At 36.2% G+C, this 72,089-nt stretch overlaps 1 protein-coding gene and 1 pseudogene across 1 annotated transcript; one reads left to right on the plus strand and one right to left on the minus strand.

The window, feature by feature from the left end:
• Positions 1 to 6,075: 6,075 nt before the first annotated feature.
• Positions 6,076 to 10,333, minus strand: Tollo (Toll-like receptor Tollo). Its single transcript, XM_081979763.1, has one exon. It carries the CDS (start codon positions 10,191 to 10,193, stop codon positions 6,501 to 6,503), a length of 3,693 nt encoding a protein of 1,230 aa, XP_081835889.1. The 5' UTR covers positions 10,194 to 10,333; the 3' UTR covers positions 6,076 to 6,500.
• A 28,037-nt stretch (positions 10,334 to 38,370) lies between these two features.
• LOC145740270 (UDP-N-acetylglucosamine transferase subunit ALG14-like) lies at positions 38,371 to 40,595 on the plus strand (annotated as a pseudogene).
• Positions 40,596 to 72,089: the final 31,494 nt, after the last annotated feature.

Raw genomic sequence — 72,089 nt, forward strand, 5'->3', positions numbered from 1 at the left:
GTCACTTTAACAGCAAAGCATTTCATATGATAAAGTGTTGAACTGTGATTGTACAACAGATTCTTAGTGGTACTAATTAAAATTTGTTTACTTGTTATGTAATGTTTTGAATATACTTAAGTGAATTTCAATTTAGTTTCCGTCAAATCTCTGTTTTTAAAGCAAGAATCCTCCTTTTTACTTTTTAGCGAGAAAAGTTCTTTAACGAATCTTGTGCTAAAGTTCAGAGCTTTTGGATCTCTAACAATCTAACATTGCACCGCTTTCCGCGACTACTACAACTAATTACTACAGAGAACGAAGACATTGTCAATAAAAATCTCGCTTGAATTGGAAATAATTACTAATTTTTAAATCAAACTACTCTCAAGCCTAAACAAACACATACGAATCCAAACGAAGTTGTCCTATCTCGGCTATCCATCAGCTGATGATGACAATTTGCTAAAGTGACTAATTGATTCTGAAACCCTAATAAGAATATGTCCTAACCTCACTATTAGGTCAAAACAAAATTATAAGAATACAAGGCCAATTTTTGATTTGTATTGGTAATTTTATTTTATTAGAGTAAAACATCCATTTCTGTATGTGAAGTTGTATAAGTGAAGTAAAAGTAAAAGTTGAATAGTGTCAATTTTGACATCTCTGTAAACTTATCTGTGTTTAACAATCTGTAGTTTTAATGAAAATTTTAAGCTATATCAAATTTAAAAATCTCAGTTAGTTATACAAAACCGTACTTGTCGTAGCTGGATACATATTTTTTAATTTTCAGCTACTACCAAATTGATTGTTGCATTGTATTTTGTACTGGACCTACTACTCGTTAAATGAATCACTTTGGATCTAACTTCAAGTTTATAATTCTTCTTTTGTTTTTTTATGTCTTGGCAAAATTGAATACATCAAACCCCGAATCTAATCCAATATATAATTTATCAATTTGGTTCCAACCATCACCATTTCGATCGTTAATCTTAACCTTACCTGGTGATTCATCAAATTTGGCAGTTTCTATATTCGAAATTGAGCCCCTCCGATATTAAGTTGGCCAATTTGGTTTTCAACCAGTCATGAATCTTCCTGTTTCTCAGACACCCTGTTTTTATTATTATTTTTTTACACAGTGTTTTTTATTATAGCCGATTTTTATTTTAAAAGGTTTCACACCGATATTTATTTACTGAAGCTCTAAATATTTAAGAAAATAAAAGAAAACACCAGTAAAGTAGTAAGTAAAATACTCAAAATTTTGAATAGAAATAAATGTTGATTAAAATTTCTCGTCTCCAAAACAATTTTATTTTACACATATCAGAAAACCATGTTTTTTATGTTTTGTGTTAAACAAGCTTTGTACTAAGAGTGGGTGCAGAAAAACGTCAAAATATATGATACAGTGTGATCAAAACGTGAGCTCAAAAAATCAGTTCTAAAAAGGGCAGAAAGTTTAGTTTTTCAAATGGAATATTCCTTATTGTTATAATTTTGTCTGGTTTTCTGTTCAAAATTAAGGAAAGTTTGTATTAGGTCTCTAATTTAAAAAAGTAGTTTTTTAAATTGATACATTAAACCACCATGTAACTGTCAAAATAACCAAGTTATTGAAGGTTCCAGTAGTAGTTGTCAAATGCAGTCAAAACTGTCGTTTATTTGCTACACTTTTACACTATATGCACCAATATGTTATCAAGTTGAGAGACAGACTTATAACTATAACAGCCAGTTGGTTGCTACGGAAATACATGTAAAATCATTGATCTTAACAGATTGTTAAACTTATCAGTTCGATAACAATTTGGTGAATATGGCTTTTTGTGTAGACGTTTGGATAGATACGTCATTGGATAGAAAATAAAATGGGCTTTTCAAAAATATGGCTGCCTGTGTAGATAGGTTGCTTCGTTTGGCCGCCAAAGGGCTCCAAACCTAACTAATGTCTTGTCTTCTCTTGACTGTCTCTAATTTCTTTAAGGATTTTTTTTTAAATCGGACAGGTACGGCCGTGATTTTTGGCATAAACCTAGCACAGTGATTGCTAAATCTAGGACTGCAGCAAAACTTTAAAAATAAAGTCATTAAGGTCGATTCTTGCACAAAGTGTCTAACATAACGCAAAACCAATCAGGAAAATTTGACCCTTACAAAAATTGTCATCTGAAAAAACAGTTTTTCAAAAAATATCCAAGCGTTACGCGCCGTGGTAGGCCTTGTAGGTCACATGACCGTGTTTTTCTTAGTTTTCCACGGGCCAGATTAGCCCTGAAACAGTCAAAAAGTGTTTCTGGTGCATTTTGTCACTAAACCGTAAATAACACGCGTATTTGTAACACTTTGCATATATTTTTATATGTCAATAGAATGAAATGAGCATTCCATTGACTTATAAAAGTCGATTGGTTAGTGGTACCGTTTGGTTGTTAGAGGGCGTCAACTCTGATCAAATTTTATATTTATCTTTTTGTTTAACCCTCAAAAATTTGCGTATTTTTATTATTTTTTAGAGAGTTTTATACGTCAATGAGTAGCCAATGAAATGAGCTTTCTATAAATGTCCCAACTTTGGTGGTTAGGTTAGATGGTTTGACAGCTAGAGGGAAGCAATTGATTACTTTTTATCACTTTTTTGGTTCATCTTTTCGTTTATTTGCAACACAACCCATTAATGCCTATTAATTCTCCAGCAATACCCACCAATTTTTTACTAATTTTTAGAAATGCTGCCAAATCTTAAATAATGCCCATTAATTCCTACAGTTTGTCCACCATAATGCCCCTTCGGTGTTTACCCCTCGCTTCATTGCAACGAGCATAAAATTTCCTATTCAACGTTATCAAAAAAAACGTAAATGAGTTCGCAAATTACGAATTAGAAGACCTCACATAATTGCAAAACTTTAGAGAATGCTTTGTTGTGCATTTAAACTTTGTGAAACATGTTCTTCCTTGTAATTTGCGAACGCGGTTATTGGGTTGCCATTTAACCTTTCAAAGCGAGGGATTAGCTTAAAGGAGTGTTTTTTAATCAGTATTTATACAGGGAAAGAATGTATTGTAATGTATTTCCTTTATGTATTGAATTTGATAATACATTGGACCGATGTTTGACATATTTTGATTATTTTATTTCCATTTGTTTCAGGTAAGATATACTTTTATTCAATTGAAACCGTTGTCACATATAATTTAGGTAAGTTTATAATGGTAATTTCATTCTTATGTAGTTTAAAAGTGTTCCTTTATATCAGCTATTTGCATTACGGTTCAATTTTATTACTGACAGTCGTACTGCTCCGATGATACAATATAAATTTAGAATGAAAAGTTAAGTCTTCCAAAAACTGCAACGTATTTCGTCGGGGCCGCTGCCCACATGTAACAACTCTTGTCGAGGTGCATTTTCCTGTAGTACGGAAGAACGATTGTCCCGGCAACCCACTTGTCTCCCAACCGAAAATCGGAGGAGATAAAATCTGTCCTGTATCACGGCTCGGAGCGTGTTTTCCCCGAAATACACGATCGTAAATTCGCCGGCGTTGAGTTTTATTACCGCATTTTATGGGTTTTTGATAACAACCAGCAGGTACAAGAACACATTTCGCTCTTGATCCGTTTTTTTGGGTTCTTTGCATGTTGGGGGGGGAAGCTTTGTTTTTCGGTCAAATCCACCCGAAAAAAATTAGAGTTTGATCAAGATCTAGGCGAATAGCGGTGTTTTCTGACTTAATTTGGAAGCTTTATATGTAAATGGTCGGTTTCAAAGGCCAGCTAATATACTAAGTTGCACGTTAAGGCGCCTGGTTGCTTGTCGTCCGCCTATCTTAATTCAAATCTTTGTCTTCGAGTCTCAAGGTTTTTATTTTGGTAATAAAACTCTACAGACCCGTAAATTGTTCCAAATTAAATATTTCGTTTTCCCAAAAAAAATATTTGTTGTTTAAAGTCGATAATTATTGCTGATAGGACATTTTGATCTTGAATTGATGTGAAAGTGTAAATTTACCATTGAAATTTTTGAATTTTCAATTGAACAGAGTGAAATAATTTTTTGAAACAAACTTGAATATTGCACTGGTTTACTATTTCCTAAAAAGGAAGTTATTTGTTTTTTAGTTTACCTTGTAGATTTTTCAAATAATTTAAATTGCTTATTAATGTAAATTTGTATGGTGAAATAAAACAAACTTTGGCTTGGTTTTACCGTTATCGAATCGAAAGTTTTGAGATGAGCGATAAGATTAAGTTGTTTCTCTGTCAACTACTTAAGTAGTTTGAAAAGACTATACTTGCTATGACTATATTTACTAGCTATTACGTAACAATCAGTTTTCAAAATATCTCATAAGTATACAGGATAATTTACAAAATGGTTACATTTTCAAGAAATTTTTATTACTCCCACAATTTAGGAAAACTTATTTGGATTGTTTGTTTTTTCAAATGAGTGTAAACCATGACAAATTTGAAAAAGGCAAGTTTGGCCGTTTTTAATTATTGCATTTTTTACTTTTTAAGAGAATCTACATCTTGTGGAAAACACCACTTTATCAAAAATTGAATTTGTCTGTTGTTGAATAGTTTTGGATAAATACTTTATTAACCGATGGGTTATGATATGTCACTCTCAAATCTAATACAGAGTTTTAAATATTCAGATCACATAGCTCCAAATATCAAACAAAACTTAAAGATATTGATAGAAATATGACTTTGATGTTTGGGGCTAAGTGATCTAAGTATTTAACACCCCGTACAAGCATTCGATCCTGTTATGTGATGACCCAAGTTATTTATCGAAAAATACTGAGGTAATACCATTTTATAAACACTCGGGTTATACAATCAGAGTTAAAAGACCAGTTCAGTTCAACTTTGCCATAAGAAATGGATTGCTGTCAAAGTGACGTTTCTAACTTGAACCAGGTTTTAATTTTCCTACATTCTCGGAACAAACTGCCCTATAAACAATAGTTTAAGAGATATTTTGCAAACCGACAAACCGGAATATCTTCTAGATGAATGACTCTAATCCATACCTTTAACTAGACATTGTTATCTTGTTTTGTTGATTTGATTTCTTTAAATCTAGTTAAACCGAAAAAGTTTGTTTCAATTGGTCTTACGCGTTTTTTTCACTTTGTAGGTATAACAATTTGTGTAAGATGCAAAGAATTAGCTCGATTCAAATTATACTTCTTGATAAATATGCTGTAGTATTTTGTGAAGCTAGACAACTCAACATAATAATAGAAGCAAAAATACATTATTTTACTTAATTTCGTGTCAAGTAAAATGAATAAGTTTTAGATTTGTAAATGGTCGTGTTTGATATTGTGTTTTTTTTATTATGAAAACAGAACAAAAAAAAATTAAAAGTTTTCTTCTACTATTATTTAAATAAGAGAATAGCAATAATAAAAGAGTGTTATTTTTTAGGATGACCCTGTACAGCAAACTAAGATTAAGTTTAGTAATACATTACATTTACATACTGTACAGGGTATTTTAGAATTGCACCAGCGAATAAAAGTTCCTTGAATTAAAATTGTAAATAGAGAAAACAGAGACACTGAGATGGATAAATTTATAAAAAAGGAACTTTTTTATTTGTTGTGCCTTTGTCATCAAACAAGTCGATTTTATAAAAATGTTTTATGCAACACATGCAAAAAGTCCTTTTTTGCACTTATGTGTTGTGTTTTTTTCACGTTGCGTGCAAAAAAGATGTTCTTTTTGCACTTGTTGCATAAGTAACTATTTTTTTTGTTACTAGCGATTCTTATTAGTAGTTTTGGTCTAATTTCCTACTGATTTTTTGATAATTATTAGTCTAAAAACTGTTCACTACCTAAATAATCGTTTTTTAATTGGTTTCGAAATAATTTCACTCTCCTGATTTTCCTGTGTGGATTAATAGCAGACTACACTAGCAGACGCATACCTCTTTTTTATTCTTCTTTGTTTGCCTGAAATTGTAAACTGGAATTATGCTTTTGCATTTGTATTGGCAGTTCCTAGCCAAGTCGCTAATTTTCAATCTGAAAAAGTTAAGGCAAAAAAAGCAAAGACTCATTAAATTGACTAATCTTGTTTATTTACTTTTTTTCTCTCATATATTCACACTTTTTACACATAAAAAAAACCTAGGAAGTGCGTTTGTACAGTTTAGTTTACAATAAATATACTATAATAGTATTGTATTAGGATTCTACAGTTAACGTTACAACAATGTACAAATAAAAAACAGTCTTACCATTTTCTTAGCAAAAATAAATAATTTACAATCATCAGGGTGCAACATATCATATATATGTACAAATAATAGCTGGGACAAGTACCTTTTTTATACTCGAGCGGAAGTGTCCTCCTTACAGTCCAGACTTAACGCGCACTATCACAATCCCTCCTCACTCGAGTTGACTACATATCACAATTGCACTACGAACCAGTCACGTGTTCTAATCATAATAGTATCACAATTTCCTGACCTAGTTGGGTCAAATATGGATGGCCACAGTTCGGGGGCCCTGCCCGGGCGGATTGGGCGGCTGCCCTCGTCCACTATGTCGGTGCACGTGATGATGCACGTGGGGAGCTCGTTCCCTGTCATTGGCTACGTCAGGGAGAGCGTACCTTAATTTTTCCCAGAACAACTTGTCACCCCATTGTAGGTAGTAGTTGGTCTTGAGGTAGAGACGTATGTCTGGGTCCAGGTCCTTTTGGGGCACCTCTCCCAAGAGGATCACTATAAGCCTGCGACGACGATCGCGAAGCACTTGGTGGTGCGCGGATTTAAACTCGAACCGACACCATTCCGATTTGATAAAATTGTCCGATAAAATCATAATTGTTCGTTTAGAAGATTCGACAGCCTGGACGATGCTGTCCGCGAGAAATGCCCCTACAGGGTAATCACGATAGTGCAAACACAGTTTATAGTGAGGTTCTAGAGCTGGTGCTAGCACTTCCGCAACCCAACCTTCGTCTTTCGAACTATAACTCACAAACGCGTCGTAAGACTTATCTCGGTCTAAGTCTGAAGGTCTGTGGAACACTCTAACTCCAAATTTTGAGTGGAGCCACACGCGCACTTCTTGACGAAACACAAACAATGCTAAAGTCACCATCACTACAACGGCAAAAACTGCCAAGGTCACGACTAGCAACGGCAAATAGTCATTTATTAAAGGTTTTTTAATTATTGTTTTTGTGGCGGTCAAATTGCCATTCACACTATTGTCTATATTGGCAGCACCTGTACACTTGGACGAGTTGAGTCCCGTAACAGCGAAACCGGACTCTGGTAGCCAAAACTCCTCCTCCAGGTCCATGGAAGAGTTGTAGAGGCATCGCACATTTGCTACATCCATAACAGCATCACCACGCACCATCCACTCGCGCAACTTCTCCGTAAATTCACAGTCGCAACTCCAAGGATTGTAAGCTAAACTAACCTCAATTAAGGTGTTGGAAAGCAGCCACACGTCCAAAGTAACCAGCTGGTTGTGATCAAGCCTCAAAACCTTCAAATGTCTTAATCCCTTGAAGGTATCTTTGTCGATCGTAGTAAGCCGGTTGTGTTGTACAAAAAGCTCTCTTAGCTCTTCCAAGCCCTCAAACTCAAATCCTTTTAAGCTGGTTAAACGGTTACGGTCCAAATGTAACACTTCCAGTTCTTTCAAACCGTGGAACGTTCTGTTTTGAATTGTGTCGAGATTTGAGTTGTTGAGGAATAACACTTTGAGTTTTTTGCGCCCTATAAAAGCGTGACTGTTCAAAGATTTCAAGTCATTTCCATCCAAGTACAGTTGAGTGGCATCCATAGGGATTTGTTCAGGCAGCTTGGACACATATCCGCTGGATGAGCAATCCACTACATTGGCGCTCCAGGATTGGTCGTGGTAGCAAGTGCAGTTTTCTGGACAGGTCATTTCGCAATCGCAAGCATCAAAGTCGCAACAATGACACAAAGCAAAGCAGTGAGACTCATAAGTGCACAAAAACTGATAAGGAGCAGCCTCTACAAGAGGCACATACGTCCTCCCTCGATTATACAGCAACTGGCAGAAGATGCTTTCTAGATCAACTAATTTAGGCTGTGTACGTGCTCTGTTTACGGTGTTGACCTTTTGCAACCATTCCATAGTGCAATCACACCTGTACGGATTACCTCCAATATAAAACTCTGGAAGCTCTTTTTCAGGTGGCACTGCAGAAATCCTCAAAGAATTAGGGTCCAAACTAGTAATTTTATTCCCGAACAAGTCCACTCTGGTTAGGTTAGGTTTTTTGAAGAATGTGTATGACTGCACTTTGGATATGAGATTATCATTCAAGAAAAGCACTTCAACACTGTTGGGTATGGCACTTCCAGTGATTTCAGTCAAACGGTTTGAACTAGCATCAAAAGTACTTAAAGACAATGTGGACTCGATTTCAAAGTAATTTCCGAGCTCTTCAATTTGGTTTGAGTGTATATCCAGCCACTGTAACCCTGTAGGAATAAGGGCGTAATCAAACCACTTTAAACGATTATCAGAAATATTCAGCCAAACTAAACTGGGCAGTTTGGCAAAGAGTCCTTCAATATCAGTGAGGTAGTTGCCATCAAGTCTGATAGCCTGCAAGTTGAGATTGCTGTCAAAAGTCCCTGCAGTAACTTTCTGGATTTTATTCCTGGACAAATTCAAAATTTTTAAAGAAGCCATTTTGTCAAACACTCCTTTACTGAGATTTCCTATATTGTTTTCAGTCAGGCGCAACCCATACATCAATTTTAGATCACTGAAAGTCTCATTATTGACTGAATCAATGTGGTTTTCGCCCAAGTCCAAAGTTTTCAACAATGGTACGTTTTTAATCACTTCTGGCACTTGATGCAGTTTATTACCATTCAAATGCAAATCTTGCAGGCCGGTACAGTTTTTCAAGGCATCAGGGTGAATCCAAGAAATTCTGTTGTTGTCCAGGGACAGTAAAGTCAAAACAAATAAACCGTTGAAAGTTTCACTTTCTACTCGGGCCAATTTGTTGTTGGAGATGATTAAAGTGTGCAAGTTGTACAAAGCGCTGAATGTGTTTTCTGGTATAGTTTCAAGGAAGTTGTCGTTGAGTCTCAAAATTTGCAGGCTGTATAAGTCTCTGAAGACGCTGGATTCCAATCTGTTGATTCTGTTGTAACTCAAATCGAGCACCACTAACCGCACTAAACCGGCGAAAGTTGCTGTGTTAATCCACTCGGCAGTCAGTTCGTTATGGGATAAGTCCAGCACTAAAAGTTGAGTGAGTTCACTGAACAAACCGGGTGCCAGCACATTTATTGAGTTGTTTTGCAAGTACATTTCACGTAAATCACGGGTATCACTGAATAGTTCCGGAGGTAAATTCACTAAACGGTTGTCAGAGAGTTTGAGGATGTACAGGGCTGTTAGCCCCTCCATAGCTCTATCAGCTAACGTGGAAAGTCCATTGCCTTGCAGGTAGAGTTTTTCTAGCCTGGAGAGACTGGAAAACGGTCCGGATGGTAAAGAGTCAATGTTGTTTCTTGATAGGTCCAGGATTTTTAAGTTAGCCCCACATTTGTCGGGGAAATTGGTGGAGAAGTGGAAGCTGGAGACTTCCCTCAGTCGGTTTCTGGTTAAGTTGAGTACCTCCAATGCATAAAGAGGACATAAAACTCCTTCAGGTATGCTCCACATGTTGTTCTCCCCCAAGTCGAGTCTTTCCAGTTGACGCAACTCTTCGGAAAAAGCGTTAGGGCTGATGTCCAAAGTCATGGCACTCCAGTCAGTATTGTGGGTTTTTAGTGTTAAATTGCGTAGATCTTTAAGTCCTTTAAAAGCTCCATCAGAAAGATTGCCAATTTTGCAATATTCAATGCTCAACTCTTTTAATTCCACTAAAGGCTTAAAACTTCCGGCGCTCAGTGAACTTTGGAAAAATAATCCATCAGAACACTCCAACCTCAACCGAACAGTGTGTTGAGGCTGGATGACGCTGAAATTGGTGTTCTCCAACTCGCTGTTGATGGTACGCAGCCGGCACACCAAGGCGACATCATCTTCGTCGGAAGAAGAATCCACCATCACCCATTTGCACTCATCTGGAGCTTGATAACGTAGAGTTTTGCTTAGGGAGGCGGATAACACGCCAAAAGTGACCCCCAGAAGTAGGAACCAAAAAGTCGCCATGCTGTTACTAGTCCACGTACGGTTGCGGTAACATGGTACCACTAACTGTTCGCACCGCACATTTTGCGGTGGTACTTCGCGATCTTTTTTCGATACTAACACGCGTGTTACCGCTTTCTTGCGGTACTCGTCGAGAACTGACCGGCTGAGTGAAGGCCACGAACTCTTCGGCTCGGGTACCCCCTCCGTGTTGACGTTGTTCTTCGGTTAGTGCCTGTGCAAACGGTGTTGCCACATTACCTTAACGTTCTACCAGTTACAGGTAAAACTCACCCCAGACTACGGGCATTCAGACGGTACCAAACGGGGTAAACGGCAACCTGCGGACAGCATTCAAGCAAGGTTCGCGGTTACCGCAAAGTCGGTAGCATTCACAAAAAACACCTCGCCAAACACCGACTGCTGGCTCGAAAGTTTTCAGCCTTTCTGGCCCGCAGGTTCCGATTATTATTCGGGGCCTTTCTTCGGCCCCGGGTTCTGGGAACGAGGCTTTAAAGTATTTATTACGAGGTGTAGAAATATCGGCGTCTGGTCCCCGCAAGGCCAATCAACCCTTCAGGAACGCAGCTGTTTTTTTAAGGTGCCAAATTCGTTTAGAGGCACACACCCGGCTGGCGAGTAATCACATTTTCGGCTCGTGTGTATTGAAGTGGAAGAACCAACTAAAAATTTGCACCTAGTCAAGGATGAAGCATTTAAATTGCCCCTAAAATAATCGGCCTTTGTCATCATTTACAAGCATTCTTTTGTTTCCACAAAAATTGATCTTGATCTGGCCTTGTTGGCTTCCAACTCAACCCTAATACTGATGACCGTCGACCCGGTAATAAATTACCTATAGGTTACCATATTATCTCGGAGAAACCGTTAGTTCTGGTTTTATCGCGTCCCCCGATCGGAAAGTATCGTTTTACCAGAATGCTCGGGCTTAATTTATTTCGGATTTTGCTTGTTTTTCTTTTGAATGAAAGATAAAGGCCCGGCCGCGTAATGAGAGAGGTACCAGTGGTACCACGAAAGACTTTGTTTGGGTACCGGTACCAAAATTTGTGGCCCTAACATGTCGTAAATTTAAAGGCTTAATTATACGGTTACGCAACGATAATGAAAGTTTAATTATATAGCGAGTTTTTCTTTAATTAGTAATTTGATTGTTCCAAACAGCTTAATTTGAGCGCAGATGCTTAAAGATCATGGTTAGTTTTGCGTCATATCATCATTAACAACCCAGATTTTGTCAATAATCTTGACTTTTTTGAATGTAACATGTTTTTCGTCAATCTCAATTTTGATAAAATTTTCTGCCAAAGTGTATCCAATATGTATAAAAAAATAAAGTAAATAACAAATAATGGCTAGTAATGCGCTTTTCCGACAAAGTAGGTTTCCGTGATAATTATCGACAAATAAGGGTAAATTAATTAGGGTTAGTTTAGGTTATAAATAATAATAATGTTTCTTTATTTCAGATGACATATTTATAATACATAAAATGAAATAGCGTCAATGTATGTACAAGTAACAAAAGTAATTAAAATTAAATCTATAGAGAGAGGGCTGATTGATTACTTATCTTAGGTACTATAATATCTAAATGTATATGTAACTAAATATAAACACAAACCAAAACGGGAAAGGCGCAATCACCACTTAGATCAGCTTCTACCTTGCAGTTTGTTATAATATTCCTCTACACAATACGGCTCCATTTTAATTAACAATGTTTTTAGCTCTTTTTTGAATGATATTACATTGGTTTGATTCTTCAGTGACATTGGCAATGAATTGGTAGAGGTATCTACCTACTTCTACATCTGGTGTTGTATTGAGGTGTTTGGGCTATGTTAAACTTATCTTTATGTTTATACAAAACATTAAACATTCAAAAATGTACACACCTATTGTCGTTAACACATTTAGCTCTTTTAAAACACCTCTACAACTAGTTATCGGACTCATTCTTCTTATTATACGAATAACCCTTTTTTGTACTACAAAGACCTTCTGAATCCTAAAATCTCCTTCCCAAAAAATTATTCCGTATCGCAGTACAGATTCAAAATTGGCTTAATTTACAATTTTTACGCAGTCCAAGCTTACATACCGCGAGTCCACCATTATTCCCTAACCGATTCTGGCTAACCTTACACTCGGGTGCTCAACATGACTATCCCATGACAAAAACTCATCGAGTGTAATTCCAAGAAATTGCAAATTTCTGTTCAGTTTGTTTCATCATTTACGGGTAATAATTCATTGTCATCATTTAATTGCTTATTTTTTGTTTTAAAAAATATTAACTTTGTTTTTTCAGTATTCAGTACCAGCTGATTTTCTTTGAGCCAATTGGCTGTTTGGTGTAAGGCAACCGAGCTTTGAACGCCAGGTCAGGCAGGTTTAAGCTGCATAGCTCGTTAACATGATTTTTTTCCTATACTGTATTGTTACAAAGGCCTCATAACCAGATTAAGATTTCCTGAAATTTAGGGAAAAACGAGGGGTCACTATATGTATAGAATTTCCCTAAATTTAAGTCTCACTTATCAAAAAGAACCCAGTAAAGTGTAACAGTATGTATCATTAATGTAAATAACAAAAAGAAGTGGACCCAATATGTTACCTTGATCAACCCCTGCCCTACTAATACCTATTTCGGATTTTGCGGAATCTATTAACACTCTTTGTGGCCTATTCGACAGATAAGATTTGATCCATTCTATCGAATTTCTCCTTATCCCATATTTAGATAATTTGACCAGCAGATTCTTATGATTAACATAGTTGTATGCCTTGCTGAGATCCAGAAAAATGCCTAAAGCAATCTCTTCGTTGTCTAAGTGGTCCATAACGCTTTTGATGAATTGGAATACGGCTGTGTTTGTGGAATGTCAGATAGCCATGCTGATTGTTTGCCAATAAGTTGCAGTATTTCAAAAAAGTCTAGTACCATTACTTTTTCGGACACTTGGAAAAACTTAGAAGTATAAATATCGGTCTGTAGTTATTAAGGTCGTCTGTTTCTTATTTTTTTATAGCGGCTTTATATTAGCAGTTTTAAACTCTTCAGGGAATATACCACAACACAGAGAGTTGTTAACAAGATACTTTAATACATCCAGGAGTTGTATTATACTTGATTTTACAATACATATTGGGATATTGTCGTATCCTGAAGTATATTTATTTTTTAATTTACCAGCGATTTCTAACAATTCATTTTTCGTTACAGGCTTGAGAAAAATTGATTGATTGTTTTCACTTATTTTACACCGAAATGACAAAAAGTGTTTATTCATTTCATTTGATAGTGCGTAGTCATCCCCAGTAGCATTTCTAGTTCTATTGATTTCTCCTCCAAGCTCTTTACATATGCTCCACATGGTTTTCATCTTATTATCAGACTGTTTAATCTTTTACTCATATTTTTCAGTTTTTAATAAATTGTCATATTCATTTTTCTTTGTTTTGCATTCGGATTTAGCTTGCTTACAATTTTGTTTTAAGACCCACAAAGTATCAAATTCTCTTTTACAAGCGCGAGTTTTATCATTCTGTGATATTTTGGATGTTCTTTTACCACGTACAAGAGTAAGAGGAAAACACCTATTAAATACATTTTGGTATATGGTAATAAACTCTTTCCACTGTGAGTTGATATCCCACCTGGGAACCGCAACAACATTCCCTCAATTCTGGGTGCCCAGTATTTCGCAAAAGGTTTTTTTATTTTTATTTATAAATTAAAGAGACACCAACTTGTTACTATTTAAAGTAAGTTGAAGTACTAGAATGGGCTTTACTTTACTTAGAGGAATGATTACCACATAATTGCAACTCATTCGCCAGCAGTATTTTTGGGAATAGTAGGAAAGGTTTGTAAGTACCATTACAAAAACAAGTTTTAAGTTACATTTTAAAGCATTACCATTATTTAAAAAAAAAAAAAAAATCAAATGACACAAAACACTGAAAGACTGATGTCCTTTTTATGGTATGAAACAAATTTATGGTTTCCTTAGCAATGAAACTAGTATCAAACACAACATGACATTACTAACATATTATACAGAAATCAACTATTTTTCCGAATGTGGAATGTTTAATATATCTTATTCAGGGTAAAGTCAAGAATTTTATTAAAAAGAACTATGGATTTTTAAGTGGTGTAATGAACGTGAAATTATCCGAGGCAATTTGTTTCACACTCGACGTATTAGTCGTACATATAGCGTCATAATTAAGTCATTACGACCGTCAAGAATGGCAGCTTTATCGCAAGTTCTCACCGGAATTATTACGCATTATGTATGAAATCGCAGTACAATGTATTATAAATTTAGAATGTTAATACTTCTAGCATAAACCAAATTATAATTACGAATGGTACGTATTTATCGTTGGGGCCGCGCATTTCCACGTCCGTATATAATGCAGGGTCGTATGTTATCCTTTATTATGCGTCATCCATTATACCGGCTGATATTTAAATAAGTTGTGCGAGTTTACACGGATAATGGAATATGTTCTTTAGGTCATTAATATTGAAGTACGCGATGTAGAAAAAGCCATTAATTCGCCCCGACTAATGGCCGGGACATCTAGAAAAAGTTAGAAACTTATAGTAGTGCCAGGAGGCAGGTAAACAGGAAATTCTGGAACGATTTATGGATTTACGGTACTACCGGGATGTAACCACACCGGAAAATTTTCTCACTGTTTTACACAATACGGCGCCTAATTAATACCTTAAACCAGGCAGAAAAGTTCCCAGCTGGTGGTTAAAAACAATAATGTTTTTATTACTGGTCAGTGGTTAGGGGGATGAGCCGGCTTAATGGGCTCTAATCGGCACGTTTTAGTTATTAAGAGGACATCTGGGAGATAAGACACAGGAAACAAAACTAATGATGTCTGACAGAAAATTGACAAACCATTTTTAAACCCCTAAATGCGATAAGCGGTCCGTTGTAATTAGAAAACCCTAAAAGTTGTACAGATTAACGTTATTGATCGTTTGCGAGCCTTAATAGTTACTAATAGTTATGAGTTTTTTCTTTGTTAAGAGCTAAAGACAGATTAATGCTACAGAGTTTCTGCTATTTGCTTAGAATAACCAAGATTCTATAATAACAAGAACAAAACTGACCACGGTCTTTGTCACTGTCTAATAGACTCATTTACAGGATGTCCCGAATTGCACTTGTGTAATTTGAACATCAAAGAATAAAGATAGTTTGCTATACAGGGTGGACTGTACCTTACTGTGAGTGTGCGCTTGGTTAATAGTTTTGCTCTCTTGCAAAAGTTCCGGAACTCTAACCGTTTCCGAGATATTATACTTTTTTTCGAAATTGCATAAAAATTTTGAGAATTTTATTTCTTCGGCATTTTTTTGGTTTTAGCGACTGTAAATAGCTCAAAAATGTGCCTCTTAAATTGCTCTTTCACCTCATACTATCTGGAGCACGATTGAACATATACAAGGTGTTCAAAAAACAAAAAGAAAAAGAGTTAAATTTGAAACTAACTCTCTGTCAATTGATGAATCCAACATTTTCAAAGTTCTGTATCTCGGTTATTTTTTGGACTTTAGGAACCGTAAAAAGCTCAAAATGTTCGACTTGAACTGCTTTTTCACTTCCCCTAAGCTGTAATACGATTACACTTATTAAAATCAGGAGTATTTGATTACTTAGTCTAACAAGTCTAAACAAGATGGTCGCAGTCGGATAACGCAACCGTTATTTGCTTTTAATAGTATGAAATTCAGAAACTATAATGAAAAAGTAAACATTTCTGTATAGTTAATTTTTTCGGAGAAAAATGGAGGGTTCTGTTCATCTGTTCTCTTCTCAGATTCTTCCCTTGTTTTCTTAATTACCTTCTTTGCTTTTTAATTGGGTTTGCATGTATTACTTTTGCTCTTACTTAAACTAGCTTTACACCGAAATGGACAAGTTTTTCCATGAACTTGTACATTAATTAATTCATGAAGTTTATTGACATGACGAATGTATTTTAGTTCAATAAACTTTTACGTGAAACCGCGGGGTATGTCATTTGTTAACATACCAACCAACTTAAATTTAAAAATAAATTTAGTAATAAGTTTGTTTTTGTTGAGGTTTTTTCTAATTATCTAATTTTCTATAATTTTGATTAATCAAAGTTCTATTTTATGAAGAAATTGACGTGAATATATTCACGATGATTTAAATATGAAATTTAGTTTTTTACTTTTATTTAAGTGAAAAAATTAATAACTTTAGATCTGAAAGTCGTTCAAAGGCCACCTGCACCCAATTTTGGTCAAAATTCTGCATTTTTTCAGTTTACCAGCATACAAACGTGACCTAAAGCTTTCATGTTGATTAAGGTTTGGTATCGTTGTGTAAATCAGGAGGTATGGGACAAAAGCACCTCAATTTTCTATTTGCAGCCCGTAACTTTGCAGTTTTCAATAAACACTTAAAACCCCAACAACAAAAGGCCTATTAAAATAGCCGAACGCGTGGAAAACATACCTCTTTTGTATTGCTTCCGTGTACGTTGTCAGCGCTTCAAAGCGACATCCCAGACCGCACATGGCCTCCCTTCAAATAACTAAAATCGTTTTCCTTTGTGTCGGTATATGCGCAAATTGGCTTTGTAGCTTAAGGAATTGTCCTTTGAATAGTTGAAAAGCAGTAAATTAGCGTGGTTTCGGATTTTTTTCTACTTGTAAATTCCCCTTTTCTTTACGCACAGGAGAGAACCAGAGTGCGTAACTAGGCCTATTTCCACCCACGCTATACGCCCATGCCGTGGGTCGCACGGACCCAGATCAGGTCGTCGGGCCGGTCGCTTCTCGTCCAATTAATAACGGGCTGGCTGGAATTCAGCAACACGAAAAAGCCATCCGAGCGGGATATTAAAACATCCCCGTCTTCGCTTTAGATAGCCGTAATGAGCGATCATATTTCAGCCAGGTCGTTTTTGGGTGTTTTAGCGCTGAAATCGAGCTTTCTTGGAAAAAATATCGATCGAAGCATAAAGCTTCTTGATTGATTTCCAGCGCTGGTCTGTACACGTCGATTAGTCGCGAATGGGAAATATAATGGACGGCTATTAGGCGAGCCATTATTAATTTACCACTCGTGAATACGTAATTAGAGAACCATCTAGCCGGGTATTTAATCGTTGTTTGTTCTGAAGGAATCCGCTTGTTTGGAGCGCAGATTCTCTTTGATTGATGGATTAGTTTATCTCTGTCATAACCAGTTGAGAAACGACCGGATCTGGGTCAATGTATATGCCAATCCAATGCTTTGCACGTTTGGAAATAAAGAAGCCACTGTTGGAGATGATAAAACACTAAGGCAAATATGTACGACCTACCTACATTCTATAAGAATTTTGCTAAACTAGCCTAGTTTAGACTGAATTATGATTATAGTAGTTTTAAGGTAAGTCTATAGAGATTTCTAATACCTATCATCATAAAATCTGAAAGTTGGTTCAATTGTTGATGTTTGTCAATCCTTGGCCTTGTTCCCTTGGGAGCACATTCCTTAGATTCAATCCTCAATTGTTAGTTTCATCATATTTTGTAAATTGTCAAGTTTTTGGGATGGGCAATGCTGATGGTCTCTATGGTCCTCTTTGAGCGGCAAATCTCTAAGGGAGAAAACTTGCTAGAGAAAAAAGAAAATTTGCTAATATAATATGACAAAACTAAGTGATAATGACAGCTTTTGGACATATTCTGTAGACGTTTCTCTTCACACCTCCTATACCAGAAAGCTTATATGTCACTTTTAATGGAAATATGTTCGTGTAGTTGATTACAAATTTTGAGTGAAAAATCCATGTTTTATTCCTGATCCAGATATCTACAGATATAGAAGATATGGACAATCAAAAAGAATTATACCTACAGTAAATCTTTTCTAGTACTTTGGGGGATTACCAAATTTTACAGAAGTAAATCGGTTTCTGCACCGTTTCCATTCCAATTTTGACGCATACTTAGCAGTTAATTAGATCTCCACTTTCCAAATTTTGTTTCTCTAATCTAAATTTACACTTTATTCCCTTCGGCCCTTGACAGTAATTCAACTGCAACTTCAGCTTCAATTTAGGTTGTTCAAATACCTCTGACCTCTTTTTTTTTTAATTTAGATAAATTTTCACAGCCTTAACAAAAATATATTAAATTTTCACGATCTCGGTTATTGTATATAAGATTGTTTCGGAAATTGTTGTTTTTCGAATTAACAATGAGATATATTTTTCCTTCTTAGCAATGCTGATGGAGCGGGTGGTATCTATTTGATATCACGTAACATTTTCATCTCTAATGCAGTGATTTACGTACAACTGGGCAATTGCTCTTTATAGAAGATATTTCTTTCATTGATAATCGAAACTTTATATCCAAAATTTATAAAGGCATCTGACTCTTCCGTTGAGATTATTGAAATTTAAGCAGGAAGTGTGCAAAGTTTTGTGTTTTTCTGTTGCTTCCTGTTAATAGCTACGATATTAGAAAAAATAGCTTTGAGTGGTCTGAGATTTCATATGCGTCCATTTCAATCGCCCAATTGTCCGTTCTTTAGCAAATTTTCTTGTAGACAAAAACATTTTTGACATAGTTCAACCCATCCAATCTGATCTCCCACCATTTGCTGTTTAGAAAAATGTCCCTTATAACAACCGATTCTTTGGCAAATGACATAATACAGCGTGTTCCTGAATTAGGTGTACGCTGTTAAATAATTATTACAGGCTAATTCTGGAACACGCACACACGGAATGTTTTAATAATTCTTGGTTAATTCCTGAAATTGGACTGAACTAATTGAAAACTATCACTATTCATATAATTAGTTTGCATTTTTGCATTTGAATAAAGGGATAACGTTAAAGCAAACTTAATTTTAATGTTAATAATTGTAATATAAACATCATCTACCCCAATGCAGTAATTTTGGATAGGGTTTTTGTATTTATTAATTAAAATTTTACGTCCTGTAGGTTCAGAATGAATGTTTTCTGTACGATAGTTTTTACATCAAAGTAGGGTAATTTTTTAACTTACAGTTTTTGATTTATGACTACAACGCTGTAAAGCTTATAGGAATTTTCAAAATAGCCTTCATTTAACCTGTACTGCAATAATTAAGTTCTAGACAAATTGGTATTTGTTCTTTAAGTGGAATACCTAATTAATTTGAAGAAGGTTGACACTAATTCAAACCGCACTGAAAATTATTAAATTTTTTCTAATAAATAGCGACTTTTTCCTGTTCACTGAACGTTGCAGATCTTGTCATTGCAGTAGAATTTTTATTATGTTTGTGTAATTAGTTCAGTGGTAATCTGATTAACTAACTGAAAAATCTAAATTACTGAAGTATCTGACAAGAACTGTTATCGTAGTAGTAAAAACTAAAACAAATTATTAATTACTGGCAAGATTTCTCTAGGCGCTCGATGACTCCTTTAAAGTTCAATGAGCAGTGAAGTGAGCAACCTCACTTCTTCGTATTCCGCTTCCCTGAAATACGATTCTAGCTTTAATGCGTTGTTTCGCGGACTTGGTGACCGTAATGTTTAAGTCAATCCAGCCTAATTAACATGTTCACACAGTTTCTTGCCAAGATTGCTAGTCGATCTTGACTAGATAACATTCCGCTATCGCTCGGGCAATTGGACGGGGAACATGAGGGCAGTAAATCAACGCCGGTTGCGTACAGTCCCTTCTCCCATACCATACGCAACTCTTCCCTTGGGTTATAATAACAGCTTACGAGGCCTTTGTTTATTCAATAACCATACGGCACGTGAAATACGGACTGGCCGCTGATGGATATTTTTTACGGCCCCGTCCGAGACCGTACAATTTTCGCTTAAATTGAACCCTGCCAGAAGACAGTCGTTTTCCTTTATATTTATCGCGCGTACTCCCATTATACTCAGGCATCGCAGGAATTTATCGTACTCTTACCCAGGCAGATAATTACGGCCCGCGACGTATGCAGAACTATAAAAGTGACACTTATGAAAAAAATCCTCCCCGGAATTGTAATGATTTTCAGTCGGGGCTTAATGTAGTATGTACAGTTTTGAAGTACTAATTCAGTTGTCGCTTAAGTGCTCGTAAATATTAACATCCTGCACTTTTTGAACAAAATCAAAGTAAAACATTAGTTAACGTAGTTGAAAGTGTTTTTTTTTTGCTTTAAATGAGTAAACAATACGTTGGCATACATTTTTCTTAAGTCGTCAACGTCAGTTTTTATGTTAATACTACTTTTCTCTTGGAAAAAGTCTGCTATTTTAATGAATATCTTCTTTTGATAATTTTTTCAAAGTTAGTGTTCAAAACTGTGACTTTTTCGAACTTCGTCTTACCAAAAAGGTGAATCACCTCATTGGTATGTTCGGCTCACAACGTCTACCCCTTTTAGTAGTCATAACACTTTGTAAGGCGTCGGTCACGCTGAGAGCACCTGAGTCTGGGTTTAAGCTCTATCAAGCTCTACTGGCTGTTGATTCAGATCTTGATTTCCGACTTTATCCAGTGGATCTGGAAGGTTTTGATACGGTTCTTGTATGTGTTTGAGCATGAACCGGAACTTTTCGGGACGCATTTACGTCAAGAAAAACATCTAGATTATTGGTTTCAGTCACCTATTTCAATTCTCGCTCTTTGGCTGAGCGTAAGCTAAGTTAATGGACGTGGAATCGCGAGACTACGATGGGTGTTCAGACATCATAGAGGACTCCTAACAGGACACAGGATGAAGTTCCACAGGTCCACGGATGAAGGCAATGGATGAAGGCCACGATCGGACTTTGGCTCCGTTGTGGCAGTTAAATTGTGATTCCGTTGCTTCGTCTCTTACACAACTGGTGGTTGTTGCTAGAAGAAGACTAAGTCATCGGGCCCTGTCATCGGGTTCTGATGAACAAGATGTCATACGGTAGCTGAATAGAAACTCTTAGAATATAGACAGTTTCTGAAAAATTAAAATGGTGAAATGAGTGCCATTGTCTGGGACCAGTAGGTCCGAAAGACCGAAACGAGCAATTATTGTTCGACGAACATTAATGAGTGCAGTGGACGTGATTGTTGACATAGGCTGGATCTCTGGAAATTTTGAATAGCTACAATAATTAAGTAGTACTGTCTATTGATTGGGCCGGCGAAATCCATATGCACTCGTTGCCAAGGCTGAAGCTGATGTTTAACTGGTGTGCTGTTTGTTTTCTAATTCAGGTGTTTTGAATTTGGTACAGTGTCCAAGTCCAGGTGAGAAAACTTCTGGGAAGGGGAACTTCAAGTTTTTTAGAACAGACTGACCTTATTCTGTTTTGACAGTGTTAATCGGTGGTGACCATATATCCCTCAAAGGAATGTCTAAGAGCCCAAGTGCTTCACAAGCAAAAAGACCAATAATGTTACTGGATCCTTCTTTGCGACAAACACTGTTTGTTTTAACTGATGACCATGCGCCATACACTGGCGTTCAAGATGGCCCTTAATGTGACAGTTTGAACACTTGTGGTTCCTGTATGTGCAGTTATTAGTATTAGTTATTATAAGACCAGTGAAGTTGGTTGCAATGAAGAAAATTCCTAGGAGAATCCTTCCTTTTAGGTTTTGCCTTGATGGCACATTTGTAGCTGGAAGATCTGGCTGATTCTTCAGAATCTGCTGTTGTTTGAAGAAAGGGTTTTCTCGGGTTTCTTGCAGCTTTGCGAGAATTCTAGTTCTCAGATGGTTTAGATTGTTTTATGTGCAGAAGTAGAAGAAACACACGAGATTCCTATACTGTAATATCGAAACAGTTGTTCTAGTTCTAGTGAACGCGGTTTAGCGTATAAAGTTCTAAGAATGTCCACTAGGTTGTTATAATTTTGACTGCCAATATCTTGGGACTAGCATTTTTGGGACTGTGGGACTTATCGTCGTAGGGTGAGAATTTGTCAGGCATGACAGCTACAGGGAATCCGCTGCTACTGGAGGGGTCAGTTAGTCTAGTCTGTTTCATTTGAGTAAGTAACGATGTCATAGCATCTTCTTTTACTTGAGCTTGGGTTGAAAAACACATTGAGCAGGTTCTTGAATTGATCAAGGTCCATCACTGGGCTGCGCCAATTTCCAAGTTGTTTATTTTGAAGAGACGCTGACGAATAGGCAGAAAATAGGAACTTTTTATTTGATAACACTTATTAATTACTGACCTAACAACTGAACATTTCACTAAAAGGTGTATTACCTCACACTGGTATGTTCGGTTCACAACAGTTACAGTGAGAGGAAAAAAACTCAAAGGAAAAAGTACTTTTAGCATTCAACTAGTTCTAGCACACGTTAGTATTATTGGATGCTTTCCTCTGACATATTTGCTGTTGCGGATTAGGGCAGATGCTTTAACATAGCACTATTTATTTCAAAAATGTTGCCAAACGTTCCATTTGGTTTAAATTAAGCATGCCACTGTGAATATTTTTGTCTCTTCTTATTTATGTTACGGTCAATTTGATTATTCCAAGCACTATTCATTTTGTCCGGGAATTATTAAAAATGCTGGAAGTCATATGGGCAATTTAACTATAACTAACCTAAGCTAACTTTTAAAATGATGGTAATAATTTTGTATTTGTCTATGATAGTTTATTAAATTGTGCGGTTATTATAAATACTGCTAATATTACCATCAGCTTAAAAGGTAAGTTAGGTTAGGTTACGTAAGTAAGTTATATCTAAATTGCCCATATTACTTTCAGCTTTTTGGGGCAAATTATTTCCATCACCTGTAACATTTATAGTGTTATAGCATTTTTAGGGACTTGCGAATAACTAGCTATAGCTATAACTGTTTGGCCTTGAAGAAGAATTTTTGTTAACAAATTTTTTAAAGTATACACATCCACAAAACTAAAAAACCCATAAGATTTACTAATTTCCTATAAATAAAATCCTAAACGTGTGGGAGGCTGTTTAGCTTAATTTGTCTTATTAATATAAACATTAAGCTTTAACACCCACCGAAGTCAAAATAAAACAGATTTATGGCGGGTTCTTAAATCTTTTCAATAACAAAGACCGAACCCGGTGCCCCCAATCAAAAAATCATCATTCGTCCCGATAAAAAGCAACCCGACATTTATTAGGGTGCTAACGACCCTCCCAGTCACAAAAAGCCGCTCGTGTGGCCCCTTTTATCACTGGAGCACCACTTAAGTCGTCCGGGTTATCTTAAATACGGCAATTTAATTCACACAATCTGAAAGGTACAAGGTTCGTTTTAATTTTTCGCCGTTTCAATGATACGGAACCCGTGTGGGCACGCGTGGGGCTACTTGGTGCCCGATAAGCCCGAGAATTACTTCATGCATTACGGGAGGTTAAAGAAATGCTTTCTCTTATCCGCTTGACAGTTGTTGGAACATGCCGGACAGTATTTTTTCCTCATCTATTTCTGACCATGGCCCAACCATCTCAAACGGTCTGACAGATGACAAATTGCGATTGGTTTCGTTGGTTGGTGGTCATTTTTTGAATCAAACTTTGGCCATGCCTATTATCTAGCTTCATTATTCTGGCGGTAACGTTTAAATTGTGCGGTCTGTAGTCCAAAGTCGGTCAACCAGCACTTTTATTGATACTCTTTTAAGGTTTAGTCGTAAATAAAACCAGAGGGACAATATTCAGGTTCGGACAGAAAAAGCAGATGTGTTTGCTGATTCTTGAAAGCCAATTGTATATTTGACAAGGTTGTCCATGTTTTGTGGGTAACAGGGGCAAGTATATTAAAAATGTATATTTTGGTTGTTGGGTTGGGTCAATGGTGATCTTTTATTATGCTACTATAGAATTAGCATTTTAGTTTTGCCTGTCAGAGGGGCGGGTATGTAGGTTTCTTAGGGCGGACAAATTGACAAAGTAATATTTTATATTTGATGGAACTGTGAAAAATTTGTATTTTAACATATCTTTTACTGTAGACAAAATCAAAATTAAAAAAAATGTTTTATTCCCATTTTCGTATTCCAAAATTGTAAGGTTTGTGTAGTAAATTGAGTTTCATTATGAAATTGTAGGAACTTATTTTACAACAGTTCTGATAAACTTAATATTTTAGTTAAATTATTGATATTAAAATCTATATTCTTGTCTACATAACAAGACATTTTTTAAAATATTATAATAAAATTTAGGTACATTTGCTTAGTCTTTCAATTGCTGTTTCCATTTTGTAGAAAGCATAAAAAAAATAGAAATGATGAAAAAACTAAATCAGGAAATTTCCACCATTAAATGATACAAATTGAAGACCTAGATTTGTATTATATTATTGTCTATGGCTTATGATTAATAACTTAGTCAATACGACTGATTTTAGCACAATCAGACCATAAACAAAATGTATGTCGATGAGATGCTCGAATGAATACAATGTAATTTCCGTTACAATTCCAAAAAAATAACTTGAAAACTTATAATTTTTGTTGCTAAAATTACTAAAATTTGGCCTAAAAAAATACTGCTGGTGTCGAAAACATTAAAATTACCAAAAAGCTGAAAAAATATGAATCGGAAAGTTACTACCAGGTAAATAATTTATGACAAAAACGTTTTTAAATTATGTTTGAAGGTTTCCACTGTTATAAGCTAATTGAATACAGTGGATAAGTATAAGTAATAGTTATTTACCTATCAAGTGAGGAAAGTGGTACTATTCCGCACGAGACTGCAGTTGCTCGAACGACGCAAAGCGGAATTTGGGCAAATTATTCTAAAATTAATTGAATTCAATTTCAACTACTGAACAAACTGTAAAATCCAGTTGCAACTACGTTTGTTTAGTAATTCAAACATTAATTTAAAATTAAATTATTGTTTTTTTCAAAATAATCCTACTACCAACAGTTCTTCTCGTGACTATAAAAATGTTTATTCTTAGTATCATTTTGTTTGAGATATGTTCTATAAGTTGAGTTGAGTTACTCATTTCATTTTGTTGAAAAAGCATATTGTTAGATCTAAAGCTGAAAATTCTTAATTAATTTTACCTATTTCATAATCTTTTTCGGTCACTATTCAATAATTGGAACTAACGATTCCAAAGCGATAAATTACGAAATACGAACAATTTTTCAGTCGTAAATGAGCACATCATTGGTCTCTATCATTTCACGCATATCACAAACAGATAAAACGATTGTTGAAACGCCCAAAATTCAAATGAATCCTCAGAAGGACGGAACCGGCTTGAGTATTATTCACACCTAATTTATAAACTGTTGTTTCGCCTCGTCGTCAATAATTATTATTGATGAACTGCATCTTTTGATGTCTCTTCTCGATATTACACTCCCACACTGTGAATTAATTGGTTGGTTATTCACATATATTTCAGCCATTTATGTTCGTCCGTTTAAGGTGTTCTAAGGAATGCTCGCTTTGAATGGCAACATTGCCTATTTTATGTCGGACCGTTATTCTGAAATTGAAAAATTGCCAGTTGCTTCCGAAAAGTCATAAATCAGTAGTAGAAAAGCCACTGGGTTACCGAAGCCAACCTACCTGGGCTACTAGAAAGTGTCCGAAAATCAATTAGTCCCTTTTAAAAACATTCATTTGCGGTTTGGTTCGGGTTGTAAACCGTGCAGGGGGTCGACCAAAAGTGTGCTGAAAGGTTCAGCCCTTTTTAACGAATTCCTCACCAGGTTATTCTCGGAAGCGTTTTTCAGTCCTAATCAAACTTGTCTCGGTCTTTGGGGGGCTGACTACCTATTCTGTTGACGTTTCCCGGGGCCGGTGCAAAACCGAAACGCAAACACGTAAAACCGTCTCCAGGCTTTTTGTTTTATTTGTGAGGCAGATGCGACCCACGACTTTGCCCAATAAAAACCAGTTGTGACTTTGTGGACGCGGGGTGGTCCTCCTGTTTATACATCTTCTCATCGGTTCGATTGTTTGCACCGCTGAAAATCGACCTTCGTTCGGCCTAGAACAAAACAAAACACCTGCAGTAATTTGACCCTTAAATATTTCAAAATATGCTGTCTAAAAATATTCACGCAAATTTAGAGAACCTTATATGACTAATTAATTATTATTCAAAAACGTTCCAAAATAGAATTACATACTAAGTCTTGGAACTGTGTGATTTTGCTTTGGGATGGCAAAATAAATTAAAAGTCTATTGGTATTAAAAACCTTTATTAAGATGACTAAAAAGAGCATTTGCATATATACAGTTCTTCATAGTTATTTTAGTATCTATCAAGGTAGATTTGTAAATCTTAATTGCAAATTTCTGATTCATATTAGTTGTTAATCTATCCACTCACACAATTTTACCAAATAAACATTGTATTACAACATGTACTCCTGTACCTGTACGTTATGTTATGTTAACGTGTATGTTTTTTAAAATTTACTTGATGACACTTTCCAAAATTGTTGTAACGACCTGCAAAGATGGAACATACTTTACTTACGTTGAATATGTAACCAAAAAATTGGCAAATTGTTATTCGAACTTAAAAAAAGCTATAAACTTAGGGCCAACAACACAATATTGCGTAATTTGCTTTCAATGAGATTTTCCTAGTTTAATTTTCTAGAAAAATTTGTAGTTGGGTAACACACATACACTAAACAGTATCGTCCTTATTTTGGCTTCTTTCTAGTAAACAAAATTGTACATACATATTTTCTTCTCAAATTTAACCTTTTTCCCATAAAAAAAATTCTCTAAACCGTTTTGGAACAAAAGTAAGTTAGATAGTCTAGGCTCTGGCCTTTCCAAAAATATCTCTACATAAAGAGAATGACTGGAACTGCCTGGTTTCACCACTGTTGGTGATCAAAGTTGTTGGGAAAAAATCAGTTATTTGCAATATCTCGAGAAAACTTGTTCACTATCTTGGTTTATCCATTTCATCGAATTGATATATTTTTTATCCAATAATATTTCCATTCCAAGATCAGATTTCATTTAAACGTGTCAGTTATCTTATACAGGGTGTCCCTGAAAGGTTTTTACAATGCTCTGCCTCAGTTAGCTGGGGTCAAAGTAAAGCGATTTAGCCATATTTGCCTTAATCCAAAAGTTGATAATTGCAGAGCTACTTCTGGAGACTGTTTTAGTGCTTTGCCGTTACCGAGAAAAAAATATAAAGGAATTAAACAAATTGCTTGAACTGTATGTGGCGCCCTCTACGATCAATGTAAAAATCGTTGGCAGATATGAAAGTTTAACGATCTCTTTGGATGTATCCTATCACCGCCTTCTTTACAAGAAAGCCTAGAATGTAACTTTTAATGGCGGCGTTATCGGATTTTTTTTTGTACACAAACCTATGGAGATGCAGTAGAAAATATGTTTTTTTTTATTTTTTCGTGTAGTTGATTAGAAGTTGTGAGTGAAAAATCAAAGAACGCTTCATTCCTGATCCAGATATGTATAGATATGGCTTTTTATATCCAATAAAGTCCAGCCAAAGCAAGTTTGGTTAGAACCCTTTGTCTTGGAAAGTACAACAAACTAATGTAAAATCTGCTCAATCAAAGAAAATTTGGAAATCCTTGAATCTAGGTAAGCAAAACTGGTAAATGGGTTTTATATTATTACCAAGACCTTTCTTTTAAAATGTGCCAATGAAACTTCTAAAAGCTGTCCTGTTTCTTCAGAGTAAACCTTTGTTGCTCTCAAAATGCAGGCGGCCTCAAAATTTAACTCACTTATGTATGTAAGAGGCAATACCATACCACTGAGTATTGTGTTGGAGTAAAATCATTCCACTTCAAAGCTTTCAACCACTGTTGGGTTCGAGCAGGGTCTTTTGGAAAGTTAAAGACTGACACTTTTGGGCCTTTCACCAAATTGCTTTTAGAAATTTGGCAAACAACCAGTGGACGGCATATTGTAGAGGCAATAGAATTTAAGTTAAAAAACCAACCACAAATTATAGAACAATGAAGGAACAATAACAATAGTGATAACACAATAAAATGAACACAAACTACACTTTCACTAGAACAATAAACATATAAACAACAATTACTTTGGCAAGTAATCCCAAGTCTTGACTTTAAACCTTAAAAATTAATTTAATCATCCAAAAACTCAATTTCCACAATACAAACAAATGCAAACTGTCAATCCCATATTTCGGCCATATTGGAATTTTTGGCATGCACCTTCTTGGCTTTCTTGTACAGAGGGCGGTGATCCTATTCATGGAAATTTGACATTTTGCCCGTTGTGTATTTTTGACAATGATTTTTTTTAATATTAAATTACAATTTTCTCGCAATGTTGCCAACCACAAAAATTTTACTTTTTGAAAATTACACCAAACAATGGAATGGAAATCTGTAGATATTTGTGTTCTCATGGACAAACTAGTTGTACTATTACGTCTTTATTATGTCTTAATATCAATAGTTTATATTTAGATAAAGTCTATCCAAAAGAGAGAGAATTACTAACCCTAGTAATTCTATTACTAAGATTAGTAATCTTAAGCAGATGACACCTTAATACTAGCTTGTTCGGGAGAAGAACTCATGGGAAAGCTGAACAGGATCAGCAGAGAACATGGTCTTACGTTGAACATAAAGAAGACGAAAATTATGATAATAGAACGCATCCCTGCCAATGTTCCACAGATCGTTGGTTTTGAAGTGATTGAGAAATTTGACTAGTTAGAATCACTTATCACAAACAAAGGCGGCTGTGAAGAAGAAATCAAACGCAGACTGGCCATAGCACGTAATTTAACAATAAAACTAATTCGAATATGGTAAGACTCTGCAATATTTCAACGCAACAAGCTGATATTACTAAACTTCTTGATTTTTCTATTGCCATATATGACTCTGACACCTGGACTTTAAAAATGGCAACCGAAGAATATTAGATGCTTTAGAATTGTTGGCCCACAGAAAAATGCTGCAAATATCACGCACAGATCATGGTACTAAGTGTCAATTCTTAAGAAACTAAAAATCACCACAAATTGATCAACCAAGATAAATCAATCATACCTACTCTGTTTTGGACACATTGCAAGAAGAACGAATGGGTTGGAGAAACTTATTGTGCTGGAAAAAATCAATGGTAAGCGACCAAAAGGAAGGCTGGGTGGATCAAACCAAAGAAATCATTGGTCAGGGCCGGAAGAAAGTTTCCCTTGCGGCTCAAGGGAGAGAAGGATGGAGAACTACGAGTCTGCTGTCTCGAGATTAAAAGTGTAAGAAAGACAGAGAGATCCAAAAAAATTGGGAATGTACTATACCTACCTAACCAGTAGTTGCAATATAGTTAATTACTGCACGATTTTTAATTAATTTATAAACTTTCACTGGCTGATCAAATGGCCAATGTAGGGTCTAAAAAAATTCAAATGTAGAAATGTTCAATATACCTATTACTATTGCCTGCACATAATATAGGAAGATTTGAAGACAAGTACGTCATTAGACTCCAACTTAAGCAAATTGCAGAAGTTTGAAAGAATGTCTATTGCCAATTAAAAGCAGAACCAAAACTGGTAAAACGTTTTCAAATTCAACATCAGCTCCTTTAACACTAAATGTGTTTTGCAACATTGAATATAGCGACCACGTGGTGTACAATTAAAGTTTTATTCGTCTCCAGGAAACCCGAAATCCTGAAATATTACAAAACAAAAAATAATAACTTTGAAAAAATTACTTAAACTGACTAGGACCTGGCTGGCATTCGCTTAAAAGGTATAATTATTTTAATTGCATTCTTAAGCAATATTGTTCTCAGAAATGATTGTAAATAAAATACACACCTCGGTGCAAAGTTTAACTTTGTTCTACAGATTAAGTTCACCTCGACACTTTGTGGTTAACTTACCAATCTTACGACAACTCTGGTTCTCTGAAATGTTTATTTTGATTAAATTTAATTTTGTTGGGGCTTCTGTATTGGGATGTTTTGCTCAGCTGTTTTGACTGGTTCTTTCGATGATTTAGCGCTTCACAGCTTGCCCAAAATCACCGGCATTTAATCTTCATTTCAGGTGTAATAGAAAAAAGCATACAAGCCCGAAACTTTTCGAAATATTTCACAGGGAATTACTGTCTCTTGAAGCGGACGCCAAAATACGGCCGTTAATCAAAGTCGACTTTGGGCCAGGGACGGTTCGCAGCGTGTCCTAAATAACCGCGGCCAGAAAATGTCTTTTGTCTTTTGCTTGATATACGGCCGAATAAATTTTTGTTCAACAGCTCCCGGGTTTAAAGACATCCCATTAATGGTTATTTAGCCTTTGTCCGGGCTGGATTTTTTCTGTTTCAGCTTACACGACGGTAAATTTTTGGCTACTCGGCGGAATTTTTTCCGGCCTTTATATGGTACCCAGTCTCATTTCGGGACCTTGTTCTTGGACTTGCCTCGTTATTCATCACGTCTCTTCCATTTTTTTCTAACTATTATATTGTTGCGATTTGTGTCTTTATCTCGTACGTTTTCGAAAAAAGACAGTCGTGAACGGTAAAAAGTGTTCCCAGGCTTCGGAGGGTTCTTCTTTTTCTTCATGCTTGAGGGTTTCTTCGTTACGGATTAACCCGAAACTGACCGCATTTGACGAATTAAGACGGACTTTTATGGACGCCGCCTTATTCCGGGTATGATGACGATTCGTTACTATTAACGCCAATTTGGCTTGTTTCCTATACTTGACGGGTTTACGGGGTTTTTAACATAGCCGGTCATTAGTGATGGTTTTTTTGGCAACCGTTTGGGGTTGGAACCCTCCCATTATTGTTGCTACCACCATGAAATATTTTGTGGTCATGGACGTTATTTTAAGGATAACCTTATCTAAAATGCCTTAAGAAATCAGTCGTGAAAGAATAATTTTTTTTTTAAGAAATGAGACACTTGTTGAAATGTTTTTATACAGGGTGTTTTACGAGAAGTGCATCATATTTTAGGATTTGATTAAACGTCAAAAAATAAGATATTTTGTTATAGGGATGTGTAGACGGTGTTAAAATTTGGAAAAAATAAATAAAAATAATTATTTCTTCAAAACGGCTGTAGATGTTTTTATAAAACTTAAAAATCATGTTTAAATTGTTCGAATTTAATTTAAGATTAGAAACCACCTTTTACCTGAAAATGTCTGTGATAGAGCGACTACATAAGACTGTTCATGAGTATAATACGCACCACAAAAATGATTTTGTCGTTAACAATAATGAAAGAGTGGGATAATTTGCGTATGTTTAGAGAAATACATTGTACAACAATAGCGCTATTTGTTCAATTTTGCGTTTGTTCCATCGAATTTTATTGGTTTCATGTTTGTATTTTGGTAGTATTATTTTTAACTATTTTTACTATTATACTTAGCTTCTTATTAAGGCATATTTGTGATTTTCATATAGCATTTGTTGCTAAATAAGGAAATATTATTATTATTAACTTTGTAGGTGTCAACTGTCAACGATAGAGGACTGCTTGAATTAAGAATAGTATTTTTAAATTTTTGCCAGTAGCGTTCAGTCGAACTGGTTACTGAATATTTTTGCAAAAAAAATATGTACGCCTCTGTTTTTCTAAAAAAAAATGGAAATCAGTTCTGAACTCCTTAATCAATTTGGAATAGAAAAGATGTCTTGAAATTTTTTGGTACGTTTTTTAGATTTCGAGTAAAATATCAAAAATCATGCAAAAAGTACCATTACAATATATACTTACTAAATCTTCTTCGACTTTCGTCACTATTCGAATTTCAAATTTTGATTTTTTCAGTTTTTTTATTGATTATTTCCTTCCTATCAATTTTGACCAATCGCTATCAAGAATTAGTATAACAAATGTAAATTTTAAGTGGAAAAATCACTTAACAACTGTCAACTTAGCTGTCAGCAGTTTTTCCGGAAAAAATTCGAAAAAATTTCACACTCCTCACAGCAACATAAAGAATAGTGTTACCTACCCTTTCTAGCTTGAAAGTTATCGTTCTTCTTATTGTTTTAATTAAAATAAAATTTTTATTTAACTCAGGAAATAATCTTACCAAATATCCCTAATGCATCTAATTTCTCCTGTGGAAAAATTGGAATACTCGTTTCTAAGTAATTTGTTTTAACAAATAGCATGAGCGAGAGTGGTTTTAAAAATCATCCGGGTCGAAGATTTGTTAAAACAAATTACTTAGAAACTCGTTTTTCCGAATTTTTCCGGAAAAATTAAATGCACTAGGGATATTACCCCCGAAAAAATGGCAAGATACTGCTTGCTCCTATCGAATTAAGAATATAATTTTTGAAAAATCTAAATGAAAAAAAATTTTGAATTTGAATAGTAAACAGAATCGACGATTTATTAAATCAATACAACCATAAATCAATTTGATTTTATGGGTACATTTTCATGATTTTGAATTTTTTATTCGAAAACGAAAAGGTGTACCGAAGAGTTACCAGATAGCTCTTCTGATCTAAATTGAATGAGGAATTTAGAACTGATTTGCATTTTATGTGTATTTAGTGGCGTACATATTTTTTATGCTAAAATATTCAGTAACATGTTTGATTAAACGCCACTGGCAAAATTGAAAAATATTTTTTTAATTGCTAAGCCTGGTTTATCGTTGACAGTTGACACGTACAAAGTTTTATGAAAATAACTGTACTGTAATAATTAATTTTAGATTTTTTAATCCAAACATCAACACCCTATATCTCCATAACGAAACATATTTGGACCATGGTTTGTATAGCAAATTTGAGTTATTTTTTATGTTTAATCAAACCCTAAAATATGACGCATTTATCGTGAAACACCTTGTATATTCTGTTTTGTTTTAATGTAATTTTCCATTTTGGGGGGAGCTGACTTCAGGTTTTTCTGTAAAAACTTGGGCTTTTTTAATGGACTTTTTCTTAGGTTGTTCTTTAATATTCTCTTTCCAGAATTTGTTTGTTTATTTCTTTTCTCTTATTGATTTTAACCCTATTGTCATCATTTTTAGTTACTTTGCCTGTTGGTATTATTCCTTTTTCAACTTCTTCTTTGTTTGATTATTTGGTTCTCCTGGAAAGTTTTGGTATTAACTTTGACGCTATCAACCGTGCATGCCCTGGCTGAATTTCCATTTCAATATCAGGATCTTCTGTAGCAACTATACTATGATGCTTTGTGACACTGTGTATTTTACTAATACAATTTTGATCTCATTTACCACGAGTTTGAGTTTGATTTTTTCGTATTCTGTAAGTTTTGCTTATAATATTATAAAGGCAAAAGTGAGATTGAAAAAAGACGAAACAATCAAACGGAATATGGACCTACCATGTACTTAGTCAACGGTTTTTTTGTATGAAGTATTTCACTATAATCTAAATTTTGAATTTTCCTATATTATTGACATTTCTTTCATGAGAAGTAGAGTTTTTTCACTTTTTCTAGTATTAGTTTCATATTTTCAAACTTTCTTTCCATTAATGATGAAATAAGTGTTTAAAAACAAATTGTTTGGTAAGGTTGTGTTTTGTGAGAGTTGCTGCGTTATTTTAATCATACCTACTTAAAAGGCTTTCAGAAACTTTTTAAATAATGTGAAGTTTGGCGTACATATACACTATCACAATTGTTAAGCTTCTTTCCCAATCTATTTTTTAACAATGTAATTCCTCTTTTACTTATAGAGTTTGTTTAATCATAACGTTCATTGTGAAAGAGGCATTACATGATATGATTGTCATACATTGTGTGATCCTTTTGGTTTTTTGGTGCTTTGGATTATAATTCACTGATCACAGTTTTTCCTCCAGCTTCAAGGCCTTAATAAAGGTCAGCAGCTGAGTCGGTTTTAGAAAAGAAATCTGCTCATCATTGATGATGCTGCTACCAATCAAGTTAATCCTTGAGTTCAGCAGTCTCTTCCTCATCCTCACAGAATGTCCAGTCTCCTTGTTTTCCTAGGCCTATCCGCTTTAGGTGGCCTCTCAAGCGACGAGTGTCCTAAGAGGAAACTTGTGAGTGAGCGTAGGTTTCTTTTGCTCAATTTTACAAATTTCTTACTCCTTTTCCTATTGTAACATCCAAGAAGCTACTTAGAGTGCTGAAATCCAGTGATTTGCTACCCAGAGCTTGGTTCTTTCATGTTCCTCCTTCAATTTGAGCTCTTGTTTATAGGTGTAATCCCCCAAGTCACAGAAGGTTTCTGGTCCTGTACAAGTAGTTCCGGCTACTTTTTTTAGCCCGAATGTTGGCTTTATCATTTCCGTCAATTCCTCTGTGTTCTGGAAACCAGAACAAAGCAACTTTATTATTTTTGTTTAGTTCAATGAGTTTATACTTTCCCATAGGTACCATTTTGGAGCTGACTATTGACTCCGAGTATTTGGTTTTTGGCCCAAACAATCTTGCTCCTGTTCCCTGATGCTATGATTAATAACAGTATTTTTAGTTTTATTAGCTTTTAAACTCTTGATTTCTGAATATTATTTCAGAAACTCTTGTTTATCTCTAACAATACCGGAAAGTGAGTTTAGGAAAGGAAGGAAAGTATTTAGCTTTATTAAGAAAATTCTGTTTAATTTTAGTTTTGCTCTTATTTCATTTTTATTTTGTTAGAGTTCAAATGGTTTACGCCTAGTTTAGTCATTAATTAAAATTTGTTTAAAGGTATCAATTTTGATTGCAAGATTGGGACCTAAGTTCAGAATTTGTGCTATTTTATCTGGAATTACACAATCCGTTAAGTTATCAGTTCAATATGGTATATCTATTGTATCACTGTTATTTTTATTAGTTAGCTAATTAATTTGTTATATTTGTTATTTGTTTCGCTTTAACGAAATCATTCTTATTTTTAATTGATGTCATGCACTTTTTATACGTTGGTTGTTGAAAAGATTGATGAATCCGAGATAAGTAAGTTTATGATATCCTGAAAGAAATTGGACGATACATAATTGTCTAAACTAAATATGTTTTAAATTAAAATACAAAAAGATTGTGGTTAATGTTTCTGTTCTTCAAATTTGTGAGTTTTCTGGAGGAATTTTCATATTCCGTCAGGGTGCTGATATGTCCTGTCCATATAAATTAGCAAGGTCCTTATAGGTGAGCATCTTTTTTCCTCTAAAATTGATGATTGATTTGGCCTAACGGAAATTGAACATCCACAAAGGATACTCACTTTCCTGACACCTGTTTTTTTTTTCGGAACCAAAACCGACCGAGGGCAACTTTCAACTTTGCTGAACTTGGCTGAATGGTATTCCGCGATGCGTGGTCATTAATGCAGCCAGTCGGTAGTGCTGTTACGCAATCGATAGTACCAGTGGACAGGTACCGCCTAGTCGAACCGTTAATTATACTAACAAATCCGAACGGGGAACAATGCTCGGGTGTCTTCTTTTCGAGATCGGCACCATTCAATGTAAATCGAAATTTCATTTAGGAGGATGCCGGTACCGCGGTACCTCACACGCGGGTTCTCGTTCTAATTGGACGTCCTGATGACGGTACAGGAACGGATAAAAATTAATTTCCCCCTTAGTCGTAATGTTTTCAACAAACAAGTCGAGTAATTAATGGTAGAGGTCTTGCCAAGCAGCCAACTTTAAATACAAATATAGATCTGTATCTGCTAATGATTATATTATTCTAAATACGTTTTACGGGATATTTACCTCTGTGTGTAATCTTTAAAATGGTCGGGCATGTTGTTCGCATTGTTTTTGCTCAGTGGCGCACGTACTAGATTTTTATTAAAATACCACATGTGGTTTTACTAGTTAACACTTACAAGGTTCAGTCTCTAAAATTAGGGATTAGAACTATTGCCTTGACCTTACCGAAATTGAATTAGTACTGGCATGACAAACAAGTACGCCGCTGGTCTGGAACGCTTATCTCCGATTTTTCAACGTTGTTGCCGTAATTTGGTCCGTTTTAATTAAAAGGTGCCCGAGCCCATAACCATCTGCCCTGTCAATCTTCCGTTTCGAATAAAGGATGTAATTTTTAATGCATTACTTCGCTCCCGGCCCGCTAAGCACCGTATCGGCCCTCGACGATGATGTTTTCGTTGCCGTTTTTTTCTTCATTTAAGCACCAGGTCAAAGTTTTAGGGTGTGCCACGCCTAATAACCAAACTGGATGACTAGTTAACTGTTACACTACCTTTGACACTAAAGGTGTTTCGTATGAGTTTCTTAATTTGTTCATATTCATACCATAATGTTTTATAGCCGGTTTCATAGCGTCCTGCTCCTTCCGGTTCCTAGCCTACAGCCTCTTCTGTACTCCCAGTCCCCTGGTTGCAGGTTTCGTTCCGACATAGCTTTTTCTCTTCCGCCGGTCCATGGCGCCCTGGGTTTCCTCTTTTCCTCCTTTCTGTCGGCGTCCATTTGAGGATCTGCTTAGGTATTCAAGTATCTTCCATCCTCTCCACATGTCCATACCATAGTAGTTGTCTACGTTGGATCTCTTCTCCTCCTCCGCCTCTATTCATAATTTCCCTAATTTTGTCATTCGTTACTTTTTCCAATCTCGACCTTCCTGCTGATCTACGCCAAAAGTCCAGTTCTAAAGATAGGAGCCGGCGCTCTAAATTTGTTGTTAGTTGCCATACTTTTGAATAATATTGAGTGGTATAAGAGGTGCTTCTTTTCTCGAGAGATACATTTGAACCACACGATCGAGTTCAGGCAGCCTATCAGCTTTTTCCCTTGTAGTTCTTTATTCCAGGTTTTGTCATTATGTTTTTTAAAGGAAGAGGTACTGTCTATGCCCAAAACTTTATTTCCAGCCGATTTTACGGATTCCATTATATGTGAGTAGAGAGTATATGTCAGTTCCGAGTGTCAAATAGTCGTTATCCAACTTCTGGTTTAACCGGCTATGTCCATTAATGTTATATTTCTTGTCAACGAGTTTATGCTGGTTAGTACATTCCGGATTTAGTACGCTAGTAGCGGTCATGTTAAATGGGATGTGAAATTTTGAGGCTCATAGATAATGGCCAGAGCCACACTGTAGCCCTCTTTAGGCTCTAGTGTCTGTTACATTCAATTTCGTGGCTTGTTTTATTATTATGTAATCAATAATTGACCTGAGTCCTCTTGTATCTTGGTGCCAAGTATATCTGTGAATGTTAATAACGACTTTAATTCCTGTTATTGGCATACTTCAATCAGTCTGCGTCCATTGTTGTTGAGGGTTTCTTCGCCGTATCTTTCGATAATTTCGCTGACCCTTCTGCTGCCGACTCGGGCGTTTAGATCTCCAAGTAGGATATATTCACGCTGATCTCCTAGATCTGTCATTATACCATTTAATTGGTCGTAAAACTCCTCTTTGTCTAATACTGGTGCGTCCTCATTTAACGCTGCGGCTGCTATGACGGATATTTTATGCCCATGGATAAGGAGATTCGCCGTTATGATTCTCTCACTGATCACGTCCCAGTTTTTCATAAAAAATTGTCATAGAAATAGGTACCTACTGACTTTGCAGGTAAGTGTAGTGTTATGGGGTTAATACACGACAGTGTGTTAGAAGGCCTTTAATATACTGTCGTGTATTAGAAGGTCATTAATCAACGCCAAACAGACGTATTAAACCTTCATAATATACCGGTGGTGGATAAATTTAATTTTTTCTGTCTTGGGTTAACGTTTCTACAACCTAATATAGTACTGAGTTAGAGCTTCAATGCAGATTAGGACCTTGTCATGCATCAACAGTTAATTAACTTAAATCATACTATATTTGTAAACTATTTTAATTTAAAAAAAATATAAACGAGTCTGGATAGGTTATTATTTTTCTTCTTGGACAATTTTGACGGTGATGGTTTTCAATCAGCAATCTCTTAAGTGAAAAAAAAAATGAGACTAAACTGGATTCGGACGGGTCGAATTTATGCACACGGTTCTGGTATATAGTCGGTTAAAAATGCAAATTGCCTCGTGTATATTTCCAAGTTGAGAAGTCGGGAACTTAGGGAATCCGCAGAATCCGCGTAAAATTAAACGGCAGTCGTCTCGTTCTCGAATAACTTTAAGGACCCCGCCTCGTAATTATCACGGAACAATGAAGTCTCCCTAAAAAAGCTCGGCACACGGTTTTTTTTTTGTCAGTGCAGGGGAGACCTTGTTGGGTGAAAAATGGCGCCCAACCCTGTTCCTTTTTGTCAGCCAAACGAAACAACAATCGCTTTATTGGCGTTTGCCGAGGTATTCGACAATCGCCAATGACGTTTGGTCGACCTATGAAGTTTTATTCTAGCGCGATGACTCGGCAGTCCGGCCACGAAATCGTAAACGAGGTAGGTGTGGATTTTTTTCAGCTAAATTGAATAAATGGTATCGAAATTAAATGCACCCATTTCGTAATGAGCCTTTTATTGGTCTCGGGTGAAGCTGTTTATTAAATTTCCATTGTTGCTCGGAAACAATGGCCATAGTTGCGGTTAAGGCCTCGACGATCGAAATATGTTTTTACTGTATAATTGGGCTTTTCACTACTTGGTAATTGGTGGAAATGATTCTACACTTTTAGCTTCAAGGATTTTTTCTTGAGTGATAATTGAGTTATTCCAAAATTGCAACGAACAATATGTTTTATAGGACGTGCAATTCTAGGCATCCTGTCACGGATGAATGGAAAGCACGGAGCAATGTGCATAGTACCAGTACTAATAGACAATGTTAGTTGTTATAATTTTTCGCATTTTAAGCTTGTCGTAATGTGAAAAACGTCTTAATGTTTCTAAAACTGTTGGTTTTAAGCGTTTAAGTAACATAGAGAAATTAAAAAACAAAATGGTCATCTTTGTTTAAAATTACTGTTTGATGAATTTACGACAATTTCTAAAGTCACTGAATTTTAGTACGTTTCTTTGATTTTCAATATACTTATGTACGTTTTCTCGAACATAAGTATACTTTTGGTTTATGTGTGCCTTAAGAGGTTAATTTTTACCTCACTTTAATGTTCCACCTCAAAGTAGTCCCTTCGAAAAGGGAGGAAGATTCATCACTTAACTTCTTGAAGAAATTTTTAACCTTTTATTTTTTTTAAATTTAAACTTGCCAATTATGTTTTTGCCGTTACTTTTTCAGTAGTTCTCAGTAGTTTTTGGGGTGCCCACTTATTTATTTATATTATACCTACTTATGTATCAATGTTTATTTTAGCTGTATCAAGCGACCATGCGGAATTTCTAAATTATGTTTTTAAATGTGGCTACTCGATATCATTAGGCACGAAATTGCTGAACGAATTTGTGTTCTATCTGTTCTATATTACATTTAAAGCTGTAATTAATTTGAAAGTCAGTGTTAAATTTAAAACTTAACTTAAGGTTTTAAACTGCTTTTATTGTATCAATTTGTACCTTTTTTTGATACTTGATACTTACTTTCAGCTAATTATTAGTAACAGTTAGGTGAATGTTAAAAGAAATATGAAGTAAGAAGTGTGTAGACTACAGGTTTGCACTTAAAAGAACGAAACCATGCAAAACAGTAATATGCATAGGCTCTGGTGGTCACACAACAGAAATGTTACATTTAATCCAAAAGTTGAATTTTAAAAACTACAATCCCAGGTATTACATTTTAGCCAGCTCAGATACCACAAGCTGGAACAAAGTGATAAGTTTTGAAGAAACTAAACAGTCTGTAATAAATAAGGATTTTTTATTGTAAGTATACCAATGAGTCGATCAGTGAGTCAGTCCTACTTTACATCAGTATTTTTCTAATTATGGCATATAAAGTGACACTTTTCAAAACTGATTAGAGTGACAAAACGTTTTACTTACAAACGAAACATATGGGCGACATCCATCATAACATGTCGTTGTCACTGTTTATACAAGGTGCTATGAAAGTGAATATTTGTGTTAAATCACTTTAAAAGATGGTTTTTACTGCTTTTTGGTCAAAATTAGAAAAAATTATGTATGCAACACGTTTCGAAAATGTCTTATTGTGTAACTCATTCAAATTGTAGGACCTCGCTGCGCTCGCCCTACAAACATTCATTCGTTACACAAAATCGATCTTTTCGTAACTGGTTACATAAATAGCTATTACAACATTGTTGTCATTCCTTTATGTCACTCCTATAATACTTAAATTATGTCCAGATCTTGTTTTGTGCAATTGACCTGGAACGTGTATACCTGTTTGTGTTGTTAACCTTCTTACTGAAATGTTGTTTCATTTGTGAGACAAAAATTGTGTTTATAGAAAGCTTCTGTAGAACTCAAAGTTTCTCTTTAACTGGGAAAATTCTTACTTATTTAGCTGATAATTTTATTGTTCAGTGGCCTAGTCTTAAAACTAAACTAAAACGTGCTGAATATAATGGACAGTTAATGTAATATTGGTTGTTTTATTTATATTTGTTAGGTTGACAGTCAATTTGACAAATTATTGACACCATTTGGTTATGATTTGACACAGTGTCTCATGGTTTCTTATTTTTCAAAAGCATACATTTAGTAGCAAACAGTCAAAACTTTATGGAAAAATGGATCTAACGTTTCAAAATCGAGTAAGTTTACATAAGGTCATTAACTTTCGTAAAGAAATAATGCACTAGAACAGGACACAATGTATGTAGATAAGACTTGAACCTATAATATTTACAAACAAAAATGTCACACTTCTTTCCCCTGTACTGTTCTTACTTTTGAAGTGTTTGAATTCACCCTTGTCATCTACTAAATAACTTAGAATATGTTTATTTTCAACTTTCTAATCTGTATAGTTTCAAAAAAATATAATAATAAAAAATAGACACACAACTAGTCATTAAATGCAACATTAGATTCATAGAAATATAAAATACGAGTACATTATTTACTTTTAGAATTTGTTCAAAAATAGCTTAGGCAGTAAGTGCACTTAACATCTCCATAAGTTCTTGTTTGACAGTTCGGTAGCAACACAACCAAAAATGGTCAATATATTGTCAAAACTGTCAAAATTAGCTTCATTGAGGTGTAAAATACATTGTTTGCTATTATTAATTGTGCAAAGAAAGTTTAGGCGAAAGTGCTCTTAACAATTCCATTTGTTATTTTTTGACAGTTTTGACAGCTGGTAAGATGCCTAACTAACGCCATTATAACATTAAATCTGTCAAAACTACCTTCATAAAAGTATAGAATGCATTAGTTTATTAGGTTTAGTTAGTTAATACACTTAACTTCTGCATTGATCTTTTGTTTGAGAGTTCTAATAGCTGGTTAGACACACAATCACGCTCAAAAGAGCCAATCTCACGTCAAAACTGTCCTTCATGGAAATATAAGAGCGTTGAAAACTATTTAAAAAAGACTTACTTCAAATCAGCCGTTTTTGAGAAAAACTACTTTAAAGTTATTTTGCATAGTGTGAACACGTATGGATTATTATATTTTCAATAAAGCATGTCATGGAAACTTTTGACAGATTGTAATATATTAGGGTGATTTTTAATTATTACTTCAGGTCAAATATTTTTAAAATACCTTGTATATCCGTTATTATTGAGTAATCGAAAAAGTGTTATAGGAACTTGTCATACCCATTTTTGCTGTAAGTTTACCTCGTCCAGTGTTGGTCGCACTATTTCCGGACACCCTGTATTGTGGTTCCTAATTTTTATTATCTCTATTGTTATTGTTCATTTTCTGTCTCAGGTCACGAGATGATTTAAAACGAAACTATCCAAATAAAGTTTTTGAACACCATTTTCAGGATTGTTCTAGTTATAAGAACATTTTTGTGTTTTTGTAACGTTACGACAGCTATGTCGATCTAAGTCAGAAACTACGCTTATTAGTGAGCATAAAATTTTAATTTTTGACGTGACTAGCTGATTAACAGAACATATATCGGCGGTACGGCAACAATGGCAGGATGATACCCACAACCGAAAAAAACCAATCCCAAAGCCGCGTTCGACCGATAATTCGAAGGTAATTGTCGACGTTCGACGGTGAATTATCGCCTTTCCCCCCAGGGGGGGTTCGTAACTCATTTTTTTTTCTTTGAATGCCCCCGCCGAGCCAATCACGTGAGAAAGCCGAAAATTCGCGCGCGAACTTTCGTCCCGCTTCTTCCTTTTTTACTCCCCGGATAATGGAACGCATTACGGTTGCGTTTTTCGTTTTTCTCTCTTAAAGAGCGCCGTTTCGGTTCTTGCGCCCTCATCGGCCGACACAATGGGAGGTCTGTTGTGACGAGTGGCCGTTTAATTTTAATTTAAATATAGTTACCAAAGGCGCGATAAGCCGCACAAAGGACGCAGATATAAATCTGGCAACCGGAAAGGACAAGTGCTGGATGATGATTAAAAAGTCGTTAAGGTTCTGCTTTAAAGTTCGGATCGGTTTCGTTGTGATTTGGCTCGCCTTCATTTTCTCCACGATAATCAACTCGAGCTTGCATTCCCAAAGTTTCATGAATAAAGCCAAAGTGATTTAGGCACGAAATTGGAGTTTTTATTCGAGTTGATTATTTATGTTACGGAGACATCGAAGAGCAACTACACCAGCAATATATCTACTTGTTATTTACTGCATTGCTAGTATTGCTATTGCATTTTGTAAAAATCACCACAAAACGTTTTGTAAAATGGATTAGCCAACTGTTAAAGATTCTTTTAGAAATTACCAGCAAATTGAATGATTGCCATCTGAGCCAAAATGGCGAGCGCTTGTAGGTACAACCAGTCGATAATTGAGGCGTTCGACGTGGAAAATGATACGTTTGGTCGGCTCCATAACAAACAACCGTCTTGTAGTCTTGTCGGCACCACTAGTCTGGTTTGGACAGCTCGTTTTGAATTCAACGTGCTGTTGTTAAAACAAATATTCAAATTGTTTATGCTTATTGAGTCTTAAGTCGCGACTGAAGCTGTTATTTGCTTTGAATTTTAAAAGTAAAAGAGCTTAGTAGAGTAGAGTTGGTGTGCATGTTTTGATTCTTCATTTAAGAGAAATTTTAATTTAAAATGGTTTAAAATGATGCTAATCACTGAGTTGAAATGTAGCAAATTGGCAACACATTTGTTATACGGTCTGAAAATAGCAATTTCCTAACAAGTGCGAAAAGCAAATGGCACGAAGCAGAGTCAGAACCTCCTACCTTATTGTGAGGTAGTTTTATTTATTAAATATAACGTGCCAAGATTAAATGGGATGTCAGAAGTTTTCTTGGATTGTGTAGCTATTACCGGCGTTTTGTGAAAGTTTTTGGACTAATTGCGAAACCTTTTCATCGACTGACGGAGAAAACCTGCTAATTTTCCTGCTTTCACGGAATTGATGAAGAGTCTTATAACAACACCTATTTTGGCTTATATCCATCACACGAAAGAACGTTTGTTTTGGAAACTGACGCCTATCAGTGTGGTATAGGAGTTGTTCTTTCTCAGATCCAAAGTGTCAATTGGCTATTACAGCAAATCGTTGGGAAAATCTGAGAGAAACTATTGTGTCACTCGCAAGAACTCATGGTCGTTGTGATAGCTGTAGAACATTATTTCTCATTCGAACTTACCATGCGGCCATTAGCACGCTGGTTAGAGAAAATTTGAGCTTATGATTTTTTCTTGAGACACAGGAAAGAACGATTACATGCCAACGCTGAAGCAGTTTATCGAGACGGCCATGTTGTGAAGATCACTGTAAGTTTTGCAAACTACAGGATACCACGAATAGGACGGATACCATTAGTCAAATCCGGAAAGTGACAAATGAAGAGGTTACAAAACATCAGTAGGGAAGAACCGGTAGAATACCAACGTTTAGACTCAGGGAATGGTTGGAGCAAGATTTGAAACCAGATTGGCAAGACGTTTCTAGACGTGGGCCAATGGTAAAAAAATACTGGCCACAGTGGGATTCACTTCAACTGCGAAATGACTTAATTCACTGGCAAATGGGAAGGTCCAAATGGAAAATATAATGTTTACCAAATAATTCAATTCCTGCAAAGAGAGTGTGTTGCGAGAATTACATGACATTCGTGGAACTTTAGCCAGAGTAAGAAATCGCTTTTACTGGATTAACTGCAGAAGAGACGTTGAGGAATGGTGTAAACGGTGTGATCTGTGCTCATCGAAAAAACGATCGAAAACGCGGTCCAAAAGAAGCAGTGATGCAATATATCTCCGGCCAATGGACAATGGATGGTCCATTTACTGAAACTGAGTCTGGCAACAAATATCTAATGGTCGCCATACACTACTTATCAAAACCACCAGAAGTAGTACCCCTGCCAAATAAGAAATCAGCCACCGTAGAAGAAGCTTTGATAGCGAATCTGATTGCAAACTATGGGGTTTCTTTAGAAATTCACACGGATCAAGGCAGGAATTCAGATATTTGGAAGAAACATTTAGTGAATATTCTGAAAATAAGAAAAGCTTGAATAACGCCACTGCATTCTCAGTCCGACGGAATGATCGAGAGACATAACAGTCACCAATCAGTATCTTTTCATGTTTGTGAACGACAATCAAAGAAATTGGTACCAGTTGATACTGCTCTTCCCCTTGGCTTACCGGAGGTTACAGCATGGGTTTACGGGATATTCACCATCTATGCTGCTGAACTCTATGCTGAATGAACGAGAAATGAGACTTCCTGTAGACCTCATGTTAGGCAGACCAGCAGATGAATCAGAACATACAACGGTTTAACTTCCTGACTATGTGACCGACTAAGAGGAAAGGTTACAAATCATCGACGAACTTGCCAGAAATAAGTTAAAACAGAACAGCGAATGAAGATGACACTTTACCACAGACTAGCGGTTGACAGTTATAAGGAATGTGATGCTCTGTGATTTTACCATCCAAGAAGGAAGGAATAATTAAGCCCACAATTGCCACGACCTTGGGCAGGACCTTACAGAATAGTGAAGAAGATAAAGGACCTTGAATATAGAAATTTACTTTCGCCAAGGTCCAAACCAAAGGTAGTTCATGTGGAGAGACTGAAAAGGAAGGAAACCCTCAATCCTGGAATCCTCAGAATGATGCTATCACTCATTAATGTAAGTTTTTTAAATGGGACATTCCTATTTTTAGAATCTTATATTGTTGCTCGTCTAAAACGTTGCTGATTTGAAAAACTGACGCTTTTTCAAATAATCACAATTAAGTTTTCGAAGTGTTGTTGCTACAACCTATAACCAGCATTCTTTTTACTGGTCAACAAACGATTTGAGTCATAAAATATAAATACTAAAAAAAATTTCTAAAGAATTACTAATCAGGAAAATGTGAATATTTTTTATTAAGTTTGGCAAACCAATTTTTACATAAAATACCAATTAATCCACACGAACCTTTTGCTAAGCTTTGATTTATTTTCTGTTACCATGTGGAAAAACAATTTATATTTAATTTATATGTTATTGGTTTAGTGGTTTTTGGGCAATAAGTCAATGTCACCTTATTAGTAGATTGAAAAAAATAGTTAATTAGGCACCAGTGGTATGCCATTATTTTTGAAAAATTGTTGACCTTCTGGTAAATTGGGCACTTTTTAAAAGTTTCTCTTAGTCTTGGACTAAATAATTGGCGTTGTTTAGTACCGGATGGTAGCTCTTTAGAGAGGTAGGAAAAAAGGTTGAGAACAAAGCGAAAATAATAAGGTGGCAATAAATCAAGCAATTGACAAAATAAAATTCTCCGCCACCTGCTGGCAGAAGGAACCACATCAAAACCGAAAACGGGCCGTAAATCCCCGCGAGGCAGGCGTTAATCCTTTTACGCCTGTTTTCTTCTCTTTTGTGAGGCCCGGGGTCAGTCCAAACAGGGCCCCGAATAAAATATTGGCCCGCTATAATTGCACCGGGCACCAAATAAATTCGGGGCCCCATCTTTTGTGGCACAATACGAAAATGACTAAGTGGTTTTGTGGTGCGGAATTTATACCCGACTGGGGTATTTTTTCGTTATTTCGGCCATTGTTCGACGTGGTGAGTTATAGTGGCGCGTGTGGTTCCCGGTATTTTCAACCTGGACCGGCTGTACCAAGTGGTTCCCGACCAATTGCAGAATACCAAGTCAAAAATAAATTTTTGTGAAAATAACCTACGTGGAGTAAGAATTATTTATAGGTACCTGTTTGACAAGCTGAATTGAAAACAGAGTCCAACATATTCAAAAAACATTACTCTCATTATTCTCAACAAATTTCGGACAAAATCTAAATGAAAGTTGATCCAGTTTATGAGAAAGCTTGATTCATTTCAAGTACCTCACATTCGTTTACTGCCAGCAAACTAACACATCTCGCACTAATAAACTGTCCTGTTTGTTTGTGGATTGGTAGTACATAGAGAATTGGTTTGGAAAGGTTGTATTTTAAAGCACACAAAAGCTCTTGAAAAATTGTTTATAAAATCATCTTTACAACTCCTACGGTAATTCTCTTAGCGAGAAAAATTTCATTTTCGATAATTTTTTAATATACCCTTCTGTCACGGTCGATGACGTCCATTCACCGTCCCTGCCGTTTTAGGGCCATAATCTCTCTTTCAGTGTCTACCAGAAAAGTTACGGAGGATCTTCTGGAGCAGTGTATATGAATCTGGCTTCTGTCAATTTAGAAGATATGCTTTTTTACTTTCCTATGGAAATGGTTTGAATGATTTGTGAGGAACGGTTGCCATTATTCCCTGTAGCTGGTCATCTATAGAGACTGCAATGAGAGGTATTTGTTTAAATTCTCTTATTCTCGCCCAAAAAGCACAATTCTTCAGGTGTGCGTGTTTTCCCTGTTGTCATTTGTTGATATTGTGGTTAGCTTGTCTCTTTTGCATGTCTCCTCAATATCTATGATAAAAACAACCTGTAATGATTAGTGATGATCAAAAAGGGATACCAAAAAATACCACCTTTAAAAACAATTATAAAATTATTTTTTCTGCACTAGAAAAACTTGATCCTGATGATGCTCCACTAATGAATTTTGCGATATTTATTAATTTTGACATGGAGTAATAGCATTCCAGGAGAGAAGACCTATTTTTAAAATTGTCGAAGAATTAGATAACTTTTCATGAACTACTTATGGAAAAGATTGTTACAGCATAATTTGATGACTAAAAAATGACTTGGTGTGGAAATGGGTGTAAGTACCTATGGCAAAGGAAATTCTAAACCGCGAGTCTCTGACGATGACATCCCACATACTTTAATCTACACGACCCTCGTGCCAACTAGGGTGGAGTGCTGACCACCTCATACAAGCGGATATCCACTGATTCACAGATGGCTCGAAATCCCCGACACAAACAAGACAAGAGCCGCGACTTATAACGATAAGGCGAATATCTGTCTAAAGAGGGGACTTGGCAGCAGCCCAACAGTTCTCTCTCGTGCGGAACTGTTTGCCATCGAATTCTGCTCTAGGAGGATCGGAGACCTCCCGTCTTCATCCGGGCCAAAATCGATAAAAATCTTCACGGACAGCGAGGTGGCAGTACGAATCTTTTCGTCGGGGTTGTACCTGTCAAAAACCGCTTGGAGCTGTCATGAAGCACTGAACATTATTTGAGAAACCAACAGTGTTACCCTAATGTGGATTCCGGGTTATTCCGGCTTCACAGGCAATGCGAGGAAAAAAGCGTCAGAGGAGACCTTCAATAAAGCAAAGTGAAGCATCTCAAAGTGGTGCAACGAAGAGCACTCCGGCTCATGGCTGAGAATGCCGGACATGGTCCATTCAAACGAATTTATGAATGGCTCGTCCAAGACTAGGACTGATAGCCTCCTACAACTCAGCAGACAACACTTAAAAGCTATGATGGCACTATACATATTGTTACGATTTTCCCGTGGGTTCACACAAAGTCAATTTAACTCAACAATTAATAACTTTATTTACACTTCAAAACACTCCGTACAATAATTAACTCAGCTATTAAAAACACTACTACAATTCCACAACTATTTCACTATTTAAACTTTACCGCGTTCTCAAATTCACTACTACTCTACTACTCTCTCGTCGACGCCGCTTCTTTTATATTCACAAACCACGTTCTAGAATGACCGCAAAACGCTTCGCGATTTGCTTCGAATCTTCCAGGTGTGGCGCTTCCTAACTGTGGCCTACTTTAATACGCGCCCGGCCAGATATTGCGGCGCATCGGTTTCATCGAGTATCGAGCATAGTAGGCCCAAACCGTAACAATATTGTAACATAGTAATTACACTATGTTCCGTACCTGCATTTGCTTCGGTCTCCCCCAATACCGGACTTATGTAAACAAGATCGGCGAATTGGGGTCATGATGTGGGTATAAATACAGCTTCAAAGCACGTACTAATTACGGAACTCTGGGGTCTTCCCCAGAGGGAAGTCACTGACTGATCTCTGGGATAGTCTGGGTTCACCATCTGTGTAGCTTTTAGTGGAGCAGGTGGTAACCAAGTGCAAGCACCCGGGAATCAGCCTGTTAAAGGAAATAGCACGGGCGAGCAGCATTAGTTGCCGTACCGGCTTATTTCCCCTTAACAGTACCATAGCGTCTTATTCGGCGTGGTGAATGCCCTGGGACACTAGTCTAGGGTTCTATTCACCCCCGGTAAGCGTGCGCCCTCCGCGAACCTCTACAAACATTCCCACAGACACACCCACCGCACATCATGATCCTCGCCATCTTGGTAATCTGGGAGTAAGACCATTGTATCAATCATTATGAATAAAAGTGGATTACCGACACACCTGTGGTTTCCTTCCTCTGAGCTACCCCTCAACGTGACATGGTGGAGGCGCCTCGTTTGATCTCGGACTACTGATCTTCATATCAGTAGTCACACCCCAGCTCTGCCCCTGACGCTACGACCCTCCCAAAAATGAAGATGTTGAAGATTTTGAAGGACCAGTTTACAGGCTCGCATTTGCCCGAATCGAGTAGGGAAAAGTAAAGAGCGACCTGGAGGACGCCCTAAAGCAACAGAGTCTATGCAGTGCAGATGAGCACAATAATATGTATAAATTTGTATTAATTTAGTAAAGGTAAAATTTAACTGAGTAATTGGGTATCGTAAAAATAAGTATATAATTTGCATAGTTGCAGTTTAGTAATAACATTGTCTCAATTTTCTAAGCCAGTGACGCTATTTCTGACCTAGGTTCTTTGCTGAGACAGCAAAATAGTGCAAGTATCGTGTGTTTATTTAAAACTAGGTCAAGTGCAAGTACATGTTATAGGATTCTTTGTTTATTAATTTAAAAAAAAATATATATATATTGTTTATTTCAGTGGCCACCGGACGACCTTGTTGCGTCTATCAACGAATTGCCATATCTTTTAAGGAAATAAAGCAGCAAGTCTTGGAGAAGCTGACATCTTCAGATGGGTCCCGCCACGACGGTTCTACTTACAGCCGTGTGCACCCGGAGTCTTTAATAAGTCGAGCTGAAGAAGCATCTCCAAGTGGGCTCACGTTAATTAGGAAGAAGTATACATGTCCAATGATAGGTGTGCTAAAGGAGCACGCAAAAGGACACAGTATGAAGAAGTGAAGCTAAGCGATGAAGTTTGCCGCTTAAAGAATACAGTGCCAAGAGCCGGCACTACGAGGAGATGAAGCCTAGGTGAAGCGTTTCCACTTAGATGATGGTGCCCAAAGAAGTGTACAATGCAATGTGCAGTTGACGTAAATTTTGGCCAAAAAGGAGAGCAAGAAGATAGACGCAACACAAGGTTGAAAGGTGACCCAAGGAAAGAATTAATTTTTTTTTGTGGCTGAAAACATTATCTAGGAATCGAGAAGTAGTTTTAAGAGAAAAGTGTTTATATTTTTGGAATAAAGTTTTTCCCATACCCTCTCTAGCAAATAAGCAACATCGGTTAATTTTAAGATTCATATGGAAAAAGGAAAGACGAGAAATTGATTTTGTAATATAGAATTTTAGTGTTCGGGGCGAACACTTTTGGGGGAGGGGCATGTAACATAGTAATTACACTATGTTCCGTACCTGCATTTGCTTCGGTCTCCCCCAATACCAGACTTATGTTAACCAGATCGGCGAATTGGGGTCATGATGTGGGTATAAATACAGCTTCAAACCACGTACTAATCACGGAACTCTGGGGTCTTCCCCAGAGGGAAGTCACTGACTGATCTCTGGGATAGTCTGGGTTCACCATCTGTGTAGCTTTTAGTGGAGCAGGTGGTAACCAAGTGCAAGCACCCGGGAATCAGTCTGTTAAAGGAAATAGCACGGGCGAGCAGCATTAGTTGCCGTACCGGCTTATCTCCCCTTAACAGTACCATAGCGTCTTATTCGGCGTGGTGAATGCCCTGGGACACTAGTCTAGGGTTCTATTCACCCCCGGTAAGCGTGCGCCCTCCGCGAACCTCTACAAACATTCCCACAGACACACCCACCGCACATCATGATCCTCGCCATCTTGGCAATCTGGGAGTAAGACCATTGTATCAATCATCATGAATAAAAGTGGATTACCGATACACCTGTGGTTCTGAGCTACCCCTTAACGTGACAATATACCGGTCATTGCCGTCTAAGAGTCCACATGCACCGGATTGGCATGCTACTGTCCGGCTCTCGCCAGATTCAAGTTTTTCGGTTTTGGACAAAAAGCACTCCGACCAGAGAGTATTTGGACAACATCCTCAACATCATTGCCCAGAAATGTCATCCAGTTCCTGGAACAACTGGAAATTCTGAGTGAGATATATGAGAGAGATAGTGACAATTGTCCACTCACTTATTACATAGGATAACATAACATATGACAAAAGTATGTCGTTTATTAACAGATTTATTATCATTTTATAATATTGTGGTTACCAGTTTTAGACAACATATTGGAAAAACAATATAACTTCCGGATTTGTTTGTAAAAAGAATCATAATATTGGAGTTACTATTACTTTGGAGGTACGGTTTTTCACCCACGGATTCAAGTGAGCAATTGATGAAAGAAGTGACAGTTTTCTAATAATCATTTTTTTTATACTGTTATAATTATTAGTGAAGGACAGAATAAGTAATAGTATACTATAACGTACCTAATCTTGTCTTAAGTAAGCATTTGTCGACACTATTTTTCATATTTGCATGCATATTCTTTGTGGTTTGGTCCATTTTGGAATGCTATTGTGTAAAAAGTAGCAACCCAACCCTGTACCCAAAAAATTTTGCTTTATATAATTGTGTATCCGCATTATGGTTTACTGGAATTTAGAGTGCATATAACGCAATCAGAAATCTCGACGATTAAAACATAGAAATTCTAATTCAAGGTGACATGCGATAATACGAATATTACTTTTCATATTCAATAACGAGTAATTGAATTGAGTTTTTTCCAATTAAATCGTATTGATCAGATTGGTAACGGTTATTATAATAATTGCGTCACAGCAAGCACTGAAAGGTGGTCGAAGCATTTACTTGTGTAAAGTTATACCATATTAGCATTTATCTTTGAATAGCATTTGAGATTTTTTTTTGTTTTTTTTCGGTTCGTTTTTCAGTACTTCAACAGTTGGATTGGCACTCCGAAGATGAACTAAAGTGGAAATGGAAATTCTTTGATAGGCAGAAGAGACATTTCGAAAATGCCACTTAAACTTAATACCCCATCTTTGAAATCGAGACCGGACGAATTCAATTGCCTCGGTAGTGCATTAAAACGTCGAGGGAATCTACCAATACCATCTAATAGCTGAAAACCATCCGACCTCGCTCCTTTTTAGATCGAACCCGGCCAGTACTGTACGTACCGCGATTGCTAATGCATTTTTATAAACCCGCGATAAGTGAATTATTTATAAACTTGCATCGTTCGTGGATTCCCTAGGATATTATCTCGACCGATCTTATATGTCTTTCGAGAGATATGAAAAATTCCATTACATAAAAATTATTTTACAGAGCGAAAACTCCTCGATTAAACTAGACGGGCGCAATTTTGCTGTCAGCGACTCACCAATTTATGGTGATATAAAGTTGCATGAAAAGGTTTTCATTTGTATTCATTTAGTCGGCAAATTTATGCAACCACTTCGGTTAATTGAGTTTTTAGTTCGCAGTTTGTCTTTCTTTACTGGGTGTTCTGGCAACATTACGGGGCACCTGCCCTTTTAGGCCTAAACGCGTCGGTGACACGGTCACATGAAATCGTCTCCAACCGACAAAAACACCTTAAATGAATTAGATAAATTTCAACGGTCGTGCAAGAAAACAATAAGCGCTGCCTGGAATTTTAATCGTCGTTGCCAGTCTTATTATGCCAACATTTTACGGTTCTTTAAAAAGTGTGGGATTCTGCCTCTTTGGCAGCAGCAGATACCGACTTTTTCCAAATTACACTTTTGCCTACATTAGATGGCGATAAATTCGGACGGGACGGCCATATAAAGTCCAATATTAGCTTTTCAGGTTGCCTTCTGCCAGTTCAATTACCATAAACATGTCGAGTCGCGTGATCGTCGGAATAAAATTTAATTCGTTTCTCAGCAAAGAGTTTTTGCATTTTAGGGCTTTCCGATGAAGGCAAAGCTCATTATCGAAATCAAATCCCAATGTCGCTTTCGATTTCTATTAAAAATCCCAATGTTACTGCTCTCACTGCTTATTAATATTCCAAGAAAATTAACGATTTAAACTTAATTATCACTTATACTTGAAGTTAGATAACTTATTCGTAATTATTGACAACGGACGGTAAAGTGAAAAATTATTCATACTGGTGTTCATTCATTCGTGCATAAAACGTTGGTCATACAATAGGCCGAAAAAAGGACTATAAACTCTTTTGCAAACTTTGATAATCCACTTAATCTTCTTTTTTCAGGCCATAATAATTATATATCTGCGAGTTTTCTAGGGCTATCGCCGTCTCTCGCTTCCCAATCTCCAACATTTGCGGTCGTTCCAGACACCATTGTTAAGCTCCATAACATCCTTTTTTTCAGCATCTTGAGGGTCTACCACGTTTTCTCCTTTGCTGTAGAGTTTATTGCCATATTCGTTTTGGCCACCTTGTGTCTGGCATCCTTCGTAAGTGACCATACCAGAGCAAGCGTTTTCTTTCCACAGTGTCCATAATTGTACTTTCGATGTTCATGATCTCCCTAACTCTGTCGATTCTAACATGATCAAGCCGCGAAATGCCGCAGCTCCGTCTTCAAAAACACATCACCACAGCCAACAGGCGCTCTCTTTGCCTCTGGGTAATATCTTAACTGGAAAAGATGAATACCTGTCCCACCAAACTCACCAAACTGTGCAATGGGAATCTACGGAAGTCCGTTCAGGCTATAATTGGGATTCAGGCAGTTCCGGTGGTTGCGCCCCAGAACTGGCGTTTTGCCCTAACCAAAGACCTTTAGAAAGCAAAGATATGAATGGATAAGGACCCTGGCTGTATCAAAAGAGCTATAGATACCTTTAGTTGATGTCAAACAAGGGTAGGTCTCCCATTCTGGACACGAATCGCTTAGTTCGCTCTAACCTGAGCGGGCACATTTCAATACAATTACATTTGACCCAAAAAGGAAAAAGGAAAGCACTACAAATCCGCATAAGCGACAATACTTAAAAACTCGCAATATCCTCAACAAGTGAGTAACAAAGAGTCGTTTAAGTTGGCTTATACTCAGGCTAAAGTTACTGGTCAAGAGAGCATCAAAAGGGCCTCCCTGCGCTTATATAGCTAGGCCACAACCGGAAACGAAGTGGGAGTTCGCGATGCCAAACGAATATTCCAGAACACACTTTGCTTTCACGAGACACCAAAAACCGGAAATAGAATAAAACCAATTCAAAACAAATCAAACGACAAACGACAACGACAGCCCACTGACAGCAGCAAAATGAAGCTAACCAGTTGACTAAAGGAAATAAAGAATAAAGCCGGATTTATAGATTTGCGTAGCGTAACACAACGCAATCCTAGCGCATCGTAAGAAAGTTGAATCATCCAGAATATGTTGATCAATTTATAGATGCACAAGCGTAGCGTAGCACAACATAAGTACAACGCAGCGCATCGTAAGAGTTGGTAATTTTCAACTTTTACGCTACGCTTACGCTGTGCACCTCGCGTCTAGCCAATGAAAATAGGTTATTTTTCTGGGTAAAGAAGAAATCTGTTTTAGTTACTGACAATTGGCAGATTGGGAGATCGATAGGTACTTATTTGGTTAGGTTTTCCAACAATAGTCAATATGATTATTTTATTGATAATATTAGTATTAAGCAAATTTGTATATCGTTACCAGAGAAAATGGACACTGACGGTCAACTAATTGAATTAATACAGTCGTTTCCACATTTGTATGACATGAAAAACAAAAATTTAAAAAATCTTATTATGCAAGCCGATTCATGGCAAGTGATTGCTAATACATTAAAGTGATTCAAGAAAAATGTCACTTGTCGCTTGTCAGTCTTTGTTTGACGCGCATGTATTCAAAGGAACTCACATCTTAAACAAATGAATCTATAAATTGCACTACGTAAGAAAATTGCGCTATGCTGTGCTACGCTGCGCTAGGATTGCGTTGTGTTACGCTACGCAAATCTATAAATCCGGCTTAAGTGTTACCTATGAACTGACTTGGAAAACAAAACTAATGAAAATTTAGAATGAAATGGCCTAACCTGAAACTTCAATGGTAAACAAATAGAAGAAGTTGCAAAATTATGAAAACAACAAGGTAAGTCCCTAACGAAGAAATTGAACAGTAACACTATTTAGCTGTCTTATGGCTCTTTTGCCTTGCCCTTTTTGTTGTTTATATTATCAATGCTTCTACCGTTTGACGGCAGAGTTACACCCAAGTATTTGAAGCCAGCTTCGATATCCTAATAGGAGAAATATAAATAAGATAACAATATCACTATCCATTTGTAGATCGCTAATAGTATCTTCTTCCACTTTCAGATATTCTGTTTTTGACATGTTTATTGTGAGTCCCCAGTTTTCATATTCTTGTTTTAGTTTACGTAGTATGTAGTTAATATTACTTGATCATCACCAAATAGTAAGGTGAACAAGATCTTATTGTCATTGGAATACTTTTATAATGGGTTGCAAACAAAATTTTTTAAAAAATCGAATTTTTTGATGATAAAAGCACTAAAAATCATTGAAAAAGTCGTACTTTTGTGCACGATTTTATTTTTTTTTTAATATCAGTATTTTGACCGTGTTTCTGACGTCTTGCTTACTTTCCCCTTTGTTTTTAAAGCCGTTATTTGCCAGATGGCACATTGGATTATCGTACAGTAGATCTAGAAAATAATTGATGGTTTAGCCTGTTGCTGCTCCAGTATTATGCAACCATAAAATATTGTAACGTATATGGCCAGCTTAAGGGCCGAATTATTGATTAGTGATCAGTTTAATTTTTCCTACTACTGCGGAAAAGTAACTTTGTCGCACTAGAGCAAAAAAAACGTAAAATTGTTATAAACCTAACATGTGCGGAAAGTGGTACTTTCTCGCACGAGACTATAGTACTATATATCGATTTTTATTAAATGTATAGAAAAATTAGTCTCTTCTGCAAAGATGATCAAAAGTGTATTCATAATTAATCAATCAAATGGACAGTTACTATTTTTTCATTTAAATGTATATTCGTGAAAAATAAAATGCGTAAATGCATTATGTGCCAAAAGCCATTTTCTTTGGTACGTGACAGAGGATAACAAATAAATACAAAAAAATCATTAACTTGTTATCAGGATAAACTTAAACGAAATAACCATGTAGAAATTTGAATATTTTCGATACATTGTTCTATTATGGTAGTTAAGGCTAAGTAGAACTTAAGTTCTAGGAATTACATTAAGTATTATTACTACTTCAATTTTATAAAATACTTTCAAACTACACAGTTCCGTTTATATCAGTTGTAAGTAACAAAACTGATTTGAAATAGAACATTTTGTATATGATTACCTTTTTCTACTTAAAACTTTATTTATATCTGTATGATACACGTCCAAATGCAACGTATGTGCAGAAAGTAAATGCCGGAACATATTAATATGGGTTATTTTCGTGATGCAAGTTGGTGAAGAGGGTACTGACGGTAACAAGTGTTGATTAGCCGAGGTGCCTGCTCGAAATACGTTTTAATCATCTGGGAATTGCTCAGTGATGCTTTATTAGTGTGGCTTAATGAGCTTTCGTTGCAGCACGCGAGCTTTTTGTACAACAACCCTGTTAAATTGATGATAATATACTAGATTTTACATTTTCCATATAGGTATACTTTATAGGTGGCTTGGAACATTCCCCATTGATATAAAGTGGTTAATCAACTCTAGTAAAGTTTAATAAAGTGGTTGAGGTGAATGGGAAAATTGGCAGTAAATTGTGGGAGTTAATTATTTCAAGTTATCATGTTTTATAAGAAAATAGTACCTACGTGATATTACTACAATTTAAAGAAATCGTGAATTGACCATTAGGAATTAGTGTCAAAATAAAACGATATATGTAGGTAAAATATGTTACGAGTGATTGTAACATTTGGATGGAAGATTAAAACAAAAAATTTATCAAACCTTGAAAGGTTTCAAAGTTAATTTCTGATAGAAACCAAAAAATGTTTTCCAAGAACAAAAATTATACAACAAAGCTCACAAAAGTCACTTGGAGGCAAGCTACTGCAGAACTGAACTGCGAAACATGTTTACTCGAGTCTACTGTATCCTAAAATAATTTCATCTTAAACTAAGAGCGGACATTTAGGAAAGTTACGAAAATGGAGTGGCTAAAAAACAAGGGTATTGTCTGACAGGCTTATCAAAAGAATGCTCAAAATGATCGTACCAAGATTTATTACCACAATTCAAGAAAATGTTGGTATAAGAAGCAAGCAGGATTAGTGAAAGCAAATTTATTTTGTTGACTAACATCCAAAAACATTTTACTTTGGAAAGAAATTAAGCAGGAAGATTTGCACTACTGTATTTAACAGTTAATAACTGGAAAAATGTCGTATTGTCCTATTTAGTTCTGATGGAAATCAATCAACATGAGGTGTTTCCTATGCTTCCTTATGCAATGGAAACTTGCAAATTTCTTATGTACCAAAAATATGAAAGGAAGATGGAACTGACCCCAAATGGTTCCGCCCTATTAGCCTCACATTTTTTCTGAAAACAATAGAAAAAGTAGTAAACAACTACATCAGGGTGCGTATTCTTGAAATGAGGGAAGAGAGTTACCAAGAGAGAAGTATGCAGAATGTGACTGTAGTCTGGCATTGTCATTATTTTCTGTTACATTCTATCAAAACTTCTCTTGAGAGTATTGCTCCCTGCTTTTAAGGATTAGGATCCAAAACGGATATTTTAGAGAAAACACATTTTCATCTTTTCCAACACGCATATAGGACAGGCAGATCTACTGACACCGCGCTGTATCAATTGACAGAAATGAACCAAAATTTTCTTGAAAGTGGATAAATAACGGTTTGGTATAAATCTGAAAACGATCCAGATATCTGAGGATCGTAACGTAAGAAAGATCTCTAATTAAACACATTCCACATCTGACGTATCCGAAAGATCAGGAAAAATAACTTTGGAATAACAATTTTTACTAAGTTAAGCAATAAGAGAGAGTGGACTAATGAATCTGTGACTTACCGTCTGGGCGAACACACCATTCAATGGCATGCGGATAGGTCCAATACACACAGGAAACAGGAGCAGGGGTGTTTGGGTCAAGTACCAAATACTCAGAGCTAATGAGAATATACCCCAGTGTCTTTTGGGCAGAAATTCACGAAATAGAAAGATGCGCTCAATACAGCATTGACAACGGCAAGCAGGATATTGCAATTTTGACCGAAGCAAACATAACAGCGCATAGCTCAACCAAAGTCAGCTCTAATATGTTATGGAAATCCAACTTAATGAACTAGGCAAAAATAATAAAGTCACCTTGCTCTGGATTCCAAGACACACAGGACTTGAGGGTAATGAGGAAGCCAGCATGAGAAGACCAAAAAAAGGGACCGGGGCTTCTTCTACAGGACCAGAATCCTTCTTAGGCTTGGGTATCACCACTGTAAACATGAGCTCAAATTGAAGGAGGAACAAGAAAAAACCAAACTCTGGAAGCAACTCACTGTACTGGCGCACTCTAGGAAACTTCTTGGAGGTTACAACTGGGAAAGGAGTAAAGCATTTGTGAATTTCAGCAATATAAATCTGCGCTCACTCACAGGTTTCCTCTCAGGACACTGTCGCTTGAGAGGCCCGAAGAGACTCTTGAACACCTGCTTTGTGAATGTGATGCAGGCTCAATTATTAGGACCAACTTGTTTGGTAGGAGTATCATCAATTATGGGAGAGATTAGTTCTCTAAAACCTACATAGCTGCTGTCCTTTATTAAGTCGTTAAAGCTGAAGGAGGAACTGTGATGAGACTAGCCTCAGCTTAGATTGTATTAACGGGGGGCACAATAGGCCTTAAGGCCACAGAGTTTCTCCTTCTTCTTCTTCTCAGCCCGTATTTGTCCACTTCTGGATGTAGGCCTCTTCCAAATCCCTCCACGTCTTTCTATTTCTAGCAGTCCGGGTCCAATTCCTTCCTGCAACATTCTGAATATCGTCTTGCCATCGTTTCTGGGGTTACCAATGCTCCGTTTGATCTCTCTTGGTCGCCAAACTAGTATCCTATGTGCCCACCTGTGGTCGTCCTGCCTTGCCACATGACCAGCCCATCTCCATTTCAGTTGTGCCACAAGGCTTAGAACATCTGTTACTTTAGTTCTTCTACGAATTTCCTCGTTGCGGATTCTATCCCTTAGAGTGATTCCGATCATAGCCCGTTGGGTGGTTTGCAGTTTATTGGCAAATTTGCGGGTAATTGCCATTGTCTCTAGTCCATACGTGAGAACTGGCATCACGCAGGCATCAAACACTCTTCTTTTCAAATGTATAGCAAATTCACTAGATTTAAGGATAAATCCTAGTCTGCCAAATGCTGCCCAGGAGAGGCCTATTCTTCTTGTGATTTCAGAAGATTGATTTTCTTTGCCCAGTTGAATTTTGTGGCCTAAGTAAACATATTCCAAGACAACCTTCAGGGGTTGGTCGTTAACGGTCACCTGGATGTCCTCTGTACTCATGATCTTTGTTTTGTTCAAGTTCATTTCAAGTCCAATTTGCAGCAATGCTCGATGAAGCTCCCGAAGCATGTTTTTCAGCTCTTCACCTGTGCTGGCAACGACCACAATATCGTCGGCAAATCATAAATGGTTTAGACGCACTCCATCGATATTAATCCCGTTCTCTTGCCAGTCAAGCTTTTTGAAGACATCTTCCAGGGCAAGGGTAAAAAGTTTTGGTGAGATGGTGTCTCCTTGCCTTACTCCTCTTTTGATTGGAATACTGTCGGTTTTTAACTCATCATCTATTTTTACATGAATGGAAGCGTTATTTAACATCACAGAATTTACCAACTACAATCTGTGCAATGTGACTATTTTATTTTCCAACAAGACAATAATTGAAAAGAAGTTTTTAAACAACTACCACTATTGAACAACTTGAGAAAGTCGTCTTTGTCAAGTTGTTCAACAGTGGTTGGTGCTAAATGTCGTATGAATTTTGAATAAACTCTATTAGGAACATTTCCAACTGTTTTCAAATAAAACTGCTTTGTAATTCAGGCTAAGCAAACCAAACGGCGATAAATCCGATGAATTCTTTCCATATTTCTGATCATTTTTGTTTTGTTTCAAAATACGAAGAATTATGCTCCAAAAATTCCAACACTTTGTAGAACTTAGAACCCATCTTGCTGCATTAAACTTGAATCACTAATAAATTTAGCCACTAGATGACTTTTATTTCCAAGTTTGACCTTAAACTTGAAGGCCTTGGCTAAAAACCACGATTATGGAGACGTTTTGATAATTCTAACGCCAACAAACATCCCAGAAAAAAAAATGAAGCAGAAACCAAAACACGACGCTGGAACGCAATTAGGTTTACGGTCGGTAATCGGTGAATCGTGAAATTAAGGAAATCGAGTCCGATCGTAAAAAACACCCCAACTAGAAAACAATGGCAACCGAATTTGATTCATTCTACTACGGTCCATCTCGGACACTTTTTTTTTGCTTTTTAAATTTTGTATTGTTCTACTAGATTTTCGTGGTAACGGTTATTTTGACTAGAACGTGAGCGCGACGTTTCATCAGCCACCGTGGCCATCCTCAGGCGACTATAAATCACGGCGACAAATATTCGGGTCTGAGCGACACCGTACATAAATAATCGGACACAATGGTCCTGTGAAATTAGTATTTGCCTACCTGGTCATTATCGTGTGATTTATGCCGCGCTGATTGGTGGGAGTTGTACCGGTTCCATGACGTCATTATTTTTTAAAGACAATACAATGGCCGGCTTGATGGCATGTGGTGATTTTGTATTTAATATAATGAGGTCTCTCTTCTTTTTCTGTGTTTTTTTTTTCGGGGCAGTGATTTACAGTTGCCTAAAAAAAAGTAAAGGCTTAAAACCCACAAGTCGGTCTTAATCTAATCTATTACAAATTCCCAGAGGCGGCTTGGCAACAATGTCAACCGACACCGTCTTTTTTACTTAAAATTCCGGTGGGAGGTTGATTTATGGCCTCCGTCCAAATTATTCCGGGAAACGGCTTTGTTACGTTCGCCTTATTAAACATTCCCCGACTTTATCGCGAAATTATTGGTTATACCTGCGTGTCGGTCGAGAAAAACTGATTCGGGTTGATTACACTTAAACCACGTGACCCCAAAAAGGTGCTCCGGAATGTTCACCTGATGGGAAGATTAATGAGACAACTCGCCCAGAAAGTAATCATATATATGCAGCTGAGAAAGAGATTCATATACTATCATGAGGAATTTAGGACAAAAACAAAATACTACCAGTAAAATGTGTTCATTGTGATAAAAAAAATAAAACTAAAATATGAAAGAAGAAATAAATAAAACAGAACGAGCCATCTCTGGAAGGTCTGGAAAACGTTCAATAGGGATAACCGTGTAACGGACAGAAAAACATAAATAATTGTATGAGCAAGATGAAGACAGAAACCCAGATAAAAGTCTAAGTAGGCGAATATTTTACTGCGGTGTTGTCAAATGTCACTCATGTGCTTTAGAAAATTCATATTGTAGGTTTAACAGAGCGTAGCTCCGTTATCTGAGGTGTTACAGCAAGTGCAAATTACAGATTTGTAGAGAACTTCAATTATTATTTTCTGAAGTAATATTGATAAAACAAAGGTTATGGTAAACACCAAACATCCGCACCAACATCGTTGTGTACAGTATATCCAGAAAATAGGTTTCCAAATTCAGATACCTGGGAAGCTGACTAACAGAAGGTCTCAATCTGGATATGGAAGTTTGCAGCAGAATAGAGCAGGCAAGAACACTTGCACTCCTTAATATGCGAAATCAAATATGTGATCAAAGCTTCAGTTTAAAATTGCGGTATCGTTTTGTAAAAGAGTACGTCTTTTCTGTGCTGTTATATGGTGCCAAAACATAGACACTTAAAGCAGACATCATGAATGGAAGCTCTAAAGATATGGGTTTTTAGAAGACTTCTTAAAATACCTTTTACAGATCACATCACCAACAACGAAGTACTTATACGCATGGTCAGAGACAGAGAACTTCTCTACAAATGATTAAGCGTAGAAAACCCGTTTTCCTTGGGTATATTTTGTGCATTGTCAAGTACCAATTTCTGAAGCTAATAATGGAAGGCAAGATAGAGGATAAAAGAGCCTTAGGCAGGAAAAAACAATTATGGCTTAAGAGTATTAGAGATTGGATTGGCCTAGCTACTCACACACTATTTAGAGCCGCTCTCAAGATCGATAGGAGTTTGCCTGGATTGTCGCCAACATCCATTGAATGGATATGGCATTGTAAAAATGAGGAGAAGGGAACTTCATGCTATAAAAGAATGCTTCAAAGCATTTTTGCCCAAAGTGTAATTTTTATGGAGTTACAGGCTGAAAACTGTAAAGTGTTTGTTTACTCAATACTCAAATGCTTCAATAACTTTATAGTTTGAGTTTAACGGAGTATAGGCTCCGTTATCTTTTTAATTGAAAGCGTGGGTTTCGAAATATTAGGGTGGTGCGAGCACTTTTTGTATATTAATTACACAGTAATGAAAGCTTGAAATCCTTTTTTTGAACCCCAAAACGCAAGCCAAAATGCTTTGATACCAACTGTCAGTGTGAATGATGGATGAAGACTCACTCTAATTGGTGTATATCATATTTCACTCTTAGGGGTATTTCATACTTAATTGTTAAGATTTCACATTCGTTCAACCAGTGGGAAAGTTATTTTCTTTTGGACTGTGATAAGACTGAGAATATTCGTAAATTTTTTAGAAGTGTTTGTTTTTTCAAAAACTGATTAAATTTGTAATGCAGAAAAGTCAGTTATTTTATTGAGAATTCTATAAACTAGACAGGCATAATAGAAGAATCTTATTTCAAGTGTACAATCTTTGTTAACAGTTTCGAGTAATTAACGAATAAAAACTCACTTTTTTTACAGAAAAGGTATCATAAGGATTAAAACGGAAACAAAAAACTTCGAGTCTTCTTGACTTTGTGCATGAATGATGGTAGGTCCTAAACAGGTCTTTAATAATCTCCTGATTATTTTATCGTATCTCATATACAGGCCTCGACCATAAAATTAAGCACACGCAAATTGACATATCTCAAAGGGGCGATGACTGGTCAGTTTTTTTTAATAATTTTGCTAATATGATCCCACTAAATACGGATCGGCTTTTTGCGATTCGGCTCCATTGATCCACATTATTAAATTGCGGAGTGGTTTTATTTGTTTACCGGGCAATAGGGCCGCGGCATTAAGTCATCTCGCGTATCGTTTTATACGGTTTTGCGTAGGATTCGCTGATAAATCGATTTTTCACGCTCACAATGTGTATGAATATGTCTGATCCGACTTTTTTATACTTCCAGGTAAGAGTCGGTTGCACTTCAAACGTTTTTAGGTAAGTACAGCAACAGCAATGTAATGTAGCATTTTTCTAAGATGGTAAGAATGGAAAAAGTGTTAAACAGAAACCGCAAATTTCTCTCTTGTAATCCGTTTTGAAATGGTCAAATGAGTCGAGGTTTTTTTTTAAATGTAAATTATTGAGTGCGTCGACCTTTGATAGAACTGACTGACTGCAAAAAGGAGTCTTTTTAATTAAAGCTTGGCTAAAATGAGAATCTTATAATACATTTAATTTCACTAGTCTAGCAACGTTTAGTTAATTATATACCGTCAATCCAACCGCAACCACATATCCAATTTATCTTTATAAAAAAGCTACCTGAATACAATTTAATAACTAAATTATGGGGTCTTAAAATTGTGTAGTGTGTTTCCAATCTATGCATATGTTAAAAATTGTAATTGGAAGAGATTGACAAGTTTCAAAATTCCTAGAGAAGGACAATAATTATTACATCAACACATTGATATTTTTGGAATAATGTATTGTACAATTAAATAAAATGACAGTAATGGTAGTGTAACTAACTTGAAAGAAATCACGTTAAAAACTTCTTCTCTGCTGGATAATACTATTCAGCAGACAACAATAAAAACGGAACTAAATTAAGAGATTTAACGAAGAAAAGATTTTCTGTAAATTTTTTGCTTTTTGTCTTTTTGAAGATGACTATTTATGCTGGTGGCTCTAGTCGTGCAAATTTATAATAAAAGTTAATGGTTCCTTACGACTATGTCATAACTTAAAATTCAAATTAGGCAAAAATAACGGCAAATAATCAATTCAAATGATATGAAGCAACATGAATGCGGTTACTACAATTTTTAAACAAACTTTATTAGATATTATGAAACACTACAAATTACGATTACAATTATTATGTATTGTCCGTCATGGAAATAGTTTCAATCCATTGGAATTTAATTTATTCTTAATTAATATGAAATTATGACAGTAGTCGTAGTAGAACTATACCATTGGACACATCAGATACCTAATACTAGGTAACTCAATACAGGGTGCCCGTTTTACGAGTCTCACCATGGGGATCTCGGTTATTTGAAGAGATACAAGAAAATTTAAATTGGGGCAAAGTTGAGCAATTAGGAGTCAATTAAAATTCCGCTTTAAAAATTTAAAAATTCTTAGTATTTCCGGAGGTATCCGAAAAACAACAAAATATTGGAAATTAGTTACTAATTTATTTGAATATTTCCCTCATGTGTTAAATGTCCCATATGAGCAGTGCATTTTCACCAGAATGACAGCGATAATTGCATTCTAAAGTGATAATTGCATTTCGATAATTGCACTGTACGTATCTATAACGACTGCATTGTTGTAGAGCCTATTGCTAGTACACTAATTGTTGTCCATGCGCATTTTTTTGACTTTTTATAACCAAAAAATGTCAAACGCGATGTCAACAAAAATTAATAAACGGTTTGGAACTTGTTCATTGAGCTCCATTAAGCAATCTATAGTTGCAGCAAAACCAAAACATTTTCTTTATTCGGGAAATATTCACCAAAATTACATTCGTGCCTTAAAAATGACCTGATAATTCTGCGTTCAAACTTGTTATCTTTGCAAACTGCATTCGGTCATTTTCATATTTTTTTCTAAAAAAGCCCTCCACCTTCGGTGTCGGGCTCTTTCGCCAAAAAAATATGACAATAAACTCATGCAGTTAAGAGATAACAAGTTTTCATGCAAAATTATCAGTAATTTTTATGCACTTGTGCAATTACCCCCGATAAGATCACTGAAAACCAAAGACACTTTACCATTGTCACTTTTCCTCCTCTACAACGAGGCATTCTCATATTTGATATTCGACGCTTCGTTTCTTAGTTACCATCATCAACTTCAATTTTTGCATATTTGAATAGACCCTATTTATATAATACGATGATGTACCATTTGCTATGGTTCAGTTTTGGAATTTCCTAAAAATTACAAAACTTATGTTTTTGCAAAGAAATTCAAGAAAATGACATCTCAACAATCTATTGATCGGTCAAATGACACTACCCACTTGATTATTACTGCCATTTGCAAAATAATGATCATGTGACAAACTGTCAGATGATGACATAAAACGCGCTCTAATCTAATAAATTGTTGACTAATATCATGTACAATGCACTTTTTGTGAAGATACAATTTGTGATATTTTTGCTAAACTGTAACAAAATACATTTTAAATAAGTAAAATTCTATCTAATATGGCGTGCCCAAAACAAAAACCTAAAAACTGATGATGATTGTCAAAAACTGAGACTTATTATGCCATTAATGATAATGCTACGTTATAAAAAGACAAAAAATGACCAAGAAACATTTCATTTATTTTTAGATACCTCATCAAATAAATCAGAATTCCGTGACGTCATTTAACAGTGTCACATGCTCATTGGTTTGAAAATGTACTAATGTCACCTGAAGATGTGTCACGTGACTTAACAGAGAATTGTTGAACTGTTATTTTCAAGAGACTCTTGATTAAAACATAATTTTTGTTATCGGGGGCAATACCACAAGAGCTCAGATTTAGCCGGATAATTTTTGTGCTTGTCTTAGAACACTTTCTTTTTGGTGTAACTGCACGAGACCTGTTGTAACTAAATCACGAGAGCCCAGCTCGAGTGATTTTGCCAAACAGGTCGAGTTTTGTACCATAAAGAAAGTATGAGAAGACAAGCGGAAAAATTATCCTGCTCAAAATCTGAGCTCGAATGGTATTTGATAAGACAATTCCATGAATATAATCAATAATATAATAAGACTGCGACTGCCTTGTACTGGCAGAAATACATTTTTCTGGTTCTTTTGATTTTCTGCAGTAGAACTCTATCCGAAGCGAGCCATAACCAAAACCATACGAACAAAAATCAAAATTGACAGTGCCAGCAAAAATCTCAAGGTGAGACATTGCAACAATAGAAGTGTAGTGAAAATCCGTGGAAACGATGAAATCAACAGCAAAATTTATCCGATTTTTTTATCCGCTAGCAAACTCTCTTCCTTCCTTATTAGCCGATAGCAAACCGTGTTTTGATGACGTATATATGGCATTTTTTGTACATGAGTGGAATTGTCATCAATAAACTGCCAATTTGAACCATATCATATGACACAACACCATAATCAGAAAAAATAGCCCATTTTAAAAATGTAGAAATCCATTATGGCGGCCATAAGAAAAATTAAAGTTAATGATAGTAACTAAAAACCGAAACGTCGGAACTGAAATTTGATATTATGACGTTGTAGAGGAGGAAAAGTGGCAATGGTAAAATGCCTTTTGTTTTCAGTTATCTTATCAAATAAATTAGTAAAAAAATAAAAACTAGTTTCCAAAATTTCGGTTTTTTTTCGGATATTTCCGGAAATACTAAGAATTCTTACATTTTTAAAGCGGCATTTTTATCGACTCCTAATTGCTCAAATTTACCCAAATTTAAATTTTCTTGTAACTCTTCAAAAATCCCGAAATTCGTAAATAGCTTAAATCAATCCAACGATTTGAATGAAATTTTACGTGTAGAATTTCACAAATATTCGTTTTTTTATATCAAAATATTTGTTTATGAGAACTAGGCTTTAGTGTGGGCTCTTGTTCCGATCTTATACTTTTTGCGAATAACACGACAACTTTGGCAAAAGTTGAAAACATCGATATTTCGATTTATAAGTTTATGTTAATGGAAAAATCAGCTACAGCATGGTTTGGGAGGAATGGAGTTCAAACGAAAACAAAACAAAATTGATTTTTTTCTCATGAACAATCACTTAAGGGTCAGGATAGCACAGAGCTTCTAGGTTTTCGTTGATACGACACTGTCTTGGGAGAATCCTGATAACTTTGTGGAGGGGAAATAGACCAAATCAGTTTCAACATAGATCCTTCTAAAATGAGTTGCTAAGGAAGGTCTTACTATCATCATTCATTGTTTCTGTTACATTACAGCAATGAAATTCTAACTTGGGGACATTCTCCTTGTGTGGCAGGTTCTTTGGTTCACAGAGAAAAATACTGCTTATAATTTTGGATAAAGGTTATAGAGAAGGTCTCAAGAACATATTTGTGAGTTACAATCTATTTACAATTCAGTTTCTTTACGTATGTCTTTGAAGTATATACTTTGTACATACATACTTGTACTTTGAAGTATGTAAGAGAGAATTTGAATATTTACACATTAAACTACTATATTCACAATTACAGAATCAGACATAGCAAACAAATAAATATTAAGTATATACATATTTTACATAATCGCAATAGTTTTAATTATTTTGGTTCTATCTTTTATAATCTTCTGTCTATTTAATGAAAACTGCGTTTTACGATACAGACAGTTTCTTGAGGGAGTCATTTTCTTTAGGTGGGTGTTACTAATATTATTCTGCTGCATAGTTTTATATAAATATGTATTTTTCGTATAAGTAGTCCTTATGATAACGTACCACACTTACCTTTTTTGACCAGTGTAAACAATTTTTACCTACGACCTTAGGATAAATAGCTAATTACGCATAGTTCTCCGTAACGTAATAACCCTCTTTACGCACAGTTGTAAAAAAGCGCACAGTTTTAAGATCAGCCATAAACTAACTGCTCTAATCCTGAAAAAAAATTGATTTTGTTTCCATTTTTTGCTTTATCAGACTATATTAGTAATAGGACTTTGTGAATTGTAATTGTGAAGCATGAAATATTTGAATTGGAATTTTGTGACACTTTGATCTGAAATTCATGTAATTCTCAAAATTATTTACATTCATTAGTATTTATATACCTACAGCTAATATTATGATTTGTTCAATAATATTTTATTACATTAAAGCGTGTGGCCGTTTAAACTGTTAAACTATTGTTCCATCTCATGGAATTTCAGTTGCTTAGTCATTCTGAAAAACGAATATTTCGATGGTGGGAAGATAGATTCGTTTGTTTGACTTTGTCCACCCCAGCGTGACCGGGCCACTCCAAAGCGTTAAAAGGCGCACAAAAACAATAACCTCGGCCAAAGACTACCTGGCCGGGATGTTTGTTTATGGGGACCGGGGTGTCGACAATGCATAATCGATTCTTTGGCGTGTCTAATGGTTTCGCGTCCGCGAAAAACCGCGTCCCATTGTTTTTTTTTCCTTTCCGTTCCAACTGAAATTCTAATCCCCTTGGCAAGTTTAATTAGAATCGAACTGGCAATGTTTTAAGGGGCGCCCATTAAAATCAGCGGACGGACACTAAGCACCGAGTACATGACAAGACGGACCGGGAGACACACAATTACAAAATGTTTACATAACATTGGGGCCGATTCATGTACCCGTCCTGGGGCTCATGTTTCTTTAATGAGCGCGCCCCGGTCGGCGGATGCGCGTCACTTTTGCCTACTTGAGTGAGACGTTTTAAAGGGAAATTCCGAGAAAAAGTCTTTTTTCCCAGCCGCCTGGTTACTTACTTTGTTACGTCTATTTTCTCGTTCTTTAATAAAAACACACTAAAATTGATTAATCAAGTCTTAACTCTCTTAAGGACTTATGCTTGGAATCTAGAGATAACAATATGAAATGCTAAGATGAAATCTGGTTTGCCATCAGTGTTTGCTAATAAGTAATGCCTACTAGGTGATAATTTAATAAAAACACTAAATTAATCGGGTTTCTGTCTAGTGTACTTACTTAAAGCTTTACCCTCAGAGATAACAATCGGCAGTTAAGACGGAAATTTACGTGGTAGTAATTAAAACGAAATCAAGTTTATTCAACAAGGCTAAATTTGATTAGGTATGCAAATTTAGCCATCAGTAGTACTTACGCTAAAGCCTGTATTTTTCTGCATTAATAATTATTGAAATTAATTAATTTTTTCTGTTTCATTCTTTTTAGTACAAGGTTAGTCATTTATTGAGGCTCTTGCATTCGATAGAAAAACTTAGTTTAAGATGAAGGTATATGATAAAGCTATGTCGAGACCCTCCATGCTATTACAGATAATCAAGGTATCATCTGCGTATCTAATTGTGTTCAGAAGGACGCCGTTGACTTTCACTCCATATTCTGTGTGTTCTGAAGCTTCCTTAAAGATTTTATCTAAGTATAGGTTACATAACAGGGATGAGAGGACAAACTCCTCTTTGGATTTCCAGGCCAGACGTCCCCAGCGATTCTGTCCAAACTTCGAGCATCTGACCTCAGCAGAGATTTCCAATTATTCTGATATCCTTGCTATACAGTTGAATCTGGCGTAGTATTTCCATCAGTTTAGGGTGGCGTATCTCTTAAGCAGGCGAATATATCTCATCTTTGATCTCTACGTTTATGAATTAGGTCATTGATTCCAAAAAGAGCCTCTCGAGTTTCGATTCTAAATCGCGCATTTCTAAATCCCAGCTGAGCGTCGTCCATATCAAACTCGCATTTCCCCCGTATCCTGGCATGTATAATACGCAGAATAGTTTTCAACATGTGGCTCATCAGGCTAATTAGTCGATAGTTCCCGCAAGTTCTAAGATGCGTCTTTTTGGGGATTGTCACAAATTTTCAATTTAGCCAGTCCTCTGGTATTATTACAGTGTCATTAATTTCGATTTTAAATTCCGCAACTATGAGATTATTTGCCTTCCGAATTCTTTTTTGCCTATTACTTTCTCTTGAATTATAGTTTTTGGTAGGGACCATACCGGTCTTAAGTCGTAAAGTCAGCTAAGACCCACTCAAAGTTGTAAAAGCTACAGAGAGAGAGGGAGAGAGTATCGGTCCTTATTTTTTATGCATCAAAGCACCGCCCTCTGTACAAGAAAGCCAAGAAGGTGCATGCAAAAAATTCCAATATGGCCGAAATGCTGGTTTGACAGTTTGCATTTGTTTGTATTGTGGAAATTTCGTTTTTCGATGATTAAATTAATTTTTAAGGTTTAAAGTCAAGACTTGGGATTACTTGCCAAAGTAATTTTTGTTTGCTATTATATATTGTTGTTATATGTTTATTGTTCTAGTGAAAGTGTAGTTCATTTTATTGTGTTATCACTATTGTTATTGTTCCTTCATTGTTCTATAATTTGTTGTTGGTTTTTTAACTTAAATTCTATTGCCTCTACAATATGCCGTCCACTTGTTGTTTGCCAAATTGTAAAAGCAATTTGGTGAAAGGCCCAAAAGTGTCAGTCTTTTACTTTCCAAAAGTCCCTGCTCGAACCCAACAGTGGTTGAAAGCTTTGAACTGGAATGATTTTACTCCAACACAATACTCAGTGGTAAGTACAATATGCTTTCTCATTCAGTAAACTTATTGCCTCTTACATACATAGGTATGTGAGTTACATTTTGAGGCCGCCTGCATTTTGAGAGCAACAAAGGTTTTCTCTGAAAAAACAGGACAGCTTTTAGAAGTTCCATTGGCACATTTACATTTTAAAAGAAAGGTCTTGGTAATAATATAAAACCCATTTACCAGTTTTGCTTACCTAGCTTCAAGGATTTCCAAATTTTCTTTGATTGAGCAGTTTTCACATTAGTTTGTTGTACTTTCCAGGACAAAAGGTTCTAACCAAACTTGCTTTGGCTGGACTTTATTGGGTATAAAAAGCCATATCTATACATATCTGGATCAGGAATGAAGCGTTCTTTGATTTTTCACTCACAACTTCTAATCAACTACACGAAAAAATAAAAAAAAACATATTTTCTACTGCATCTGCATAGGTTTGTGTGCACAACGAATACCGCTAAATGACCGCTAACGCCGCCATTAAAAGTGACATTCTAGGCTTTCTTGTACAGAGGGCGGTGATCGAAGGCTTCTTGAAAGCATGGAACGGTATTCTCAAGAGAAGTCTTTATAGAACATGCCAGAATAGTTGACAATGACAAGTTCCTGACACATTCTACAAACCTTTCTCTTGATAACTCCCTTTCCCCGTTTCAAGAAGACGCACCCAGGTTATTCGAGTTTCTTCTTCTTGATGGTGTACATGGTCTGGGTCTTCTTTCATTCTTCTCAGCACCTCTATGTTGGTCTGACCAAACATGTGAGTTGTGCATGGTATTTTGAGCACTCTCCTATACAGTCACATTACAAATCTTGCTCTTTTCTTGTGGTGGCCTCTGTGAGTGTCCAGGATTCTATGCTTGAAGCAGTAATACGGAAACAACAAAACAGCTTTTGAAGATGGCACTCATTATGTTAAATGTAATCTTCGTTTTCTCTATCTCTTGTGCGTGATCTCATTGCTCATTCATTGCAGTACCAAGCTATACTTTTTGTACGATTTGGTCAACTATGTTGTTACGGTTTGGGCCTACTATGCTCGATACTCGATGAAACCGATGCGCCGCAATATCTGGCCGGGCGCGTGTTAAAGTAGGCCACAGTTAGGAAGCGACACCTGGAAGCATCTTTGATATTTGAGGCAAATCGCGAAGCGTTTTGCGGTCATTCTAGAACGTGGTTTGCGAATATAAAAGAAGCGGTGTCGATGACGGCGTAGTAGTGTAGTAGTGAATTTAGGAACGCGGTAAAGTTTAAATAGTGGAATAGTTGTGGAATTGTAGTAGTGTTTTTAATAGCTGAGTTAATTATTGTACGGAGTGTTTTGAAGTGTGAATAAATTTATTAATTGTTGAGTTAAATTGACTTTGTGTAAACCCACGGGAAAATCGTAACAATATTAACGACGAGAGGATACAGCCCTGTCTGAACCCAGTAGATTCCAGTAGAGATTTAAGGTTATATGGATATCTTTACCGTCCAAGCCAACAATCTTCCAGAAGATTGAT

The sequence above is a fragment of the Ips typographus genome, linkage group LG1 (assembly GCF_016097725.1).
Source record: "Ips typographus isolate SLU linkage group LG1, UJ_Ityp_2.0, whole genome shotgun sequence".
NCBI classification, from domain to species: Eukaryota; Metazoa; Arthropoda; class Insecta; order Coleoptera; family Curculionidae; genus Ips; species Ips typographus.

Coding starts and splice junctions, on each gene's coding strand:
- Tollo (XM_081979763.1), bottom strand. CDS start 10,193: ATGGCGACTTTTTGGTTCCTACTTCTGGGGGTCACTTTTGGCGTGTTA.